Source organism: Podarcis cretensis, assembly GCF_951804945.1.
Source record: "Podarcis cretensis genome assembly, chromosome: 8".
NCBI classification, from domain to species: Eukaryota; Metazoa; Chordata; class Lepidosauria; order Squamata; family Lacertidae; genus Podarcis; species Podarcis cretensis.
Window position 1 is genome coordinate 36,782,686 of NC_137177.1, and position 67,478 is coordinate 36,850,163.

The window sequence follows — 67,478 nt, forward strand, 5'->3', positions numbered from 1 at the left end:
GTCTGGACAAGCCCAAAGTCTTTCTTCACGTAGCGCATAGTTAAACTATTGGAACTCACTTCTACAGGGGACAGTGATGGCCACCAACTTGGATGGCTCTAAAAGAGGGTTGGACAAAATCATAAGGTTATTGATGGCTACGAGCCAGGATGGCTATGCTTTGCCTCCACAGTGTGGAAGCAACCATGCTTCTGAACGCCAGTACAGGATGCTGGACTAGACTGGCCACTGGCCTGAACCTGAAGGCACTTCTTACATTCCTATGTTCCTCCCTCCCTTGTGCTGCTCGTTGCCCCAGGCTGGCATGCTCACCTCCCTTCTGACATGGCATCCAGCTCATCCCCATTCCCAGCAGCCTTTCCACAGAACGAGATGCTTCCTACCCTCTCCTGCATGACTCATCCTGTGCCTGGGGAAGGCAGCTGCCATCGGGCTGCACCTTGCCTATCCTTTCCTCTGGAAGAGACCTGGGCGGGGAAATGCCCGTCAGAAGATCAGAAGCAAAGAGGAAACCTCTCCTCTGATGGGGTGTGGGAGCCAGTGGCTGAGCCCTGGGCAAGCTGGAATAATAAATCGTCATCCAGGGGACCATGTGTCTGAGCATGTTTCTTTCTCATCCCACCTATCACAGTGTCATGGTTAGAGTGCTGGCCTAGGGACCTGACAGACCAAATCCCTACTCAGTCATGAAGCTCACTGGGTAACCTTGTAAAGGTAAAGGGACCCCTGACCATTAGGTCCAGTCGTGACTGACTCTGGGGTTGCGTGCTCATCTCGCTCTATGGGCCGAGGTAGCCGGTGTTTGTCCGCAGACAGCTTCCGGGTCATGTGGCCAGCATGACTAAGCCGCTTCTGGTGAACCAGGGCAGCACACGGAAACACCATTTACCTTCCCGCCGGAGTGGTACCTATTTATCTACTTGCACTTTGACGTGCTTTCGAACTGCTAGGTTGGCAGGAGCTGGGATAGAGCAACGGGTGCTCACCCCGTCGCAGGGATTCGAACCGCCGACCTTCTGATCGGCAAGTCCTAGGCTCTGTGGTTTAACCCACAACGCCACCCGTGTCCCTAGGGTAACCTTGAGCGGTGACCAATCTCTTAGCCTTACCAACCTCAGGGTTGTAGTGAGGATGAAGAGTGAGAGACCATGCATGTCAGCTTGAGCTTCCAATCTGTGACAGCTATGACAGCAGGCAGTACCTTTAAAGTGGGGTTTTAAATTTACTTGAGAGAGTTTTTATCATGGCCTTAACCTGATTTCCTTTCCTGCTTTTTTACAAGTCCTTTGAATTTAGGTGCATGATCCACTACATTACTGGCTTGCTTTAATGCAAGAGTTAAGCACACATGCTTCTCTCCTTCTCACTGAAATGGGCAGGGCTAAGTTGCCCTTAGCTTGGCTAGGTGGCATCCCAAATTTGCAAGAGAGAGGTGTCCCTACCCCTGTGTACAAACAACAGCTCTGAGGGGAAATAATACTACAATTATAAGCAGATGGTGGAAGTTATTTCACAGCTGCTGCCTGTGATCTTTGAGAATTATCGGAAGGGGAGTGTTGTCCCTACCTTCAAAAGAGGAGGAAAGGTGGATCCAGGAAATGACAGACTAGTCAGGGCTGAACTCTGCAGCAGCACTACTAAGGGGTTGGTCTGTGAGTAGCAAGAAAAGAATGCATTGATTACTAGGAGCCAGGATGAGTTTACCAAGAATAAGTTGTGCCAGGGAAACTTTATCTCCTTTGTTGATTGAGTTACTAGGTCATTGGTGGGCAAGGCATGCAGACACTACATCTTGGTTTCAACCAAGCCATCCACAAGGGCTCCCACAATCTCCTTGTTGACAACATGGTAAAAACATGGGCTGGATAATAACACTGTTAGGTGGATCCACGGGTGGTTGAGCAACCATAGCCACCGAGAGCTCGCTGTGAATGGCTCTGCATCAGCCTGGAGGGAAATTTCAAGAGGACTGCAACAGGATTCATAGAATCATAGAACTGTAGAGTTGGAAGGGCCCCCCAAGGTTCATCTAGTCCAGCCCCCTGCAATGCAGGAATCACAGCTCTAGAATCCCTGACAGATGGCCACCCAACCTCTCTTTAAAAACCTGCAATGAAGGAGAGGCCACCATCTTCTGTCAAACAGGTCTTAGCACCAGAAAGTTCTTCGTAAGGTTCAGTCAGAATCTCCTTTGCTGTCATTTAAATCCATTGGTTCACATCCTTCCCTCTGGAGCAGCAGAAAACAATCTTGCTCCAACTTCCCTGTGACAGCCCTTCAGGTATTTGAAGTTGGGTATCATATCACCTTTCAGTTTTCTCCAGGCTAAACATCCCCAACTCCCTCAACCATTCCTTATAAGGCTTTGTTTCCAGACCCTTTATCACTTTGGTCTCCCTCTTCTGCACACATTCCAGTTTGCTGAAGAGTTTGGATTTGATATCCCGTCTTTCACTCCCTTTAAGGAGTCTCAAAGCGGCTAACATTCTCCTTTCCCTTCTTCCCCACAACAAACACTCTGTGAGGTGAGTGGGGCTGAGAGACTTCAGAGAAGTGGGATTGGCCCAAGGTCACCCAGCAGCTGCATGTGGAGGAGCGGAGACGCGAACCCAGTTCCCCAGATTATGAGACTACCGCTCTTAACCACTACACCACGCTGGCTATCACCACGTCAGAGACTATCTTGACCATGAGACTGACTGACTCCAGCTACAAAAGCTGAGGCTGCTGAACAGACTATTGCAATGCAGTATTATTTAGGGGGGTGTTGCAGGAGGCTGTACCTGTTACTGGTATTATTTTTGTGTGGAAATTGTTCAATTATTTCTATGTGAAAAAATTTCAAATTTGGAACTTTTTGATTTGGGGGGGTTATGTTTGTAATTATTTGATATGTTTGTAATTTCCACCTTGAGCATGTTTTGAACTATGGAAAGGTGGCATACAAATAAAATAATGTATCTACGTATGTATTTTGTCAATATGGTTGGAAAGTACAAAGCATTCTGCTGCTCATCAATTTTCTAAATGACTTGTCTGAGCGTGTAGAGAGGGTGCCTATCTAATCTGCAGGTTGAATGAAGCTGGGAGGAACAGCTTAAGCCACAGAAAGAAGAATCAAGTTTCAGAATGATATTGACAGGCTGGAATGCTGGACTGAAACCTACAAGATGAGATTCAGAAGAGATAAGCGTAAAGTCCTGCATTTAGGTACCAGGAATCAGGGACGCAAGTATTTTCTTCCTCTCTCACAACATCTCTCTTGATCTCCCACATCAAGTATGGAGATTAGGCTAGATCACGGCCTATAACCTCCACACCACACACCACCAGCTCTGACTCAATCCCTGTCACCCCATCCTTCCTCCAGAAGCTGGTCTCCATGCCCTTTAAATCTGAAAGCAGGGAGACCTTTTAGAATTAGCCAGCTAGCCAGCAAACAGAGAAGGCTATGGGTGCCACCTAGTGGCAGCACCCTCCATAGCACCAAAAGCACCACAGACCATGGTCAGAATGCAGGCAGAGAGAGGTGCCAACCCACCAGTCAAGGACACACACAAATGTTGTCTATCCCCCTGCCCCATTCCTGTTTGCATCCATCTGTTTACCTGTTGGAGACCCTTGGAGCTTTATCTGATCAAAGCCCCCATAGCCTGGAGTTTCTTTTGAATCTCAGGCAAGAAAATTCTCATGGAGGACAGAACTCCTAATGGGCCTAGTTACAGACCCTCCAAGTGTTCCTCTTTTCCAGGAACGTCCCTTATTTAGAGAAGCCGTCCCAGTTTCTGATTTGATCCCGGAATGTCCCACTTTTCCTTAGGATGTCCCTAATTTCATTGGAGAAATGTTGGACAGGTATGGAGTTATCTGACCGCCCCCCCCCCAAGCCACCTAAAGGCAACCCAGTATAGCCCAGAGGCCCCCTTGTCACAAAGGTTCTGGCTTTGGGATTAATTAGGGTTGCCATACATCCGGAATTTCCCAGACATCGCTGGGATCTGGCCATTGGAAGCAGTGTCCAGTGTCTCTGGACTGTCTGAACCACAATGCACAGGATGGCTGCCTTTCTCCACCCCTCTGCTTGCCACCTTCTGGGACACTGTTGCTTCCACATTTGAGGAATGCCAGAAAGGAAGCTCACAGCCTGCGGCGTCTACACTCTGGAACTCCCTGCCTATTGACATCAGGCAGAGGCCTTCATTGCACTCTTTTCCGGCACCTGCTTAAAAGCTCAACAACTTTTGTGTCCAGATTTTCACTTTTTGAAATATAGCAACCCCTAGATTATTTAATCCTGTTTATTTTATCAGTGAGCCTGTGCAATCCAGGAGGCTAGGGACAGAGATGTGGGTTCCAGTTCTCCTTCCACAAGGGGCTCTTTGTGCAATTTGAGCATGCCTCTCTTGTTTTCAGCCGGCTTCTGTTCGTAGTCTGTAAGACTAGGGAGAGGGAAGCTCTGAAAGGAAGCAGAAAAATATACAGGTGGTGAAACATATTGCAGGCTGAAACTCACATCAGCAAAGCCCATTTGGGAGAAACCAGCTTCTTGCCTACTTCCACCACCCCTCCTGCATCTCGCCACCCTGCAAGTTCTCCTCCTCTGCCACCTTGACCTGCCAAACCACCATATAGCTTCCCCTTCCATCACCAGCTTGAGATCCCCTGTCCTTTGGGCTCACTTGCCTGCTGCAGCCTGTGTCCTCTGGCCACCAGCCTCTGTGTAGCATCCCAGGGCCTCTTGGGCATCGCTCTTTCCTTCCATGTCCTGCAGCCACAGAGTCTGGTCCTGCCTTTGGAACTGCACCAAACAGAGGGCTTGATTCATTCATTTATTATTTTACTTCTTGCATTTATATATCACTTTTTTCCTTCAATGAGCTCAAGGTGGCCTATGCGGTTCTTCGCCCACCCCCTCCATTTTATCCTCACAACCACCCTGTGGGGTAGGTGGAGGCTGAGAGGCAGTGACTGACCCACAAGGTCACCCAGTGAGCTTCATGGCTAAGTGGTGATTCGAACCCAGGTGTTGGCCCTACACTCTTAACGCTACACCACATCGGCTTGGCTGACATTGATACTCTGCTGTGGAGCCCGTTCTGCTCAGGAGTGGCCTGCGTCTCCCACAGCAAAGCCATGAAGGGAGGTGGAGGAGAGATCAGCCAGCTGGGGAGGGGCTGGGCTGGCTGCTGCCAGTTGAGCGAGTGTCACTTCTGTTGCCATGGATGGACACCCAGCAGGGGCAGGGTAGACTGAGAGGTGGGAGACTGGACTCAGGGTTGTTGCAGAGGGAGAAGGGTGGGATATAAATTTCAACAAGAGATGATCTGTAGGGTGGGGGGACCAGTCTGAAGTTCTGCTGCCAAAGCCCATTAGCACAGCTTGAACGCAGCTCCATTCTCTCCCTTTGGTGGGGCTTCCCCAGAGGACCTTCCCGTTGGCATTCTCCAGCCTGTCCTCAGTTTGGGATGGCCTTAGCCCTTGGGATTTGCAAAATAATAATTGCAAAAATAAACCCTTGCCTTGGGGCACAGGTATGTGGAGGCCCTTCCATTAGGAGTAGCCCTCCAGATATAGAATCATAGAACTCTAGAGTTGGAAGGAACCTCAGGGGCCATCTAGTCCAACCCACTGCACTCCAGGAATCACAACTAAGGAATCCCTGTCCATCCACCCACAATGAAGGAGAGTCCATCACCTTCCTAGGTAGCCCATTCCACTGAGACTCCAATTCCCATTAGACCGAGAACAGCCAGGGAGAATAGCAAGAGCTGCAGGTCCTGACAGCTTTGGGAGCGGGGTACAGATTTGCCCCCCACCCCTGCCCTACCATCTTTCCAGCTGAAGAGGAGCCTTAAGGAAGTGACTCCTGGGAAACGGGGGGGTTCCGCTCCAGGCCCACCTGCACAAGCAGTTCTTGCTGCTCCCTGAGCAGCTCCAGGTAGCGGCTGCTCCACAGGAGCTTCTCAGCTCGCAGCTCCTGGCTAATGTGCTGCACCTCAGCCTCCAGACCCACCAGCTGCCCCAGCATGGTGCTGCTGGACTCCTGGAGCATCTGCACCATCTTCCCCAGTTTCTCAGCACCTGGAAACACCAAGATCATAGAATCGTAGAGAAGGAAGGGTTCAAAGGGTCATCTCTAGTTCAACCCCCTGTGATGCAGGATGTTAGATACCTTGCCCCAACTGCCTCTGCCTGTAAACTTCAGGCAACCCTCAGACAAGAAACCCAGAGGTTGGTGGCAATGGAGCCTTTGCAGAAGGTCCCAACCTCAGTCCCTGGCATCTTCTGTTAACACAATCCCAAATTGTAGGGAGAAAGACCCTTCTCTCGGCCTGAGAACCTGGAGAACCATTTGCTCCTAAGGTGGACAAAGCTGGTTTCCATGGACTAGTGGGGTGGAATGGAAGGAGATGCCATTGGATCTGGCCACACAGGGCCCCATCTAGCCCATCACCCTGTCTTCACAGTAGCCAACCAGATGTCCCCAAAGGGAAGCCCACAAGCAAGATGTAAGAGCAATGGCCATCTCTCACTCTTGCTCACCACCATTCCATGATTCTGTCTGTGGAAGTTCCATCTATGAACCATTAAAAAAAACAACTAAGAAGAGGCCTGCAGCAGCTGGATCAGGAGGCCCATCTAGTTCAACCCCTTCATCTCACTCCCCCCCCCAAAAAAAAATAAACCATGCCCATCATAAGTCTACAAACCTGCCTCTTGGGGCTCAGGGGTTGTTGGTGAGGAGAGGAGCCCATCTCCTTGGTGGGCTTCACTGATGTCCTCCAGCCATGAAGTCATTGACGAACAAGCCTAAGACAGCAGCAGAGGGTGAGAACATCAAACTCAAGGTTTTATTGTGGATTGGGGGGGTCAGTCTAGTCCCTTCCAATTCTTGGGGTCCTGTACCCAGTGAGGGTTAGTTAGTTTGCTAAACTAGTCAGACAAGTTTCTTTGTAAAACAATGACCTTAGCTGGCCACTTAAGTGTTTTCATCAGCATCCCCCAAAAATGAGCTAGGTAGCAAAAGCTACAGCTGAGTGATGGTTCCCACTGGGTTAATGGGCGGGGCTCACATCCACCACCATTCCTAGCTGCTGGGTAGGAGAACAGCAGCCAGAGTGAGCTGGAAGCTGGAGACACAGAGACATGCTTCCTCTATGCTGGATCCAAAGCTGTGACAAATGGAGAAGCAAGATCTGTTGGGGTGTTGACGTTGTGAGCCCCTCCATCTTCATCCTCAGGTTGTATATATGTGTAAATAAAACTATGTACTCTAAAGACACCACAGTCTTCTCTAACCTTCATTCCAAGAAAACCAAACCCTGGGTAAGTTCCTGGAACCCCAGGATGCTCTCACGATTTGGAGACTGGGGTTGCGTATAACAGTATTTTAGACCCCCAGCCTTTATAACACTCTGACACCCCGAAGGCTGAGGTGTCTATTTAGCTTGGATAGAGGTGGCATTGGGGTGGGGGGTTACTTGCAAGATTCAGGGCTGTTACCTCCTGCACAAGGTCAAAGGCGGCTTCCCAGCAGAGCTTGTAACAGAACAAGATAACCTGTGGAGGTGAAAAGAGAGCAGTTAGAAGGGCAAGGAAATCCCACCCACCCCCTTTCTCACCTGAGGGTGCATTACCTGACCTACCAAACTGCCTCACATTTACAGCATTATATCTGCCAAGGCTTCCCCAAAAGAATCCAGGGCATTGCAGTTTGGTGAAGTGCAAACCTCTGAACCACAATGCGCAGCATGGCTGCCTTTCTCCACCCTCTGCTTGTCACCCACATTTGAGGAATGTCAGAAAGGAAGCTCACAGCCTGCGGCGTCTACACTCTGGAACTCCCTGCCTATGGATATCAGGCAGGAACGTTCATTGCACTCTTTTCCGGCACCTGCTAAAAACATTTTTGTTTAGACAAGCCTATGCAGATGCTTAGAAAGCTGAAGCGGGTTTTAATCTATTTTATTGGTTTTATCTTTTGAATGTTTTGTGTGTGGTTTTTTTAAAGTTGTTTTTCTGATAAATTTATAGCTTTATTCTCTTTGTAAACCACTTTGAGGGTTGTTTTTTACAACCAAGCAGTAGATAGGTATTATGAAACAAATAAATAAGGAGTAGGAAGCAGAGAGTTTAAAAAACAAGACACAATTAACAAGGGAGTTTAAAACCCACACACAAACCTCACAGAACCTCCCCCAATTCACTCTAACCCGTACCCTCCAACATTTCTCCGATGAAAATAGAGACATCCTAAGGAAAAGTGGGACATGCTGGGATCAAATCAGAAATGGGGATGGCTCCTGTAAATCCAGGACTGTCCTTGGAAAATAGGGATGGTCTGCTAACCAACATGCAAACTTTTCAAAATTTAAAAGTGAAATGTATGTACATACTAACTCTTTCCCCACCAAACAATTTTAGAAGCCAGATGTTACTCTGGAAAAGCCATCACTAAATGGAATGTTGTTTCTTCTTGAAAAACGACAAACCCTGTCCATATTGCATCAAGGGGTCAGTTGCGAGCCCACAACACTGGCAGAGATGGGGGTGTAGCCGGTGCCTAAATGGTGCCATTTTATCCCTGCCTACGCCACTGCAAAAGTTCAGCAAGGTCCGTTTGTGCAAAGGCAAAACTCAGTGATCTCCTGAAAGGCTCCTCCCCTTTGGCTGACTGATCCCAGAGGGGAAAACATGAGCTATGTTTCACCCAGTCACAAGGCTACTCCCAGCCTGCTAATGAAGTCCTACACTACTCCACATATACTAACCCACACGGCTCGCCAGAGGAGAAGAAGCCCATCCAGGGCCTTTGGCACCAGCGCCAAAAGCAACTTGAAGCCAGCTCTGGGGTGGAGCAGCCTCTTGTAGGGCACCATGGCACCTCTGCAGAAGAAAGAGGAGAAACTGTGGGTCTCATAAACACCACCTTGGCAAAAAGGAAGGAAATGCCCAGGATCAGCTAATGACTACAGCACATCTTCTTTCCTGATATTTGTCATGGTTGACATTGCATCTCTCTCTCTCTCTCTCTCACACACACACACACACACACACAGAGAGAGAGAGAGAGAGAGAGAGAGAGAGAGAGAGAGAGATGCAATGAGAGACAGACAGACAGACAGACAGACAGAGGCATGTTGTGCAGAATTTGCCTCCTGTCCCCAGGATGCCTGCCTTGACCCACCCACCCACCCAGCAGAGTATCATCTTCACCTGCTCTCGCTCCACTGCTGCAAGCAAAACCAGGTGCCCAAGACAGAGACTGGGATTGTGGCTTCCCCTCTGGGATGTTGCCTTGGGAGGGATAAGCGCCTGCCTGACCCAAGAGGATCAGTGCAAGAGAGGAAGGGGGATTAGCCCTTTCATTAGGTCTTAATCTCGCCTCTCCTTGCCTCTCATTTTCAGACATTGCTGGTGCTCTGGGAACAGATTACCGGGCTCCCAAACCTCAGGTCCCAGCCACACCTGGAGGCCCACACAGCCACTTGCTTGCTGAAAGCTAAGCAGGGCTGGCCAGTGGCTGGCTAAGAGACCTCCCACGAGCCACACAGACACTGCCTGGGGCTCCAAGATAGAAGCAGTTCTTGCTGCTAATGCAGACTGAAGTTCTGCACAATTTGCAACTCTTAAGGGGCACAGAAGGGACGCGGGTGGCACTGTGGGTTAAATCACAGAGCCTAGGACTTGCCGATCAGAAGGTCAGCGGTTCGAATCCCCGCAACAGGGTGAGCTTCCGTTGCTCGGTCTCTGCTCCTGCCAACCTAGCAGTTCAAAAGCACGTCAAAGTGCAAGTAGATTAATAGGTACCGCTCCAGCGGGAAGGTAAGCAGCGTTTCCGTGCGCTGCTCTGGTTCGCCAGAAGCGGCTTAGTCATGCTGGCCACATGACCCGGAAGCTGTATGCCAGCTCCCTTGGCCAATAAAGTGAGATGAGTGCCACAACCCCAGAGTCGGCCATGACTGGACCTAATGGTCAGGGGTCCCTTTACCTTTAAGGGGCACAGAAGTACTCTCAGCAGGGCAGCAAATCTCCCTTTGGGCATCTCTGCAAAGGAAGCCTTCATGAGGGATGCTCACTGATATTACCGGTAGTTCTCTTTGGTGCAGATGCCTGACCTCAAGGAGAGCTAGCCAGGTTCATACCTCCCCACTGCAAATCCCAAACACGGTCACTCTACAAGGAGCCATGCAAGGAGGCCTGCCAGTTTTTTGGGGGGAGGGGGTGAAGTCTCCCCACCCTTGTCCCAGGAAGAAGATGCCTCCACTTCCTTGTAGAGGCAAGCAACAGCTCACCCAGGGTCAATATTTAAAAAGTTTAATACAGTAGTTCCCAAAGTAGGTGGTAGTTTTTATTGTTGTAAACAGCTTTGATATACTTTGGATAATATAGCGGTATACAAATATTTTTACAAATAAATAAGGATTGATCTTCCTCTTCCTGGCTGCAATAAAAAATGGCAGTAATAATAAATCAACTGAAAATATGCTGCCTTTACTTAACACCCAAGATATTTTGCCTATGTGGGCTGCCTTCCTCTGCACCTAATGTCAGGGCCCAGACATAGAAATTCCCAATACTTCCCTTGGGAACCCCAGGAACCCCCTTAGAAGTCTGGTGTCCCAGTGCATTTTGCCTAACTTGCTATCCTCCTTTCAATGGCTTTCTTGCCATCTTTACTGCAACATAAGTTTAAATGCTAAAGGGGTTCCAATGTGGCAAAGGGAGGTGACTTGTGATTTATCTTGGTGTTGGTGGGAGGTTTGGTTGTAGGGTCTGACTTTTAACATCTAGGTTGAAGGCACTCTTGGCTGGTTACTTCCTAGCTGGATTCCTCTGTCTGAGGTGCCTTTGTTTAAATGCTGATTTGGCAGGGGGAGGAGTGGCGAGAAAAGGGGATGAGCCAGAGGGGAGGCAAACAGCAGACCATGAAGGTGGTTGCACACATTTCCCACACCTGCCCAGGTGATGCTCCTGCATCTTCGGTCACAGAGATTTCTCCACCATTCCCATAATTTTGAATCCTTGAAATTCAGGGAGGTGTGACAACAGAGTGCAAAACTGGAACAGCCCAAATGATGAAAGCAGAACTGGGTGATTTTCAGGTGCTTGTTTTGGAAATCCATGTCTCTGGTTCCTTTGCTCCCTGCTAACAAGAAGGTGCCCAATCCTACGACCACCTGGCGTCCCCACGTCTCAGAAGGCCTCTCCCAAGTGCTTCAGGCTGGATACACGAACGGCCACAATCAGGTGAGCCGACAAAACTCGCCAGCACAGACATCAGAGAACTCCCTCCCAAGCCCCCCTCCCCAGCACTTGCCCAGGTGCTCCTGCTAGGGCCTGCTTGCCTCTCCCCAGAGCTCTTGGCTGCAAAAGGGCTTCCCTGTCTTGATGCAATGGTGCCTTGCAGACCACCACCAGCAGGATCTGGCCCTGACCCAGGCTGGCTGGCCAGCTAGGTCTCCCCCACCCCCACCCCCAGAATAAGACATGCCTCCTGCTCAGAAACAAGCTCAGTGAGATGGAAGTTTGATGGCTTTATTTACAAACAAAAGACAGAAGTGTTTTTTAAAAAGAGAGAGACTCTGCCCCCACCGCCTTTATCCCTCTCAAGCATCAGGAGAATTAAATAGTCACCTTCCTGCTCCAACCCACTGCCTCTTTGAAGTAGTTCCCCCAGCATCACCACAGTCAGGGAAGAGGACCTACATAGACAAGGGGGCAGCACAGCTGGACCATTTCTTTTCTTTCTTTTTTATAAAAAAGTTGTAATTTAAATATCAAGGTTTGTTGTTGTTGTTTTTTAAAAAAGCAACATCAAGAGGCAAAAAAGGGGGTTATAATCAACCAGAAGAAACAGAAGGAAACATCAACAAGAGCATTTCCTGATGGTTATTTTACACATGATGGAACAGCAGCAGTGAGGCTGGCCAATCCAAGGTGGGCGTCTGTTGCCGAACAGCTGAGAAGGAAGGAAGCAAAGAAGGAGCAGCTGCTGCTGCCGTCACAGATTGTCCCCATCAACATCATCTGAGCTGAGCTGAGCCAGGAGACCTGGGCAGTCTGGGGTGGGAAAGAGCTGGCCTTGTGCTTATTCAGTCTCCTGGGGCGGACTGGGATTTGGGGCAGGAGGCAGACAGGCTCTTGGAAGATTCAGCATGGAGGCATCTAGTAATCCTGTGGCAGGAAAGAATAAGGTGGCAGGGCATCAGTACAGCTGCTCCCACAAACTGCTGCTTCAGAATCCCACCCCACTCTTTGCATTCAGTGTGGGGAGAGGGAGGAAGATTTAGCTCAGCAGGGGCAATGCCAGAGAGAAAGGCAGATTTAAACACTGCCTTGGGTGAAAACACAAGAACGTAACTGCCTGCTGGTTCAGGCCAACGGCCCAACTAGTCCAGCATCCTCTTCTCACAATGGCCAACCAGATGTTGCAGTGGGAAACCAGCAAGCAGGACCCAGGCATAAAAGCAGTCTCCCCTCCAAGGGTTTCCAGCAACTGAGATTCAGAAGGTTTACTGCCTCCAATAGTGGAGGCAGAGCCCAGCCATCATGGCTAGCACAACCCTTTCCATGAATTTGTCTAATCTTTTAAAGCCGCCCAAGTTAGCTGTGTGAAGAAGCTTAACCACTTAGACACATTGCCCTCCATTCATTAAGTGGAGGATGAGTAGAGGAAGGATTCACCCCTTAGTGAAAAGATGGGATTTGTCTTAACTCCTCATCCACCCTCCCCATCCCAGAATTCTGTCACTGAAAGAAGAACTGGGTGGAGAGGGAGGGCAGGGGATTGAAGGTAGGGGGCGGAGAACAGCATTCCAAGGTCAGAGGATGATACTTACAGCTCGGGGCTTTTTGTTCAATTTGAGATCAATCCTGCAAGGAAAGAAAGAGAAAGGAGCTTTCAGATGAGATTCAGGGAAAAGTCAGATCCAAAAACCAAGCCACAGAACGTGGTTAATTTGTCCCCAGTTGCCAATTCAGCCAGGCCAAAGCAGAATCTGCCCCCACCCCAACAACATACCCCAACCCTGCACAGAAATGCAGTTTTCTACCCACACAATCAGAAGGAAAATGAATTAGAGAGTTAGCCAGCATCCATAGACTGAGTTAACATGTCATGCGCTATGTTAGCAGGTTAAAGAGTGCAGCTCTTTTGAGGAGAGAGCGGATGTCAGATTGAAAGAGGATTTGGCTACCCCAGCCAAATCAAGGCCTTGTGTTTCTCTGCAGCGGGGCAGAAAAAAGGCCAAGTCCAACATGGGCCATTGGCTTCAGAAAGCAAAGCAAGAATAATCAAGTTTTCAAAACCCCAACAGAAGTTTATCTGCTTTTTAAAATGATGTAAAGGAAGCGGAAGAAGGAAGCCGATTGAATATTGCCAAGGTTATTAAATAAAAAGTTACCTCCAATGCGCTTTTGTCTGTATTTTAAAAAACTTGCCAGCCTAACCTAATATACATACCTACAATTAAACAGATAAACTATGGGTTAGAATAGCTTTGACCAGGCATGGCGGGAGGGAGGAGTGGGGGGTGGGGGGGGGGAAGAGATGAAAGCAGGGGATGGGGGGTTGGTGTGGAGAAAGGTCTACGGACTATAAACACAGCACAATAACTAAGTCAAGTCAAACTTACTCAAAGTCATAATCAAACATGCCAGACGGGCTGAGGGGGCAGCATTTGAAAGGAAGAAAGCAACAGACATTAATATACTAAGGAATTAAAATTAATTAGTCGATTAGCCACCCTAGCAAGTTTATTCAAAAATAAAAACAGAGCCAGTGGCGATGATCCAAACTTCAGAATAGGGCATCTGATGACCAAGCACCGGCCTTTAAAATCCCTCCCTCTCCCCCCCCCCCCCGCCCCACTCCCAGCCTCTCAGCCTGGCACCCCACAGATTCCACCTCCCACCCCACAAGCTCTGTGGAGCATTCCTATGGGGCTCAAGGGGAGAAGAGCTGCAGGGGGAGGGAACAGGCAGGTGAGGAGGAAGAAGGATGATGGGGAGGGGGGCAAAGGCAGCTCTTAAGGGCAGAGTAGCAGTGGGTGGGAGGGAGCTGACACGGAAAGGTGGGAGAGCAAAGGCAGGAATAAGCAGCACCAGAACAGATTCAGTCCCAGACATTCACGCACATGCCAGCCTCACTCACAAACCCCGGTCTGGATTCTTGGGGGATTGGGATTTTCAACAGACCGGTCAAACACAGCATGGCTATGAGACTCCTGGTCCGGAGCACCCAGGAGGAAGGGAAAGCCTGAAGCGCCCCACAACATCAGTGGTTTTTAAACAGAGGTTGGAGGGCCATCATCTGTCGGGGATTCCTGAGCTGCAACTCCTACACTGCAGAGGGTTGGAATCCTGGAATCCTGTCCAGCTCTATCAACTCTGTAAATCTTTGATTCTACCCAGCTGCCAGATATTCTGAATGCCCACCTAGGATGTGAAACTGTGGCAGACTCCCATTTTCCACCCCTCGCCCCCCTTTCCCACCACTACTTTTTGCACTTTCCTAGATTGCACTTTCTCTATGGGGCAGGTCCCTGCCCTCTCACTGTTACAGAGCAGCCTGGACCCAGATGGGGCTATGCCAATAGCCATAACATGCTGCAGTTAGAGGTGACATTTCACCTGCATTTTCCATCTGACATCTGCTCAACGGAGGCCTCTTTCCTATTTGGAGTTGGGCCCTTGGCAAACCCCCACTAATTTAGGAGCATCCCTTGCTGTGGACCTGAACTGCACCCCTGGGGCGGCTTCCCCCCCCCCCCCCGCAACCCATAAATGGGTTTGCTCAAGAGGGTCAGCATGGAGCAGTGGTGAATCAAATGCCCGGCTCCAAACAGTGAGTCGCCGGGTGAACCATGCCTAACCTACTCCCAAGAGCTGCTGAGAGGATAAGAAAGAACCATAATTGTCACCCTGAGCTCCTTGGAATGAAGAATCAAAATTTACTAAAATAAAGCTACCTCCCTCTACATTATTGGTGGGGAACTTTTGGTCCACCAGGTGACCCACCATGGTGTTTTGGGTGCCATTCCAGCCGTGGGAGAGCTGAGAAGCAGAGAATGATTGGCTCTGCTGGGACAGACCAGCCCCATCGGGCCTCCTCTGCCCTCAACTGTCACCTGCAGGCAGCCATTCCCCCCAGGCTGCCTCTGTGGGAGAGGTGGGTACCAGCAAGGCTCATTTCATCAGCTTTGCTAGAGGCCTAGCTCCATCAGGCACCTCCTGCTCCTGAACTGTGCCAGCTGGTCAATAGAGGAACAGCTGTGCAGAAATCGGTACCCAAGTTTTTGTTTTCATTTTCCTCTTCCCTCCCTGTTCCGTTTCCCTTGCATTTCATGGCTTGTTTGTTTTTAACAGACTGTAAGCCTGCAGGTGGGGACTGTCTTGTCTTGATCATATGTACTCTAGTGGCCTAAATTGTGGAAACCTTTTCCTGCCTTTACCAGTCTGATTTTGCAGTGACTGAGTCTCCTTATACCTCTTCAAAAATTTAGAAATGCCACCTTTAGTTAAGTTTCCACCAATATTCTTCTAATTTCTTCATAACTGTAGCCTTGTTCATTTAACAGTACTATTTTACATCGCTTTCTGGGTTACCAGTCAACTCTTTGCACCACTTCTTTAATTTTATTATGTTTTACAAGCTCACTAAATGAAAGAACACAAAAAAACCAACCAACCTGATAGCAATCACCTAACACACTAACCAATGTCCTCCTCTCAGCTCCAGTACATAACATCAACAGCTGAATCCTACTGTGACCTGACTGGATCATTGCCAAAACAAGATGACACCTGATTGGCTCTCTAAACACTCATGCTCATTGGCTACATTCAAATGAAGGATAGGCATATCAGCATAAGGAAGTTGTGCTTCCCTTTTCTGGTTATTTAGGTATAACTTTTTACAGAATACAGGTAAGTGAACTTAATGTTGCATTCTTCATTAAATTATCTCTCCATTGATATAGTGGTGTTATGAGCCATCAAACCTCGGAAATACACCTTTTCCAAAAGGTTTCCACAATTTTGTCCACTAGTCTAAGCTGCTCTGGGAGTCTTTTGGGCTGAAGTGCGGGACGCAAATGCTCCAAACAAAACAAACAAAATAAACCACGCCTACCTTTCCCAGCCCTGATGGCAGGTGAATTAGATGTAAGAAAATTCAAGGTAAGGCTTGAGACCTCAAGCTGGAGCCCCCTCTAAGTGCTCTCACCCCGACTCTTCCTTTACAGGAAAAATGGGCTGCTTTTTAACGGAACATCTTCGTCTATTGCCCTGCACAGTAACAGGGAAAGGGCAGGATTTTGCCTGTAAAGGAAGAGTCAAGAAGGCACCTTCTCCTGCTTCCTCTTCCTCTGCAATCACACCTTGAACATCCTATGACCTGTCATGTATTTTTATTTATGTACAACAGTCCTACCCCACCTCCTTCCATCCAAGGAATTCAAGGTGGCATTGGCTGGTTCTCCCTCTGCCCATCTTATCGTCACAAGAACCCTGTGAGGTAGATTAGCCTGGAAACAGGGACAAGAGCCCCCAAGGTCACCCAGTGGGAGCTTCATGGCTGAGTGGGGATTTGAACTCTGGTCCCTCAGGTCTTAGTCAAACACTCCAACTCTGCGGTTCCCGAAGTAGTGCCCCTTGGGGGACAGTGTGATTCCTTAGGGGGGCACTAAGAGGCAAAGGGGTGGAGGGGGGAGGCCGCTAGAGGTGTAAATAACACCCAGACTTCGAAAAGCTGGTATCAATGTATCAAGTTCATCAGTTTTCTTGAAATAATTAAGCTAAATAGCGTTAACTGGATTTTGAATAAATGTGCAATTAACTGTTACTGTTTTGAATTCTAGTGTGTTATTATCTACCTTAACGGGTCATGCAAACCACTATTTTGAATAATGCTTTTTACAGAGTAGGGGGCACTGGGGATGAGGTTATGGAACCAAGGCAGCGGTGGCCTGAAAAAGTTTGGGAAGCACTGCTCTAACTGCTGCACTGCACTCTCCCTGTCCACCTGTCAAAGTGGCCCAAAAATCCAGTCCCCCAGCCCTGCTCTGTGCCATCAAGAGTCCTTTCAACACCCACCTCAAAAGAAAGATTTGGTAGGGTTAGACTCTCCTTCATGGGAGGTTTTTAACCAGAGGTTGGACGGCCATCCCGCAGGGGTTCTTTAGCTGTGATTCCTGCGGCACGGGGGCTGGACTAGATGCTCTTTGGGGGTCCCTCCAACTCTACAATTCTATGATTCCAAGATCAAAACATGTGCCAAGCCAGAGGGGGAAATCCTCTGGCAGGGTATTTGCCCTTCAAGAGAAGGTGCCCTCTAAACCCCCCAACTCCAGCTCAGCCCACACACCTGGCCCTCGCCCACCTCACCTGTGTCGATTTTTGTTCTTCCGTTTTTTGTGGCTACTGTGGTGGCTGCCCGAAGTGGAGGATGCCGCCTTCTGGGGCTTCACCCCTTGGACGGAGCCGTCCAGCTCTTCGGCTTCTTCTTGGCTCGGTTCGTTCTCCTGGTTGTGGAAGTCTGGGGAGGTGTCACTCTCCGTCCCGCTGCCAGGCTCCCCTGAAGGAGAAATCCAGGCGTGCCTCAGAGCTCGGAGAAACAGCTGTTCTCATTGGATCTGGTCAGAAGGTCAGCCCCCAGGGGTCAGGAAGGAAGCCCCCACAGCAGGGGGGAAATGTGCTTTTTGCAGCCACACCTGAATTATCAATTTACTTTTTTTTTTAATTAAAAAAAAAATCATTATATTTCTAACCTATTCTTATCTCAGAAAACTCAGAGCAGGATGGAAGAGTAAATAAGTGAGAAACATGGGCTGATTTGGGTGATGCAAGGGTTGCCCTTCTCCTTGATGCACTAGCTTTCCACATGAAAGGCCTAGTGTCAGCCAAATGTGCCGAATTAGTAGATATTCTCACTGGTCTGTTTGATTAGGCCTAATACTTACACAGAAGAAAGACCTGCACATGCAGACAATAGATTCTATGTGCTATGGTCATCTAAATGATATAAATCACAGCCTTGGCTTACATGAGGGAGTGTTCCATGGAAATCCTATGCAGATGGCACAACGTACCAGTGCAAATTACTGATGTGATGCCAGAATTGTTAGTGGGGATGTGGGGAAAGAAGCACCTTCCTCCACCCATGGTGGGACTGCCCACAGGCATTCAAATGCTGGACAATTGGTCAAGAAATGACCAAAATCCTCAAAAATCCCAACACAACTTCACTGCAGCTTTAATTACTAAATCTGTGGGAAGAGCAACTCAGTTTTCAGCTCTCAGGGAAAACCTTGCAGGACTTGTGACTTCTGCTTTGGTATAAAAATATGTGAAGTTTAGCATTAGCTGAAAAAATAACTCCTAAATTACTCGGTGGCAAAAGCTTAGAAGACCCTGAAAAAAATTACACTGTTTGGTGGGATATTATATTATACATAACAAGCACACGGGACTCTCTCTCCACAGCGTAATATGAAATTCAGCTTTCCTAATGGTCTTAAGTATTCTACCAGTCTAATATTGGGTCTCACCTAGATATACTGCACTTTTTTTGATATTTCTATTGTTTTTATTGTATTGGGTTTTTTATTTACAGTACTTCAATAAAATATTTAATTTTTTTTTTTAAGTTTTCCACGTGCAGGGAGCTTTTGGCATTCAATCCTGCTCTCTTCCAGAAGCGGGACAGTCCAACTCTGCACCTTCTGAGTTGGATTTCACAGCATCTGTGAAGTGAGCAGTGTGGAGACAAGATCACAAGAGAGGAAGGGGGCTCAGCAGGAAGGAAGGCCAACTTACGTTTTTCAATGAGCTGGTCCTGAACTCCTGCCAGTGCGCTGACCGCCTAGGAAACCGAAAGAGACCAGATTGAGGAGGATTGTGGGAACTTCTGGGAGACTCCACCCCATCGCCTCCTTCTCAGGCCACTCAAAGAGGTGCCACATTTGGCTGGACTTCCGAGATTGTGCCATAGGACAGGCACAGGTTGCAAATCCCACCCCACTCCAAGTACTTGCCCTACTTTCTATGCTTTGGCAGTATCTCCCTTGACAGGATCTCAGGCATCTAGTGATGGGGGAAAGCTTCCTCTGCCCCAGGAGGGCTGGCATTGGTCCTCCCTCAGTGCTCAGAGGACAAAGAACAAACTACACCTGAATAAGACAAGGTGGGAAGGAAGGAGACTGGGAGGACCCAAATGGTGTGTGTTGTGGGAGAGGGCTGGCCAAAACTGGGCAGGAATAACTCCAATGCTTTCAAAATAACAAATAAACACAGTTTGCTCAACCTGAAAGATGTCTAGAGAAGTTGAGGGATCAGTTCAGTGACTTCTTCCTGTCAATAGGAGAGGATACAGGGAGACTACCTAGAGGAGGACCAAAAGTTGGAGGCAGCAATGCTTCTGAGTACCTGTTACTGGAAATCATGCAATATGCTTTCCACGTGTTTGGGTGGAAGAAAGGACATAGGAGGGGGAGACGTCAGAGAAACAACACAGGCCTCGCCCCCAGGTTGCACTCACAGCAGCTGATGTGACTGAAGACTTGCTGAAAAGGCGCTCGGCTTCTTTGAACTTGCGGTTCCGTCGGTCATTCTTGCTGTTGGAGTTCCTGGAAGCAAGAGAGGAGAAAATAGATAGAAACAAGTTTTTCTCCCTGACTCAAAACACTAGAATTTGTGGACCTTCAACTGAATATTTAGGACAGCTACACAGCACATTGTTAAACTATGGAACTTGCTCCTGCAGGAAGCAGTGCTGGGCACCAACCAAGATGGCTTTGGAAGAGGATTAGGCCAATTCATGGAGGAGAAGGCTATCCACGGCTACTAGCCAGAATGGTTATGCTCTGCCTCCATGGTCAGAGAAGGTAAATACTACTGAATGCCAGTTGCTAGAAACTACAGGAGACGAGGGGGCTCTTGACCTTAGGTCCTGCTTGTGAGTTTCCCGTTGGGGCATCTGGTTGGCCACTGTGAGAACAGGATGCTGGACTAAAAGGGTCACTGGCCTGATCCAGCAGCCTTCCTATTGGCTGGTGTAAGTCAAGGGCAGACCTGTGAAATAGCATCTCCCCACAACCACCACCTCAAACGGGGAAACCACCCCTCTCTTCTCAAGAAGAAGTGGGAGGGAGTGCCCTTTTGCAGGCCGCCTTCTGGACTCTAGAATAAACTGTGGCTGCTGTATAACAACAGATTAAGGCCCAGGCCCAGTGGGTCACACACACACACACACACACACACCGGACCCCAGAGAGGTGGCTGTAGCCCCTGCCCCAAATCAGGGAAGGAGCACTGGTGAGGCAGGAGGTGGAGGGTGGGGGGAGGAGAAGGAAGGAGTAGCTCAAAGTGGAAGGGGGGCAGCAGGGAGTCACCCGCAGCAGTCCAGGCCATGGGACACCCCCCAGAAGAGAGCTATAGGGTTTATCACTTAGAGCAGGGTGGACCTGGCACAGTTGCAAAGCGCTTTGCTAGAGGTCTCCTGTTGCTACCCATGACGCCAGTCCTCTTTGAGGGCAGCTTTCCGTTTTGCACCCCGCCCTCCACTCACTTCTGGTTGGTCAGGTAGCGGTCCCAGCCTCGGATGATGTTGCCGTACATCTGGGTATCTTCCAGGTAGCTGCCCTCGAAGGCGTAGATCTGCCGCTCCAGGTTGGCCAGCGTCTCCTGCAAAAGGGCAGAAGGGAGAGAGGAAACATCGGGCGCGCGGTGGGGAAGGGCAGCGGGGAGCCTCGCGGTGGGTGGGGGCGTTTGGAGGAGCAGGGGCAGAGAAGACACCCCTCCCCGCGCCCGCCCACGCTGCCCGGGCCAGGGGCATCATCATCATCATCATCATCGCCCAGGCCTAGCCCTCCCCTCCCCTCCCCTGGCGTCGGGGGGGAGGCTCCTACTCACGGCCAGCTCCTGCTTGCGCTTGACCAGCTCGGCCAGCTCGCGACGGGTGTCCGGGATCTGCGGCGGGGCGCCGGCCTTGGTGGCCGCCCCGTGGAGCGCCGCCATCGCCCGCGAGAAGGAGGAGAGCGAGCGGCAGGAGGAGAGGCGAGAGGAAGGCCCGACCCAGGCAGGCGAGCGGGAGCGCGATGCCGGGCGGAGCCGCTGGGAGCAGCAGAGGCTGGAGCCTCCTCCTTCCCCGCCGTCGGGCCAGCCCTTGCGCGGAGGCGGAGGCGGAGGCAGCCAAGCGGCGGTTGGGCGGCCCGCAGGCGGCAGTCCCCGCCCTACCAGCTCCCTCCCTTTCGGCGGGGCTTCCACTCCGCCGAGCCGCTCTCGATAAGCAGCAGCAGGAAGGATGGAGGGGCCGGAAGGCTCCGCCCGCGCTTCCCTCTTGGATCTAGAAGCGCCCGCCGGTCCCAATCCCAGCCGATGGGTGGGCTGGGAAGGGTCGAGGAGCCGACGGACACAGGCCCACGGATTCCCGCCGCCCTTCCACCTGGGGAGGTCTTTCACCCCGCCAGGAAGCCAACTCACAGTTGGGCTCCCAAGCCTCTGCCTTTCTGACGTTACTCAGCAGAAGAGACGATGGAGAAGAGTTGCACTATCGCCTCCGTTCAAATATATTTAGGGAATGTCAACAGGCCAGGAGGAGTTCCTGGGATTCTTTCAACGGGGCAAAGGGTGCAAGATGAAGCAAATATTTGTTAGGAAACAGAAAGCAATTATATTTCGAACCAGGTGGCAGAGGCCCCTCTGTCTTAGGGAGTGAGTGATGTGTGACCTTATATCCCTTTTCCTCCAAGGAGTTCAAGGCAGTGCACATGGTTGCCCTTTTATTTTTGTTCTCACAGCAAACCGGTGAAGTAGGTTAGGCTGAGAGGCAGTGACTGGCCCTAGTTCACCCAGTGAGCTTCATGGCTGAGTGGGGATTCAAACCCTGGTCTCCCAGGCTGTAAACCAGCACTCTAATCACTGTATCACACTGGCTGTCTTTTATCTCCTCTGTGCCAGTAGCAGATCATCCAAACCTAAGCTCATGGTTTGTACACCCCAGACAAACTGTAAGCCGGAAACTGAGAACGCATTAGGACAACACATTAAGTGAAATAATTGCTAAGCTGACAGCAATTGTGATCTCCTTAGGGAGTCCACAGTTGGGTTTGGCATTATAAAGTGGGTCATTCAGTTGAATGTACATGGGCAGAGCCACAGAACACATTCACCTGCCCATCTGAGACTAGGTTGTCTAATATGTTCTTTCATGGATTGGTTAAGTCCATTCTTTGCTGCTCTTCCTTTTTAAAAATTGGGGCTGTATGTGTCATCCCAATTTTGTGATTTTGCTGCCTGCAGTGTTAGAAACTGAGATATGAAAGCTAGGAGCTAAATGGCACCTTAAACCTAGGTTATGGGAGCAACAACAGAATGTCTAGGTGCAATTTGTTACAACTTGAATACAAAGGCAAAAATGAATGAACTGCAGCTCAAATATTCTGTTCACTTTTCACATGGTCTAGTCCTTCCCCTGTTCACCCCCGCCCCAACATTCTTAAGAGGGTCACAATGGCACTGTATTGAAAATAAATATTTTGGTATTGGATTATGGGGCACAGGCTCTAAACAGCTTACAGCGTCACTCCTCAATAGTACAAGGTTGCAGTGATAGAATGGTTTGCCGTGCTTGCTGAATGCCATTTTTAAAAAATACACAGAGCTTTGTAAACTCTACTTTTGCTGCTTATCTGTAATATCACACCAACCCACCTGTTTTCATTTAAAAGTTAAGTAGGAAATAACATTATCAATTTGGAGAAAGGAATAAAAAAACCACAGCAATATAAACATGTTCAAGCTAAATTTACAAATCCTTTATTTAAAAAAGAAAATAGGGACTTCTGGGAAAGGCGATACTGCTGTCCAAAACCATCTCCATCACCTAAAAGCTTGAAAATCTGCATTTTGGCCCCATATTTACATGCTAAACTTTATCCTAATATTCTTCTAGACATGCACACAACCCTATGCACATGGTACATTTATGCAAACAGGAGGTGCTCTCAGAAAGTGTGGGGCAGTAGGAAAAGTTACTACCCCTACACACAGCAAGTTGTGTTTCCTTTATTGTAAGGCAGCTACACACAAAACTGCAGCTACAGAACCTGTGCACAAGTTTTCAGAGTGCAAAAGGGTTGTGGGTGAAGGTCTCTTCCACCTCCCTTCGTACAACACTAATACACCTCCTGCCTCTTGCTATCAGTAAGACAAAAATATAGTAGCATCCACATTGAAAGAAAGGAAATTAAACTTACTTAAATGTTTTTTGGAAACTATCCACCATGCTAAGTGCAAAATTATTCATGGGGTAATACAGGTGCCTGAGAAATGAACTTAATGCTCCCTTCCCCTCAGTGGTAAAGCCAGACAGAGGAGACAGAAAACTTCCTTTTCACTCCAGATTCAACTGCCACGGATCTGGAAAGTATATCCCTGAAAATGTATTTTGATGCACAATTTCCTACATGAATCTCAGAAATCTACACAATTTTTTGCAAGTTCTTTTACCTCAACACATTAATAAATCGAACTGCTAGAGACATTACAGAACATCCAACAGGCTTTAAATCAAAATTCTTTTTTTTCTTAAAAAAAAGTTGCATCTATCATTTTTTAAAAAAACTGTGTGCAAGCAAAAAAATAAAAGGGGTAGGGAGAAGCAAAATAACCTGTTTGTTTGGAAAAGGCAATTTTTGTACAGGGTGGTTTCTTGTTTCAGAGTCTTAAATTAAAAGATACATTGAGAAACTCTAGCAACACAGCTGCGATGTCAGCTGGGCATCAAAAGTGACCTCGCTTTCCTAACACCTTCTGATTAACCCAAACCATTTGAAAAGCAACAGTTGGCTCTACTTCAGTGCCCATAACCATCAACTGAGTGTGTGAGAAGTTCACAAATTAACATGACTAGCCATAGGCAGCAGATTTTAAGGCAGTGAGAGGCATCGGGGCAGCAATGCTTCAGTCCACACAAAGGATCTGAGGCTCAGCTGCAGAGAAAGTTTAAGTCCACCCCCTGATGGGCTGTCAAGTGGATTCTTCCTCCTCTTCCTCCTCCTCCTCCTCCTCTGCCTTCTGGTCCACCTCTGAGGTATCTGATGACTCATGGAGCAGAACATACTCCCTGCTACTGAACCCAAATTTCAGGACATCCTTCTCTTTCAGTTCATAGTAGCGCTGAGGCTCAATGCGCTGGTTGTTCAGAAATGTGCCATTGCCTGAGCCAAGGTCAATAATGTAGGGTTTTACCTTCCGGCCCACTGTGCCATCAGGGCGGGTGTATTCCACAAGCCTTGTAAGAAACAAGAGATTTGTACTGATTAACAGCATAATATATGGGAGCCCAACTTCGTTAAGATTTCTCCCAGCTTCCAGCATCCCACAACAACCCTGTGGAGCACATCTTAAAACATAAAACTCCTTTGAACATAACTGACAGCAGAGACCTGTGTGCTTATTCAGGAAGAAGAGCTATTTAGTTGTGACTGCCTTGCTCAAGGAGATCAGCTGTGGCCCTTTCCACCTTGAGAAATTTGTAGCTGCCCTAATCTTTAGTGGAACTATTGATAATGAACTTAAAGCCCCATAAGGTCTGCTCTGGTTTTAAACCTTCAATATGCCCCATAATTGCAATTTCTGATCACTCCCAGTCCTCACACTATTCAGCATATCAGGAATGGACCAGTGGACCAGATCCTTAGACAGGAATTCAAAGTCATGCTCTTACGACTGTTCTGTCAGCACAAATATTTCTGTTTGCCAAGTACAGCTTGGCAAGCCCCATGTCTCCTGGGTGCTGCTCTGGGGGTTCTCCTGACCCTTAAGAGATCTGGAGGAGGCATAGGGAGGGTAAGCTCTGTTGCACTGGCTTCCATTAGTTTACCAGGTTTGTCAAGGCTGGCCCTTAATTCCCCCACCCTCTGCCAACGTCATAATACTGCCAGATGACCGGCACATGCACATGTTGAAGTTCAAAGGAGCATGCCTTCAAAGGGACTTGCTGTAACCACTGATTGGCAGTCAGAGGGAGCTCCTTTGAAGTCATTCTCAAGAAAGTGGTTTGGGTTCAAGCTGCTTTCTCCATAAACAAAGCATTTCCCCCTCTGCAGAGAAAAAAAATTCTCTGTTCCAAGAAGGTTTGAATCCACACCCCTTCCTGCAAACAATGCAAGTCCCCTCAGCTATGCTAGGGAGTTCCTATCAGCACCAACAAAGAACCTGCGTGCAAAGGAACAATTGGGAGCTTAAGTTAAATTCTTTATTACCGTGTCTATACCTGCCCCACACTTCACATCCTCTATGTAAGGCCAAATGGGGAGCAGGTGACTGTAGTCTGTGGGGAACAGTTTCATGGACCAAACTGGGACCTGTGCCAGGCTTAATTAGGTCCTTGGGCTAGAAGCTCCCCGACACTTGCTTGAGACTTGTTGCTTGTTTGTCCCAAGGTGAAGGAATTAGAAAGGCTTTACTAGGAGACAAGGCTGACATCAAATTGCAGGCAAGGAACTTTAAAGCAAGGATACTTTCTCAATAGCGACATAGTGTACCAGGAAAGAGGAGCTACGGTCAAAACGACAGCAGATGAATGTATTTGGCATAAATTTGCTGGAGAGGGGTAGGACAACATGGAGGTAGCAATTACAGGGCGTATTTATCAATAAAATGATGTATCCAAAGTCCTTAACACTGTCTCTTGCTGTATAGATCCCAGCCAGTAAGAGGGGAGTATTAATAGCTAACTTGAAATTAACAGCTACTCATAGCTCATAGAGGCTCCTAAGCAGCTACATATCCACACCCACACCTGGGTCAAGACTTACCGGTACTGAAAGACAGCGTGTTGTTTTGAGCAGGAGGGGTGGTCAATAGGGATATCAGCAATGCGTCGGTGCCTGCCCAGCAGGTAGGCACTCTGCCTGTGAATGTACATAACTGGGAGAACCTCGTCGTTCTTGAAAGGATACAAACGCCACCGCTTCTTGGGGATCCGTGCTTCTGGGGGCTCGCTGTATTTGATCACGACACCACGGAACGTATTGGAATCCTCCAGAAGTGCACCAGACAGTTCAAAGCTTGGTTTCTCTTTATTCCCTGGCTCTTTGTCTGTGCTGTGTGACCCCTCTGCCCCTGGATTCTCTTCGTCACCGCTGGCTTCTGCCTGCTCCCGGCGCTCCCGACGTTGCTCATTATATAATTCCCTCTGTGCCTGCTGAACCTGGAAGCGATGACCGTCCCTCTCCCTTTCGTGGCCCCCAGGCTGATCCCGGTGGGGCTTCCTTCGGCCAGAATGGTCCCGATGTCTGTCTCGGTCATTGCTTCTTTCCTGCCTGTGGCCCGGCTCAGAGTGGTCTCGATGTGGACGCTCCTCATGCCCCCTCTGGGAGCGTTCTTCTCGCTCCTACATTAGGGCAATAGCAAAAGGCAAGTTTTTAAAAGTTCTGTTCATGAGTATAAATAAGTAAAATGGTTTCAGCTTTTCATATATTTTCTAAAACTGTAAAACTGTTATCACAGCATGCTGAATTTAATAGCCACACTACAAGGTCTGTTTGGAAAAATTAAGCTATTGCACAATCTAATGGCAGTGCTAGTGTTTGTTTAGCTTTTTTTTTTTTTTACACCAGTAACTTTTGTTTCCTCAAGTTGTCCATACTTGCTTTAATCCCAAGTGTACAATACAATACAAAGCTTCTGTCAGTTTTATCTGGTATGCCCAGTTACCTGCTTTACTTTAGGTATCACATGATGCGGACTTCGGCTTCTTTTCTCTCGGGGGGATTTGCTTTTTTTGTTTGAGGACTTGTTTTTTCTTTTTGACTGTGACCTTTTAAAGATATGAAACCAAGGTTAAGCACATGAATTCCCATCAGCAAAAAAAAGGCACATGCAAGTCAACACACTTGATCCACTGTGGTCTGGTATACAGCAATTCAGAGGTGAGAGTGGGGCATCAATAAGGAATATATACCCGACATTTGCAGAATCATACAAGGCAGCTTAAAAGGTAAAGGTACCCCTGCCTTTACGAGCCAGTCGTGTCCGACTCTAGGGTTGTGCGCCCATCTCACTTAAGAGGCCGGGGGCCAGCACTGTCCGGAGACACTTCCGGGTCACTTGGCCAGCGTGACAAAGCTGCTCTGGCGAGCCAGCACCAGCACAGCACATGGAAACGCCGTTTACCTTCCCGCTATAAAGCGGTACCTATTTATCTACTTGCACTTAGGGGTGCTTTCAAACTGCTAGGTGGGCAGGAGCTGGGACCGAAAGACGGGAGCTCACCCCGACGCAAGGATTCGAACCGCCGACCATACGATCGGCAAGTCCTAGGCACTGAAGTTTTACCCACAGCGCCACCCGCGTCCCACAAGGCAGCTTAAATAAAGTTAAATCAACAAAGTACAGAAGATAAAAACGCAACCAGGAAGCATAACAAAACAGCAAATAAAGCCAACAACTATTTAAAGAGACAGCAGGTGACACAAAAACAGGGGGCTGTGAGGGCTTCCTGTATCTTTCCACTGTCTGCAATTCCTCCTATGCTTAAGCAAGATCTGAGGTGAAGGCCAGTGGGATAAGGAGACTTTCACAGTTGAGGGGGCATACTGTACTTGCTGGGAGTTGCAGTGCAAAACATCTGGAGGGCACCACGCTGCCAAAGGCTAGTATATGTAGCACCACTCTCACAGTCAACAGGTGAAACTCAGTTTCCCTAATGTGTGTTATCTAATCAAAGCCCAATGCCACTACAGAAGCACTTAACCCACATTTCCCATAATTGTCATTCTGCCCTACCTCACCTTCTTGCAAAGCCAGTCAAGCCAGACTTGAATAGGAAAAAGTTGCCCGGAGACCATTGTATTATTCGTTGTCTTCATATCCCACCTTTTTTAGGCATGGAGATCAAGGTGGCAAACATGGTGCCAGCTACCCTGTGAGGCAACTTAGGTTGAGAGAAGGCAGTGGCTGGTCCCCAAGGTCACCCAGGGAGCTTCATGGCTGAGCGGGGGCCACATGATCTCCTGCAATGATTTTGCAAAGTTTTTTGCAGATAAAATCGCTCAGATTCGGGAAGAAGTAGACTCCACCGTGGGAGCAGGGCCAGGGCGGGAGAGTGCTAGAGTCCTGTCTAGTCAAGTTGTGTGGGATCAATTCCAATCTGTTACCTCCGAGGATGTGGACAGGCTGCTTGGACGAGTGAAGCCAACCACCTGTCTCCTTGCCCATCCTGGCTTATAAAAGCTAGCCGGGAAGGACTGGGCGATGGGCTTCGTGGGGTGGTGAATGCTCCGTGAGGGAGCCTTCCCAGACCCGCTGAAAGAGGCGGTTATTACACCCCTTCTTAAAAAACCATCTTTAGATGTGGCCACAATGGCCAATTATCGCCCAGTCTCAAATCTTCCATTCTTGGGCAAGGTGATTGAGCGAGTGGTTGCTGAACAACTCCAGGCACGCCTGGAAGAAGCGGACCATTTGGATCCCTTCCAGTCGGGATTCAGGCCTCATCATGGGACTGAAACTGCCTTGGTCGCACTGGTTGATGATCTCCGGCGGGCTAGGGACAAAGGTGAGAGCTGTTTCCTAGTTCTGCTGGATCTCTCAGTGGCGTTTGATACCATCGACCATAACATCCTTCTGGACCATCTTGAGGGGCTGGGAGCTGGGGACACTGTCATACAGTGGTTCTGCTCCTTCCTCCTGGGCCGTGTTCAGAAAGTGGTGGGGGGGGATGAGTGTTCAGACCCCTGGGCTCTCACTTGTGGAGTGCCTCAGGGTTCTGTCCTCTCCCCCATGCTTTTCAACATTTACATGCAGCCACTGGGAGAGATCATCAGGAGGTTTGGGCTGGGTGTTCATCAGTATGCGGATGATACCCAGCTCTACCTCTCTTTTAAATCAGAACCAGTGAAGACGGTGAAGGTCCTGTGTGAGTGTCTGGAGGCGGTTGGAGGATGGATGGCGGCTAACAGATTGAGGTTGAATCCTGACAAGACAGAAGTACTGTTTTGGGGGGACAGGAGGCGGGCAGGTGTGGAGGATTCCCTGGTCCTGAATGGGGTAACTGTGCCCCTGAAGGACCAGGTGCGCAGCCTGGGAGTCATTTTGGACTCACAGTTGTCCATGGAGGCACAGGTCAAATCTGTATCCAGGGCAGCTGTTTACCAGCTCCATCTGGTACATAGGCTGAGACCCTATGTGCCTGCGGACTGTCTCGCCAGAGTGGTGCACGCTCTGGTTATCTCCCGCTTGGACTACTGCAATGCACTCTACGTGGGGCTACCTTTGAAGGTGACTCGGAAACTACAACTAATCCAGAATGCGGCAGCTAGACTGGTGACTGGGGGCGGCCGCCGAGACCATATAACACCGGTCTTGAAAGACCTACATTGGCTCCCAATACGTTTCCAAGCACAATTCAAAGTGTTGGTGCTGACCTTTAAAGCCCTAAACGGCCTCGGTCCAGTATATCTGAAGGAGCGTCTCTCCCCCCCCCCATCGTTCTGCCCGGACACTGAGGTCCATCCCCGAGGGCCTTCTGGCGGTTCCCTCACTGCGAGAGGCCAAGTTACAGGGAACCAGGCAGAGGGCCTTCTCGGTAGTGGCGCCCGCCCTGTGGAACGCCCTCCCATCAGATGTCAAAGCGATAAACAACTACCTGACATTCAGAAGACATCTGAAGGCAGCCCTGTTCAGGGAAGTTTTTAATATGTGACATTTTAGTGTATTTTTCATCTTTGTTGGAAGCCGCCCAGAGTGGCTGGGGAAACCCAGCCAGATGGGCGGGGTACAAATAATAAATTATTATTATTATTGAACCCCGGTCTCTCCCGTGTCCGACACTCTTAACCAGTACAGCACACTGACTCTCGGTCCTTCAAGGCTCCTTTTTATAAGGCAAAGGGCAAATAAAGCGAGTCGGCCCACGGCCTCGCGTCCCCCCTTCCCCACGGAGCGCCAGTGGAGGAGGCGGCGGCGCTGGGCCGGGCCGGGCCCCTTCCCCTCACAAGACACAGGAGCTTCTGAGCCCATCCCCGCCACCCCCGGGCATCATCACCTGCCGGCCCCCGAGTTCCCCGGCGGCGGCGAGTGGCTTCCGCGCGGGCTCCGCTTCCGCCGACGCTGCGGCTCCTCCATAACACCGCCGGCCTCTTCTCTTTCTTCTTTTCCTCCCGCTTCCGCTTCCAGGTCGTCGCCGGGGTCACTATCGAGAAACACTTCCCATCCAGGCTCGATGCCGCTCTACTTACTGTGCGCTCTATGGTTTGTCCTGTGAGCGGAGTTGTCTGGCCTCGACTAGTCGTGGTCAGACGCCCCCTGGCGGCTACTGATAAGACATTTACTTAATCATGCAGTGATGGCCAAACTTGGCCCCCCAGCTGTTTTGGGACTACAGCTCCCATCATCCCTAGCTAACAGGACCAGTGGTCAGAGATGATGGGAATTGTAGTCCCAAAACAGCTGGAGGGCCAAGTTTCGTCTTCACTTAATGGGTTCATTTATTGCGTTTTCATAACAAACGAGAGAGAGAGAGAGAGAGAGAGAGAGCAGGAAGCTCCCCCCCACAAAGCCGTGTGTGAAGCGCTGAAGCGCTGCAGACGGAGGGAGGCGCGATAAATACGGAATCTATCACTGGGGGAAAGGAGATGCTTCTCAATCCTTTCCGAAACAGCTCTAGACGTGACCCAGAAGTGAGGCTCGCGACTGCGGGGCCACCACGTAGAATGCCCCGTCGCTTGTGCTCGCCAGCCGCGCCTAACTAAGCTCACAGACCTCCAGGCGCTTTCCATGATGGGCAGGGACAGTCGGGGGCGGGGGTTGAAAACAAGGACAGGCTCATCCTGAGCAGGTGACCGCTCCCCTCCTCTCTCTCCCCTTCTCCTCTCTTCCAGTCCCAGCCTCAGGGATTGTTGCTGCTAAGCTGCTTTGCAGGACAGTTTTCGTGTGCAAAGCAAAATAGCCAGAATACCCGCACTGGACTATGTTAAGAAGGATTCAAGCCAGAACAACCCCGTGCTTAGCCGAGAGCGGCTCTTCTCTGCTTGCCTCTCGGGAGGAACGGGGCAGCGGTCCACGGTACCCGGAAGTCGGCGCAGGCGGCGCTACTCTCACGAACCCTTCCGGCTCCTGCGTTTCTCTAGGCTGCCGTGTTGCAGATGGGACGGCCGCGGTGCTTTTCTGCGCAGGCGCGGGCTGGAGCGTGTCATGTGACTGGGCTTCCTGTCCGAGCCCGGTCGCCGTCGCTATGCCAACCTTAGCACAACAGGTCCCGGGGCGAAAGCCGGGCCCGTCCGGAAGAGGAGAGGAGCCGCCGCCGCCATCATGATCCCGCCCGCGGACTCCCTGCTCCGCTATGAGACGCCGGTGCTGGTCAGCCGCAACACTGATAAGCGCTCGCCCAAGGTACGTCCCGGGGGGGATGGCGGCTGGGTCTGAGCTCCGTGCACGGAGCCCCTCCGCTCACCCCAGCCAGCCCCGCTCCACTTGCCTCTGTCTCCGTCTTCTCCTCCTCCTCCTTCTCCGCAGGCGCGTCCGCTGAAGGCGAGCCCGCAGGTGGGGCCTCCGCCGGGGCCCGTCCCGACGCCGAAGGGCAAGACCCCGCCGCCCACTGTAGACGCCACCAAGCAGCCCGAGGAGATCCTCAACGCCATCCTGCCCCCCAGGTGAGATGCAGGCTCTGTGAGTGGGTTGGGTCCGAAACCAAGTGGCTCCTGGGCAGGGGCCCCTCGAGTCGCCCTCCTCCTGCTGGGGCCGGAGGGGCAGCTGAGCTACCAGTCCTGGAGGGCTCCCCACCACAGTAGAGGCCAGCAAGGAAGCTCTATTCCTTATTGGGGGGCAGGTCCCCGTTCATTCCAGGCATGGCAAGCACCCACTGCCCAGCTACCTCGCTCTGCATGAGAAGAAGTCTACATCTTCTCTATAGTGGCAACAGCAAAAAAAAACTTCCTCTGCAGATGCATGCTGAACTGGCAGCTTTAAAGGTAAAGGTAAAGGTACCCCTGCCTGTACGGGCCAGTCTTGACAGATTCTGGGGTTGTGCGCCCATCTCACTTAAGAGGCCAGGGGGCAGCGCTGTCCGGAGACACTTCCGGGTCACGTGGCCAGCGTGACATCACTGCTCTGGCGAGCCAGAGCCGCACACGGAAACGCCGGAGGGTTATAAACATCCACACCCACCCAAATACAGCTATACCTCATGTTACATCCACTTTATGTTATGTTCTTTCAGGTTACGTCCCGCAGCGACCCGGAAGTACCGGAAAGGGTTACTTCCAGGTTTCGCCGCATGCGCAGAAGCACAAAATGACATCATGCTCAGAAGCAGCGGATCACAACACACCCATGTGCAAATGCGCCGCTGCGGGTTGCAATCTTTTCATGTTGCTAACGGGCCTCCAGAACGGATCCCGTTCGCAACCAGAGGTACCACTGTACTGAGCTGCGGCTCCATCCTGCAGTTACAGGTCTACTCACAGTGCACTCAAATCCAAGCAGCTCAAGGAGTGGAGGCTACAGTGTTCTTAATGCCCTTGGACATGGAGCCATCCATTCCTCAGTTTAATGTGGATTATGAACCCCTCCCCCGTGCCCCCTTTAATTCCCCGTCCTCCACGGGCATAGCCAGGATTTCTATTAGGGGGGAAGGCTTTGTGTTGGGGGGACCTCAGTTAAGTATTTTTATTGATTTATGGGGTCAGCTGCCCCCCACTTGGCTATGCCCATGTCCTCCTCTACATGTTTTCTTCCAACTACTGCTGTCACTCACTTTCTCTTCCCTAAATCTGGAGTTTCCCTATACAACTGATGTAGCTCTTGTATTCAGATTTTCAAAGCATGGGAATCTCTATTTAGGGAGGACTAGGTATGGGGCCCCCGGGACGCGGGTGGCGCTGTGGGTAAAACCTCAGCGCCTAGGACTTGCCGATCGTCAGGTCGGCGGTTCGAATCCCCGCGGCGGGGTGCGCTCCCGTTGCTTGGTCCCAGCACCTGCCAACCTAGCAGTTCGAAAGCACCCTCGGGTGCAAGTAGATAAATAGGGACCGCTTACTAGCGGGAAGGTAAACAGCGTTTCCGTGTGCTGCGCTGGCTCGCCAGATGCAGCTTGTCATGCTGGCCACGTGACCCAGAAGTGTCTCCGGACAGCGCTGGCCCCTGGCCTCTTAAGTGAGATGGGCGCACAACCCCAGAGTCTGTCAAGACTGGCCCGTACGGGCAGGGGTACCTTTACCTTTAGGTATGGGACAGCAGTAGTTTGAAGAGGACACTTTAGGTTGGGAATGATGGAGGCACGAGGAATTCACAATTCATGATAAACTGAGGTCTGAACAGGCTTTGGGTTGCTGTCTCCTTTCTAAGATTTAGAAGCCACTGGAAATGTCTCTTTCATTACCAAAACATAAAGTGAGCCTGCTTGGTCTCCTTGAATCCTAGCCTCTCTCTGCTTGCTTTGGTGTAGAGAATGGGTGGAAGAGAACCAGCTATGGATCCAGCAGGTGTCGAGCACCCCCAGCACACGCATGGATGTGGTGCATCTGCAGGAACAGCTGGACCTCAAACTCCAGCAGCGCCAGGCCCGTGAGACAGGCATCTGCCCTGTGAGGCGAGAGCTGTACTCCCAGTGCTTTGGTGAGTGAGTGAACAGAGCCAGCCCTCTCCACATGCACAGTCTCATCCAGAAAATGAGGGCATGAGTCCCAGGTCCTCGTTTCAATGATTTGTCACATCCTCACCCCCAGTTCTAGTCCTACACCTCTTCCAATTAAAATACAGTAGCACCTCGGGTTACATTACCCTCGGGTAACGTAAACTTCAGGTTGCAAAAGTGGCAAACCTGGAAGTGTTTTGCCGCACACTCATACGCAGAAGCGGTCTACCGCCACGCGCATGCATATAACAGTGATCCTCGAGTTGCGAAAACCTCGGGATCTGGCCGGACCTCTGGAACAGATCCTGTTCGCAACCGGAGGTATGACTGTAACACACTACAGTGTTATTTCCCATCCCACCCTCACCCCCAAAATACACCACTTTCTGCTTATCCATTTCTTTTTAACCAGCCTCCTAAATAACTGTAGTTCATCTTCCTAGGAAAAGCCTCCCTGATCAACTTTGTTGCTGCTACAAGTACAGCTTTGAAACCTAAGTTAGAGCCATTAACTTGCTCGCAAGCTGGAACACCAAACACTGAAGAATTCTTGTCCTTTAAGGCAGTCATGAGTCCCTAGCTTCCAACCTCTGGAGGTGGGTGGGAGAAAGAGCATCAGCCCAGACTTTTCCCATGAAAAGGCTCATTTGTAACTCTTCCCTTGCAGATGAGCTGATCCGAGAGGTGACCATCAACTGTGCAGAGCGGGGGCTGCTGCTGTTGCGAGTGCGAGACGAGATCCGGATGACAATTGCTGCTTACCAGACCCTGTATGAGAGCAGTGTTGCCTTTGGCATGAGGAAGGCACTGCAGGCTGAGCAGGGCAAGTCTGATATGGAAAGGAGAGTAAGTGTGGAGGCCAACATCTCCCACCGCTGCACGATCTTAGTTGGGGAAAGAAAGGCAGAGTTGGTTTGGGCCTCAAAGCTTCTTGGCAAGCATGAAGTCTACCACTTGCTTATAGTTGTGCAGATGTGTGTGTGCAGTGCATCTTATTGCAACTTTGCGAAGGAGAATCGTCAGCTCCAAGGCTGAGCTGCCTAGGGTGAGCAAGCTGTGGAAACCACCTGAATAGTAATTACTGTCACACATCCTGCCTGCTTCTATTAAAGGTAAAGGTACCCCTGCCCGTACGGACCAGTCGTGTCCGACTCTAGGGTTGTGCGCCCATCTCACTTAAGAGCCCGGGGGCCAGCGCTGTCCGAAGACACTTCCGGGTCACGTGGCCAGCGTGACGAAGCTGCTCTGGCAAGCCAGCACCAGCGCAGCACACGGAAACGCCGTTTACCTTCCCGCTATAAAGCGGTACCTATTTATCTACTTGCACTTAGGGGTGCTTTCGAACTGCTAGGTGGGCAGGAGATGGGAACGAAAGACAGGAGCTCACCCCGCCGCGGGGATTCAAACCGCCGACCATACGATCGGCAAGTCCTAGGCACTGAGGTTTTACCCACAGCGCCACCCGTGTCCCTGCCTGCTTCTATTAGGTGACAGTAAAGACACTTCCAGGAGGCCTGGAGAAGTAACACTGCACTTCTTGTGGCCACTCATTAACCTGGTGGGTCTGTTTTTTGCTCCAAGATTGCAGACTTAGAGGATGAGAAGCGGGACTTGGAGAGGCAAGTGAATGAGCAGAAGGCCAAGTGTGATGCCATTGAGAAACGGGAACTTGAAAGGCGGCAGGTGGAAGAGAAGAAGCACACAGAAGAAGTGCAGTTCCTGAAACGAACAAATCAGCAGCTCAAGGTTGGTTAGAGGGGACAGGGGCTGGATTGGTGCATAAAGAAAGCACTCTTTCTTAGACATCCAAATTCTGTTGGACTCCCAGCTCCAGTCGGCGATGATGGAAGTTATAGTCCAGCAAATTCTACGCTCCTAACAGGATTCTGCGTTTAGACTTTAGGAGCCTTCCCGCCCCATCACCTATTGGTTTCTGACTTTGGGAGGGTTGCTACATCTTTCCTGCTCATCTGTTATACACAGGACACACCCAGGTTGATTTGGTCAGGCCAGTTTCTAGCTCCCAATTTACATGGCCTCCCAGTAATGTATGTTTTGTTAGAAAATACCAGAGCCTGGCTTTATGTAGGCATGTCCCTAGTTCTTAACCTGGTCTGGAAGGCCAGAGTCCTTAATTCTAATCTGTTAGCCATATGCTAACCAGCAGTGGTATTCTTAATCAGAGGACTTAAGACTTGCTGAGAGGATCAGCTATGTAGAAAGTTCAACATGTTTCACTAGTAGTGAGGTGCATTATTCAGGGTCCCAGAAGTGCAACTGTACTCTTTAATCTTAGTCCGTCTGATCAAAACCAGATCATACAGAGCTGAGCACGTCAGTTGACAGGGTGGGATATTTTACCAAGTTTCAAAGGGCTACTTATGGGAAATCGAGGCCTGTTTGAATGCTTCACAATGGGTATTGTGTGCTTAGAAGTCTTGTTTCCTTCCACCTGTCCCTTAGGTAATTTAGGGGTGTTATGATTGGGGTGGAGGGACAGAAAACACTTTCCTCTTACCAAAGATTTGCCTCCTTGGTGGAGCCTGCTTCTGGCATGCAGGGAAGAAAAACCAGCAAGAAAATTGGGTGTGGCCCCCAGTAACCCTTCCTTGTTCAGTGGCAGCCAGTGGTGTTTTTTTTTTTCTAATTGGGCATCAAGTTGCCTCTAGTCACTGTAGTGAGCCTGAGTCCCAGAAATGATGTTCATAGCACAGCCCTCAGACAGCCAAGGGCTTCACGGCCAGTCATGAAAGCAGAGAATGCAAACCACTGTTACAGCAACTTTGATTCAATTTCCTCTTTAGTACTTTTACATTATGAAATGAGACTTTTGTAGCCAGGAAACAGTGCCAACTCTCCACTTTCTTCTCATAAAGCAACAGATTTCCTTGCCAAGAATGAAAGAAACTTAATTTATAAAACATGGGATGAGGAATGCAAGAACAAACAACACCCCCCTCTCCACTCCAACTTGTTTCAGCCCCCAGCACTGCAGCAGCCTCCAAGTGAAGCAGTGGATTGTTAGATGTGCACCTTCTGGCAAAAGTGAGAGACTAATTAATTAGTCTGTATTTTTCTGCTTTTCAGGCGCAGCTTGAAGGCATCATTGCACCAAAGAAGTAGCGGACCTTTCCAACAGCCCAGGGCTGGAGGGGGGAGTGCCTCCTGAGTGGCAAACAAAAGAATATCTTCCAAGAGTTCTTTAAAAAAGGTTCCAGAATTAATTTGCACCCCCTCTCTCATTTGGAGCAGCTCCCCTTCTCTGCTTCTAGTGATTTCTCAGCTGGCTTGGGATTTGCCTCACCAGTTTACCCTAACTAGATTTTTTTAAAGTATTTTTTTATGTAGTAGTACTTCAGTTTGTTATTACCAGGCAAGCCTCTGCCCCGCAGCAGGACAAAGGCTCTACAAAGTCACATTAAACTAAACAATTCTGAAACTTGGTCTGTTTGCTTAATTGGCATGAGTTTCCTTGATATTTAAATATCCAGTCAGCCTCTTTAAGAACATAAAGATAAAGGTACCCCTGACAGTTAAGTCCCATTCACAAACGACTCGGGGGTTGCAGTGCTTGTCTCGCTCTACAGGCCGAGGGAGCTGGCGTTTGTCCACTTCCACAGAGAGTTTTTCCAGGTCATGTGGCCAGCATGACTAATCCGCTTCTGGCGAAGTGCATTGAAATGCTGTTTACCTTCCCACCGGAGTGGTACCTATTTATCTACTTGCACTGCGTGCTTTCGAACTGCTAGGTTGGCAGGAGCAGGGACCGAGCAACGGGAGCTCACGCTGTTGCGGGGATTCAAACCGCCCACCTTCCAAGTGGCACAGTGGTTTAAACCACAGCGCCACCAGCCTGCTAAATCAGGCCAGCATCCTGTTCTCATAGTAGCCACCCAGATGCCCCAGTGGAAACCCAGCAAGCAGGATTCCAGCACAAGAGCCCTCTCCCCTCCTGTGGCTTCCTGCAACTGGCATTCAGAAGCATTGCTGCCTTGAACAGTGGAAACAGAGCATAGCCACCATGGCTAGTAGCCACCAATAGCCCTCTCCTCCTCCATGCATTTGTCCAATCCTCTTTTAAACCCATCCAAGCTGGTGGCTATCACTGCTTTGTGTTTGGGTGAGTTCCATAGTTTAACTAGAGAAATGAGCAGTTTTACTTGCCGCTGCTTCATTAATTTCCTAGCCAGAGGTTTAACAAGGGTCAAACTCTTCCCACTGAAGCAGAGCTAACTGATCCCATCTCCTTTTATGGCAGGTTTATTTATTTACATGCAGGTATGTGCTCTATCAATGATTTGTAGCTCCAATTACAGGAGCATCTGCAAGTTCAAGGTTCTATATAAAAAATTCTCTATCTGCCAAAAACATACAGGAAACATATCTCTTAACATTAGACAACCTATAATTTGAGAGCACAGGAATACTGCATAGACGCAACTTATGCGGGCTAAAGCTGAATCCCTATTTTCAGTCAGAAAACTGGACAGAAAGGCGTCTAGATCAGAAAACTATTACTTGTGTTTATTTCTCTTAGTTTTTGATTTCTGTCCTGCTGAGTTGGGTTTCTTCTTGTTCCTGTTTTTGTTTTTGACATTATGTGTGTCATAGTATCGGACGCCGACTTTCTTTGAGTGCTGCTGCCGCTCTGCTCTTCTCCTCTGTGAAAGAAACAAAGAAAGTTTGTGCTACCCTCTTTGGCAATTTTTTTTTTAATTGGACAATCTCACCCATCAGATGCAGTGGGGACACAGGAGAACCTCTTTGCACAATGCAGAGGTCTTCCTGTGACTGGAAGAGGGAACATGCCTTGACCCCTCCCCACTTTAGTCAGTCAAAGGAAAGCATCACCACTGCTGCCAAAGCCCATGTCATTTTGCCATGTGCAAATGAATGGGCAAATTCTTGCTAAAGAGAACTAGAAACTTGTTATTTAAAAGGAACAAAAGGTGGGCTTACACAGTGAATATTTCCCCTTCCACGTAACATGCTGTACATATTTTTGTGCATAAGCTGCAAAAGCCCCCCTTGCCCTGAAACTGGGGGAGCTGCAGAAAGATTCTGTTGGCACCTACCTCTTTGGAACTCTGTTTCTTGCAAACCTTCACCGGACAGGCACCCTGGTCCTCTTCACCATCCTCTTGCCGTCCTCTTTTCTCAGCTTTCCTCGGGCTCCCTAAAAGCAGAATTTCAAGAACTGTGTGAGGCAAAATGCTCCAGAAACTTGTGGTTCTGCTCAGGCCGATGGCTGGAGCTTTTCCAAACTGCCAAGCACTGCAGGGTGATGAGTGGCTAGGGGTTCCCAAAGACGTAAGGCCTTCCTGCAACTACTTAGGCTGATGACAGCCCAATCCATAGAATATAAGAGGTCCAGAGGGTGGCAACACAAGAATGGACCTTTTCTGCTGTGGCTTCCCATCTGAGGAATGCTCTTCCCAGGGAGACTCGCCTAGAGCCTTCATTATAGATCTTTAGTCACCTGGTGAAAACATTCCTCTTCTCCCAAGCCTTTGACTAAAGAAATAATTTATGGCCTTATTAAATGGGAGTGGGTGGGTATTATTTTGTTTGTTGTTGCCTTTATACTGTAAAGCACCCTGTGATCCTTGGAAGAAGGGCAGTATATGAATTTAATAAATAATAATATTATTAATAATTGACCCCTCCCTTGATGTAGAGCTTTCAGGTGTGTTTCCCAGTCACTCAGGAATGCATGGTGGAAGAAGGAGCACAGCCCAGGACAGCTGGGAGCAGGCCATCCCCTCCCACCATGGGATTACAGGCAGGACGGGCCTCTTGTGGGTGAGCTCTCAGATGGAGACCTCCCAGTGCTGTCATAGAGCCAACCTACCTGCAGCTTCATCACGTGCAACTGCACCAGAGTCCAACTGTGATTTTGCAAATACTTTTTCACTCAGTCCTTTGGGGATTCTGCAAGGCAAGGAGATGGGCATTTAGGCTCTTGCAAAAGCCTGCGCACAGCTGGCATTCTGACACAGACACACACAGACCTTGCCATCTAAGCAGGCATAGCATCTGCGACAGTCACAATTTAGCAATACCATCCACCTCTGCAGGAGTCACACACATCACATACTTGGGGAGAGAGATACACTGAAGGTTGTGGCACAAGAGCACACTAGCCTTGTTGCAAATGCAATTTTGTCCCCAGAAGAGTACTCGCTGATGGAGCAAGACCATCTCCCCAAATCAAGGTGGGGGGGGCAAGCAATGCCTGGGACAGCACAAGCCTTCCTCTGCAGTATGTGGCTGGGCCAAGTCATCTCTGCTCATGGCATGTTGTGGCCAGCTGGACTGCCTCAGCTGCCGCTGGGTAGGAAAGGCAACGTAATGGCTGGACAGAAGCTTAGCCTCCACTTTTTGGACTTTTACACCCACATAACTATCAAGCTCAACCAAGCTCCATCCCACTCCCAGGGACAGCGCGAAAGGCACTACCTTATTGCCGAGAACCTCTTGGCCTTGGCCTTGTCCAAGAATTTCTTGTACTTGGCAATCTTCTCATCCAGGGACTTCAGCACTGCCTTTGGGTCCTGCCTGGTACTTTCCTTGCCGGAGGGCCTGTTATCCGTCTTGCCAAGCTGGGAGTGCCCTTCCTCCTCATCTTTCTCCTCCTCCTCCTCCTCTGGATCACTGTCCGTCCCATCAACATCAAGCACATCCACGGGGATCAGGTCCTCCTTCAAGAACTGAGGGGCCACGTGGAGCTTCCCAAAGTTCTGCCGCACATGGGACAAGGGCCATTTGGTTTCCTGCGGGGGGCCCTCCTCACCCCTGGGCTCTGCTGCAGCTGTCTCCGTCGCAACAAGGCTCTCCCCAGGGCTCTCACTCAGACTGGCAGCTGCGGGCACTTCCAAAGCAGCATCTGTGGGCTGGAAGATGAAGGGAAAGAAGCATCTCTGGGAGCCACAATTGCCAACACCCACATCCACATGCTAATGTGTCAGTTCCACTCCAGAACATCTTACTTCCCACTGCTGGGTCTATAATTGCACCTCAGCAGGGTCCAGCTTCAAAAACTGGTCAGAATGCAGATTAGATATGCTCTTTGATTTTCCTTCCACATTAAACACATACCAAGTGCTCCTCCCCCTACGTCTGTAGGATTAAGGGCCAGGGATTCCAGATTAGAGAGTTTATCTTGACCCAAATCTCCTTTTAGAACCCATCCCTTTATATTTGCAAAAATCACCTGAACTTATTTTATTGGGGGGGGGGGAGGTCTCCTGATTTTCTCCATGGTTTTGGTTTGCAGCAAAGAACTACTAGTAAACAAAACCGCAATGACTTCTGTTAGAATTAAAGAAAGCATCACCGTCTTCTGTGATTTTAGAAGTGGAAGTTGTTTGATGTAGGACCCCAAAACACTGAAACAGTGGGACTAGCCTGGTCTTAAGTGCCGTCTCATTTTCATTTGTCCTGTCCTTTTTACCGTGAGGGCAGATAGGAACGTTTTGCCCCCGCCCCCCTTTTGAATAAAATCACTTGGCCAGTAAGATCATCCTGTTTTCTGTCATGGCTGATGGACAAGGGTGATTTATTAGTCCAAGAGTTGCTTGCCATCCAAATGAGGACCAGGCAAAATCAATTCTGCTCCACTTGCTTAGATATTGCTCACCAGTTTACACTACATGTTCAAAATCAATTAATTTTTTGGAGGATTTATATCCCATCTTTTCTGTTTTCCAAAGAATTCCAGCCGCGACTGCACTGGGACTGAGAAATCAGATGGCACCTTTGCTCACCCACCTTAAACATGCAGCTCTTACCTGGGGACCCTGCTCCATATTTGGGGGCTTCACGAAGAAAGGAATGCGGCCTCTCTGCCAGTCATTCAGCACCATTTTGCTCACTGTGCTCACATCAGGCTCTCCTCCCTGAAATGGCAGTTGAACAGTTCTTTCAGACCCACAAAGCATAGACATTTGTGAAAAAAGGGGCCTCTCTGCTCAAACTCTCTAAAAGGAAAGGTGGAGTCTCATTATTGAGATCGCAAGAGGCAGGTTCTGGCTACATCAAGAAGGTGGGGATACTTATAGGGGATAGATTGCAACCCCATTTTCTCTAGAACCCCACAAGCATACCTTTCCCCATGTAGCCATCACCTGTCACTTGGATGAATGGATTCCTGGAACGAGACAAGTCACCAAAGAGTGCCTGCTTGCTCTTCTCACTTTTCCTCTGATGAAACACTTTCCTATTATTGACATTGCTTCCCAAGTATACGCCTGGCCTATTAATCACAAGAACCTAGGAAGGTGCCTTATATTCATTCTATCTAGCTCAGTACACTCTCAAACGGCTCTCCAGAGTTTGAGAGAGGACATCTTTCCCACGCCTACTTGGGAGATTCCATTGGGGATTGAACCTGGGATCTTCTTCTTGCAAGAAAGACGCTTTGCCACTGAGCTACAGGGTTTCCCAAATCAAATTGCAGTTCAGCAGCTAGCTAGCCCAAGCAAGTGACTTCCTCCATGACAGCCTGGCCATATAACCCTCCACCCACAATCCCCAGGAAGAAAAGGCAGGCTCTCATCCTTCACCTTGAGCAGCTTCCCCATCTGAAAAGCCAGCTTCTCAAGGAAGTCCTCTGCATTCTCCCAGAAGTCCACTTTGTACGTCTTGCTGATGTATTCCGGCTTGGCCCTTTCTAGCACGGCAGCGATGTGGTCTTCCGGGCACTTGATTTTTTCCACTTGAACCTGGAGATAAGAAAAGCAGCTCATTACCACGACATTGGGGCATTTGGGGCACAGCTGCAGCAGTGAGAACGATGGAGGGTGGCTCCAACAATCAAAGGCAGGGGTTCTGATGGGCCTGTCTGTCCCCTCCGCCAGATGTCGAAGAGCCAGGAAGCCTCTGCAAAGACAATTCAAGCATCCTAATCCTCAGCACCTTTTTGATAGTGAAATATGGTAGACAACAAATATGGAGAGTCAAGAGTACTGTAGTGGTTAGTGTTGCACTAGGACCTTGGGTGACCTTGATGGCCAGTCACTGCCTCTCACAGGGTTGTTGTAGAAATAAAATGAGGCGGGTGAAAGCCATATATATGCCACCTTTAGCTCTTTAGAGAAAAGGTGAGATATAAATTCAGAGAAATAAATAATAGACCAGGGCTGGGCTAGGAGAGAAGCACCTGCTCCTTTCAGCGCTTGTCCCTTCCACTACTCACCACTCCCTTCAGCACAATGTCCGTCTCTGTGTCCCCGGAGGGGTACACCACACCTGGGCAGTCAATGAGGAAGATGCGGCGCATCAAGGTGATGTACTGCCACACCTGTGGGAGGAAAGAATGGCATCAACTTGGCCCTCCTTACTCACCTGAAAATGAATGTGGTAGCAGCTACTTTAAACTGGGGCTGCTCAGCAGAGATTAATTAATGCACTCTCCCTCTCCCTCCCACCTCAGTACTGCTGGGGGAAGGAGAATCAAACACCTTCAGGGGTTGCTTCCTGGAAATTAAGAGGCAGCATTTCCTCCTCGATGACAGTAGGGATTGATTGGAGGAGGAGGAGGAGAGCTACCTTTAGCAACTCGCCCTTGCCTTTGCCTACTGGAGATTAAACATGAGCCCCCACCCCCACTTTTTGGGGATGATGATGAAGGCCACTTGCCTTTGTCTCACCAGCAATGGGTGCCACATTGCAGACCTTCTTGGAACGGAGTGTGTTGATCACAGAGCTCTTTCCCACATTGGGGTAGCCAATGAAGCCCACACTGATCTGCTTCTTGTCCACATGCAGCTGTTGGGAGAGAAGGACATGTGTGTGGGCATAGCATCCATTGAGTGTCCTCAAACAGGAAACGTCCAACCTGGAGAGGGCCACTGCTTTTCTGAACCAGCTGCTGGGGACAGCTGCTGCATGATCAAGCCAGTGGCCCATCTAGTCCAGCATCCTGTTCTAAACCAGGTGCCCCCAAGGGAAATCTGCTCTTCCCTCCTGTGGTTTCTAGCAACCAGTATTCAGAAGCATTGCTGCCTCTAATTGTAGGAGCAGAGCCTATCCACTGAGGCCAAACAGCTGCCACCTCCTTTGCTGCCGCCGCCGCCGCTCTCTTCCAGCAGAGAAGCAGCGCATCAGGTTCTTTGGGGCATCACTGCTTGTCTAATCACTGAAAGAAGGGGCGGCTGTCAGTATGGAACTAGCACAGAATCACAGAACTATAGAGTTGGAAGGCACCCCAAGAGTCATCTAGTTCAATCCCTGCAATGCAGGAACCAGAGCTAACGAATCCAACCTCTGTTCAAAAACCTCCTAGGAAAAGGAGTCCACCACTTTCGGTTCCACTGTCAAGCAGCTCTTACCACCTGAAAGTTCTTCCTCATGTTTCACAGGACCCTCCTTCCTTGTTCGTTTGAATTCACTGATTCAGGTCTACCCTCTGGAGCAGCAGAAAATAAGCTTGCTCCAGTGCAAGTGTGCAGGAACAGAGGCTTCTGGGCTTTTGGGCCGAGGGAAAGAGGTTCTCAATGACAATGGGCACACACAAACACCTACAGTCACCTGCTAGCCTAGCAGTTCAAGTAATCTACTTGCCCTACCAGCAGCAGCCACCATACCTATGCAATGCAGTCCCCAACAATTGAAGATGGTACCTCCTGGCATCTCTCATATGAAACTTGATGGCTTCCTCCTGGGGAGATGGAGGACGCTCCCAGGAAATCAGACTTCCTAGCACAGCAGGAACCAAGTCCCCCACCACCACCACCACCACCACAAACCCCACGGGGATTTCTGAAACTGTATCTCCTGCCGAGGACTGCATCTCAGCAACCCCTTCCCCCCCCAAAAAAAATGCAAGGCTCTTCACCAACAATGCACCAGTGGCGTGCAGTGAAATTTTTCATAGGGGAACAGTTAGGAACAGAGGTGCCAGCTTGCAAGGGAGATGGGGGCAGCGGCAATGTCATGCATGTGACGTGACGTCCTGATGTCGTGCATGTGAGCATTGTGCCTCCCTCCCTAAGCTAGTCAGAAAATTCCCAGGCTTTGCAAAAGAGGTACCAGGGCTCTGACAGGATCCTGGAGCCCTCCAGCCTCCTTTCAAAAACCAGATGGGCTTTGGGAAGATGGCAGAACGGATCTTGGACTCATCCGAGCCTCCTCGCACCTCCTTCCCTAAGCCAGGCAGAAGCTTTCCGGGCTTTGGGAAAGAGGCACCAGGGGAAAATTTAGGGGACTAGCCTAGTCTTAGTGACCGCACACCACTGCAATGCACCTTTGAAACAAAGATGTGCCTTACCTTTCCAAACTGTCTCAAGAGTTGAATGAAGGCCCCTTTTCCGAAGGGGTTTGTGAGGCTGGCGTGAAAGGCCAAAGTTGGGTACTCCTGGGAGAGAATAGCCACCCAGCGTTTCTAGGAGAAGGGAAGAGTTTGCCATTTAGCATCCCACCTCACGAAGCACAGCTGCTCATAGAATCACAGAAGTGTAGAGTTGGAAGGGACCCAAAGAGTCAACTAGTCCAACAGCCCTGCTACGCAGGGATCATAGCGAAAGACTCCCAGACATGAAAAGCCTGCTCTGCAGGTCTAGCACTTTGGAAAAGTCCAAATCCCACTTCCAAAATTGGTTTCCTTGCCAAGGAGCCCCCACCCAGGGGAGCTGTGGCCTAACCCTTCGCTCCGCTCCAAGGAACTCTTTCAGACCTAGCAGCTTCCAGGGGTTGACAAGGCCATTTTCAGGGGAATTTGGCAGGAAGCCATCAAAGGGCAGCCTTCTTTCCTGGCTCTGCCAGCAAGCACCCCTCCTTCACGAGACTCACCGTGGCCCATGTGGGCACAAGGTCACACTTGTTCAAGACAAAAATTAGGTGCTTCCAGGGCTTCTCCTTCTTGAGGTAAGTCTCTACATGTGGGGAGCGGGTTCCCAAGGGGTCTCTGGCATCCAGCACTTGCACTACGACATCTGATGAATCAATGACCTGGAAGGGCACAGAGAGGGCAAGGGACACACATTAGACTAGAAGGAAACTTTCCACAGAATCTCAGTGACTAGGGCTAGGCAATATCTGTTTTTCAACATCATGATATATCACCAGCTAAACATCATGATATCTCGACCTATCACAATATACACCTGCAGCGGTGGAGGGCCTTGCTGGGCCTCCCTTCAGCAGCAGAGGTTCCGCCATACCTCCATGCAGTGGCGGAGGGTGGGCTGTGGTTCCCTGTGACAGCAGAGGGCCTTAAAATGTAAGGAAGTGGTAGATTTAATAAAAATATTAAATGAACTTCCATATAATATATTCAATCTATTTTCAACTTATTTAAGAGTAGTCTAAGTGGTTTACTAGCTAAGTTACATCTGCTTCCCCAGTCAAAGGTCTAAGTGGAATCTATGCATGCATAAACCCTAGAGTTCAACTAAGGCCTGTTAAATGCAGTAGGGCTTGATTGTGAGTAGACATGCATTTGCTTGCACCGCTTATTGAAAAACACCCTCCTCCATCATTCTCACATAGTACCCAACCTCCCATTTCAGCATAAGGCAGCCAGCTAAATATTCTGCCTTTCATTCCCGCTCCCACAGGGCTCCCCCAAAAGCCCCCATCCCACCAATCTCTCCCGTTTTGTTATCAGAGGGAGGGAGAGAGGGCAAGCAAGCAAAGATAGTCTACTTTAAATATATATAAATATATATATATATATATATATATATATATATATAACACCATCATCTTTAATATGGAAGGCCCTTCCCAGAAGCAAATGGATGGAGAGCAACTGAAGGGACCTATTGGGTCACGTTCCGGCCGAGAGATGGGAACTGCCCTCCTTCCCACAGTTCCACAGAGCCTACCTTGTACAGTTCTCCCCAGATGCGCTTGGACTGCCCCTTCTTGTAGATTTCCTCTCGCGCCTCCTCCCTGCAAAGAAGCAGTTGAAGGTGTCATAACAAGCCTGTGAGGTAAGTTAGACTGAGAGGGTGTGACTGGCCTAAGGACACCCAGTGAGATGAATGGGGATCTGAACCCTGGTCTCTCAGGTCTTAGTCTGATGCTGTAACCACTAAACCACACAGGCTCTCAGCTAGTGAATTAGCTAGCCCGTTCTGAGGGAGTGATCCAGCCCAGTCCATGAGACAGGGAAAAAAAAACAGCTAGCCCTGCATTTGACAGGGTAAAAAGCTCCATTTCCTGTCTTGATAACTCAGCCAACAGGGCCCTTGAGGGGAGGGGGGGAAAGAATGAAAAAGAGAAGGGAGAGGGACCCCGTTCCCTAGGAAGATGCTCCAGGGCTCACCTCACTCCAGTATCTTCTGTCACCCGATCCCTGTCCTTTTCTTGGTCATAGCTGCTGGCTCCAGCTGTGGCATTTTCCACCAGGGACTGCACATCACTTGCCGAGAGGTTGGGCCGCTTCCTTTGTGCTTTGGGGCCAAATGTAGTTTCAAACGTTTCTGTGTCGAGAATGTGGACTTTGGAATTCTGAAAGGCAAGGGGGGGGGGAGGGAGAAGTCACACCTCATTTGCCCTTGCTCAGAACAAGACGCCCAAGTTAAGCTGATTTGGACAACATACTGCCCCTGTTCTGTTGTTGTTGGGGGGGGGGTCTGAGAGCAGCAGCCCAGCAGACCTGAGCCACAGCCCTGGGGCTTGCCAGAAAGACCTGCTCCATTTCTCTTATTATTAAGATTACCATTCGCTCAGTCCAACGCAATTAAAGCTACAAGGGTACAAATCCCACTGCTCCCTCTGCTCGGTTCCGTCAAAGAGGGCTCCAGATCCAGCCAGGGCCCAGATTTGTCAGGGAGAATCTGCCTCCCATTTTGCTTTGTTCTTTCAAAGTCCAGCTGCAAGGGCCAGCCCTTTTCTTGGAAGCGAGTCTCCTACAGAGAGCAAGGCTTGCTCATTTAAGTGATGTGCACTCAAGTTACAGAGAACTCTTTTCTTAATTTAGGATGTTTTCCTTTTATTGGAGACACATGGAAACTCGTGAGAAAACAAAATTGTCCTGCGAGAGCTCAGTATGCGTAGAAGAAAGAGCCCGGCTCATGGGCCAGAGCAGAGGGAATGTTGGGCTTGAGATGAAAGGCACAGGCTGTGGGGCGGACCTAAGAAGCCAGAGGACAGAGCCAAGCGGCCTCCTCTTCAGTGCCAGGCCTGGGCAATGGCCCGGAGTTGGGAATTGGCACATCTGGCTACCAGAGAAACACCACAGACCGCATACATGTTCCACATGAACACACCTGGCATGCAACAGAGGGCAGCAATGGCCTCCAACTTGGAGAGCTTTAAAAGAAGATTAGACAAATGCATGGAGGAGAGGGCAACTGGTGGCTACTAGCTATGATGGCTTTGCTCTGCCTCCACGGTTCAAGGCAGCAATGCTTCTAAATGCCAGTTGCATTTAAAGCCCTATGCAGCCTAGGAGGACCCACGTACCTACGGGACCGCCTCTCTTGGTATGCCTCGCGGAGGACCTTAAGGTCCACAAATGACAACATTTTGGAGGTCCCAGGTCGCAAGGTGGTTAGATTGGTCGCAACTAGGGCCAGGGTCTTTTCAGTACTGGACCCAGCTTGGTGGAACGCTCTGTCACAAGAGACTAGGGCCCTGCGGGACTTGACATCTTTCCACAGGGCCTGCAAGACAGAGCTGTTCTGCCTGGCCTTTGGTTTGGCCTCAGTCTGACCCTTATCTTTCCCTCCCCTTATGGTTTTGATCTATGGGCTACTTTTAAAATGAGGCTGCATTTTAAATTGCATTTTAACCTGTATTTTAAATTGGCCTTTCCCCCCCATTATGATTTTACTGTAATTTTATTGGTGTTAGTCGCCCTGAGCCCAGCTCTGGCTGGGGAGAGCAGGGTATAAATATTTATTATTATTATTATTATTATTATTATTATTATTATTATTATTATTGCACAGGAGGGGAGAGGGTTCCTGCAGCTTTCCTCTTTGGGCAACTGGAAGGCCAGTATAAGAACATGGTGCTGGAATAGCACCCGCCCCCCAAGTTTACTGAGCCCTTGCATGTTGGGCACATCCTGGCAAAGAGCGAGCAGCCATGCTACAGCTCAGTTTACATCTATAAGTTGCAAATGTAATCATATTCTGCAGGGCCCTCCTCCAGCCAATCAGGCTTGGAACCAAAGGAAGGCTCCTACTCCCTCGGAAGCAGCCCACAGGCACTGGGGAGTTTTGCGGGAAGGGAGAAAAGTCTAGAGGGGGGTTTACAGAGACAAGCAATTCAGCAGGTGTGAATCACAAAATGACACACCATTTACATGAATGGACTAAGATGAGGAGGGAAACGGACACTCAGGCAACAAAGCCTAACAAAGGCTGCTGCCCCCCTTCTCTCTCGGCATGTTGGCATCTGTGCACTGGTGGGCTAGAGAATAACCTTTACGTGGAGTTATTTTCCAAAGTCAATTTGCACACTTTCACTAGGCCTTTAATTGCATCTACTGCAATTGCACCTACTGGAATATGCTTTTCTCTGCGAATGCATGGGAAATGCAACCCAGAAGTCTTCCCCAGAGTCCAGCATGCATACAACCACACCCAAGAAAAGAACAAAATTGGGTCCCTGGATGCTGTGGGGAGAGAAGAGTCCCCACCACAAGGTGGTAAGAGGAGGACTTACATGAGGCTTAATTCGGTCATGGAGGAGAGAGAGTGGCAGTTTGGTTTGCTTCATGACAACTCTGTAGGGGTCCTTCATCACTGTCTCCATCTCCTCTTGGAACTTCTGGAGGGACGACTGCTTGATCACCCTTGTGTTTCCTGCATTGAGAGAACCATAAATGGGGGCACCCCAGGCCCAATGTGGTGCCTCCTACACCTTGGGCTTGATGAAATAAGCAGTTCTTTAGGAGCAGGTGCAAGGTGGCCTTTATTCAAACCCAGCTCTTTGACAAGGGTCCCTGCATGTCTGCCTTTCACCCAAGGAAGAAAGCCTAAGAAAAACTGTCACAGCACAGCCAAAAAACAGTCTCACCAAACCATTTGATGTTGGGCTCCACTCTTGCCACCGTGCCGGGTGCCACTGTGGACTGGAACTGCAGTGGCCGGATGACTTTCCCACGATTGTTCCTGCAGACAAAGAACAGCCATTGGAGAGCTGGCTTGTGCTTGATCCTGTCTGAGGGAAGCTAGTCCCTTTCAGCTTCCGTTTCTCCAACTCTGAATTGGAAACAGCAGTGGCAGTCCTCAGGGAGCCAAAGGCTCAGGAGCGGAGGACACACTTTGCATGAAAAAGGTCCCAGATTCCTTCCCTGCAAGAACTCCGATCAGCTGGTGCCAATTAGTGTGGACAATAAAGAGCTAGATGGACCACTCAGCCGACTCGCAGATTCCAATGTATTAAGAGGGCGAACACAGCTAAGATTGTAAAACGTGTTTGGAATTGGAGGACTGCAGAAAATGTACTTGACAGAAACAAAACCGTACCTATAAGGGCTCCCAGGGTCCCTCCATCCCGCCCCTGCTCCTTGGCTTGAAGGAAAGGGCAAACGCTCAAGCGAAACACAAGACGGAGCAGAAGGGAGCTGATTGTACGGCTCTAGGTGAACAACTGGAAGCAATAAGGGCTCCTTGGCTGCATGTCAGGCGGGAGGGCAGGAGGGTTACCGAGGTGGGGGCAAGAATGCCTGTTACCCAAGGCTGACACTTTTCCACAGGCCGCGCCAAGCAATGGAGCAGAGCCTCTGAAAAACACATCACTAAGAGGTTCCACATTTTGCCCTTGGCCCCCTTTCACAGGCAGAGATGTTTGGGGAGACACAGCAAGGCTGCTTCCATTTAGCACCTGCTCAGGGGTACAGAGCACATGCCGGCCGCACAACGGGGCATGAAATCGACTTGTTTACAGACAGTACAGAAGCAGGTGCCAAGTTTGAGGAAAACAGGAGGCAGCAGTGACTTCAGCCTCGCAGCTGAGGAAGGGCAGCTTCACCCAGATCTAGGTTTCTGGCAAAGCGGCTGTGACTCTCCTTGACAACACTGGCGTGATGCTTGTCTGCCAATCCCATATTTCATGGCAACAGGTGAGGGAGCAGAGGGGATGGCAAGAGGGTCTTGAGCCCTGTTTTTTAAGAACCTGTATCTGAATCAGCTTACAGAGAAAGGACTTTTGAAAACACTGGCTCCCTGGGCTCAGTGATGGCGGAAAGACCTGCATGTCATGTGGCCTCTTCTGAAGTGCTGAGTCAGCACGAAACCCTTTCCTGCCAAGTGCTGAGGTATTTGGATGGGCAACAATAGGTTAGTTGCTCTCAAGCTCAGCTCAGAAGCAGAAAAGCATGGGAACATGATATTGAGGGAAGAGCAAGTGAGACTGGCATTGAGTAAAGGTGGGTTAGCAAAAGTTGTGTCTCAACTAAGTGGGGTGGGGGAAGTGCCCTTTTAGCAGTGAATACCTGACCAAAGAAAAACACACGCCACAGTAACTAGCTTGAAGGAGAGAGAACCACAACCACTTCTGTTTACTAATATCTTGCTGCGACATGAAAAGGATGCTAATAAAAGCAAAGTCTGGGAATAACTATTAATGCTAATGGACCACTTTTCATTTTCACTTTAAGAAGAGAAGAAACAGATTGGGGGTCTCCAGCTATTCAGCAAGTTAAACAAAAAGTAGATTTATTACTTACAGAATTTAAATAAGAAAAACTAACAGACCAACAGTTGGGCAGAAAACTTCTTTTCATGGAATCATATAACCATAGAGTTGGAAAGTAAAAAAAAAGTCATCTAGTCCAACCTCCTGTAACAACAGCTCCCTGTGATGCACTGATGGGTGTTGTAAACTTACAGGCAGAGTCCATATGCTGAATATTTTCCTTGTTAAAAGTTTGAACAAATCTATAATCTTTTATCCTGAGTATGTATGTGCTCTTGCTTAAGAGGGCACAAGGATCTACCTAGAGCAGCAGCCTTTTAAAACACAAACACACAAAAAACAGGAATCCCAGCGGGAATAAGGCAGTCCACCCACAAATTGTGCTTTAGCTTATTGGATTTCTTATCAAAAAGTCAGCTGCCAGAAGTCTGCAGGAATTCAGACTGCAAGATGTGCAATTTGATGTGCACATGCAGCTGCTTGCTTTTATTTATTTGCATAACCAGCACTGCTTCTTCCAGGAGGCTTTCATAGGGGGCAAAACTGAAAAAATCACAGGGCTGCAACCCAGAAGAGAAGTGGAGGAATGGCAGGCTTTTTGCTTCCACAGATGGCAGTAAGGGAAACTTGTTTTGGAGTGGCCACTATTGTTCTCTCAAAATCAGGGAAGGACTTGGTTGTAAATATTTAACTTTTTTTGTTTCATCATTTGCTTTGTGCATTTATACTTTGTAACCTGCAAGACCTAATGAACAGCCTCACACGGTATGAGCAAACCATACATGGTATGACAAGATATTGCAATATTCTTATATTACAAAAAGCAACCCCATGGAAGAGACAATTTGGATCCTGCTCATGCTGCCAAAGGCAGGAAGCAACCTAACTCTCTGCCTCATGTCACAGCCCTGATCAAAATTCTATCCCAAACCAGAGCTTCTATTAACTATGGAGAAAAAGACTTAAGGCCTTCAGCTCTTAAGACTGTACTTTTTCCCTTATGCATGTTATAGCAGCTGGCAAGAGAAGATGATTTGGATCTAGGCCGCTGTACAGGGGCAAAGGATTAGAACTTCCTTCTTCCTGCACAGACCCAATCCAAACTGTTCCCTCCTGTGGCTGCCAACAAGTTTTTTTCCTTTCCTTCCCAGAAACCTCCATGGAATTTGCTTTGAAGATGTGACAGAAAACTCTAAAAACTCATTTTTTTCAATCAGGCTTTTGGTAAGAGGGGAGAGCTGAGCAAATACTTCATTAGCTACTAGTGCTGCTCTGCTGCAATCTTATCACTGCATTGATATTTGTTCTACTTTATGTTGTTAAAATAGCACTGCTTTATAGCTTGTTGATATGTGGCTGAGGTATAAATAAATAAATTATTATTATTGTTATTATTATTATTAAAAAAAACCTGCTCTGAGATCAATGGAACTGATGAAGTGTAGGATGTAAACTGAACCAACTAATAAATGACTCCCTTTCCTTTTACTGCCTAAAATGAATTTCTGCATCAAGCTTCCTCATGAAATATGATTGTGAAATATTTGCTGGTCTCAGGAAAAGTCCTCTTTAAATGCCATTTTACACAAGAACATATTCGAAGAGCCTGTTGGATCAGGCAAATGGCATCCTGTCCAGCACACTAGTTTCACAGTGGCCAAACAGATGCCACAAATGGGAAACCCATGAGCAGGACCAGAGCACAAGAGCATTCTCCCCTCCTGTGGTCTCCAGCAACTAGTATTCAGAAATATTGCTGCCTCTAGCTGTGGAAGCAGAGCAGAGCCATTATGGTCCTCTCCATGAATTTGTCATTTCAGGAACCGCAACGCCCTGACTAGGAAACCCTCCAGACAGTACTGTGTTTATTGCAGTTCATGGCATACACACACCCAGGCTCACCTGCGTTCCTTCTGCCTGTACATGTTGAGGCGCCGGATGGTTGCCCGGTCCCGCATGTTGTGGCCTCCAGCGCCATTTGGCCGATCTAACATGATGGGGATGAGGGAAAGAGAAAATGAAAGACATGGTGACTAAACCATGACCAAAAATTAAAAGAACCATCAGTCAGTTCTAGTGTAAGTGAGGAATTGTACAAATGAAGGAACCTCTGTCAGCTTGTGTGGACGCAAGTAACCAAAGATGAAGAAAAGGAACTGTTAAAAGAAAAACATTTTTCCCCTGTGACATCTATGCTACCATCTTCTGTCACCATGGACCTAAGCGGCTCCACAGAGTTTTTCAGTGTACTACTTCATCCACCTGGTGCCTTCCAGAAGTTTAAGGCTATAACTCCCACCCACCTCAGCTAACTGAGGCGGATGGGAGTTGTAGCCCCAACCTCTTGAGGGTACCAGGTTGGTTAAGGCCATACTATAAAAACTGGTAGTGCAATGCTCAGACACAGCCTGAACAGCTGTGTCAAGATCCATAAGAATAGCTTGCTGAATCAGGCCAAAAGGGTTCCAGCGAGACCAGGATCCTGTTCTTCTCACAGCAGCCAACCATACAGGTGCCTATGCAAAACCCAAAAGGAAGATTCAAGCACAAGAGCACCTCCCTTACTGTGGAATACTAGCAACTGGCATTCAGAAGCATTGCTACCGCCAACTGTGGAGGCACATCATAGCCATATTGGCTAGTAGTCATTGGTAGCCCACTTCTTCGTGAATTTGTCTAATCCTTTTTGAAAGCCATCCACGTTGGAGGCCATCACTGCCTCCTGTGATTGCGAGTTCCAGGGTTTAACTCCGTGCTTTAATAAATACTTCATTCTATGTGTCCCGAGTTATCCAACATTCAGCTTCTTTGGATGTCCATGAGCACTAGGTGTTATCAGACAGGAAGAAAACCTTTTCTCTATCCACCTTCTCCAGGCCATGTATACTATTGTTAACTTCTATCATGTCACCTCTTACTCACCTTTCCTAAAGTCCCAAATGCTGCAACCTTTCCTCTTGGGGAACTGCTTCATCCTCCTGATCATTTTGGTTGCCCTTTCTTTGAACCTTTTCCAGTTCTACAATATCCTTTCGGAGGTGAAGCAACCAGAACTGCTCACAGTATTCAATGTGAAGTAGCACCATAGTTTTGCATAATGGCATTATGAGATTGGCGGCGTCATTTCCAATTCCTTTTCTAACGACCCCTAGCATGGAATTTACCTTTTTCGACATCCTCATCGTGCTAGCCACTAGGACCCTGAGGCTCCTGCCTGGTCACTTCCCGCCAGTTCAGGAGAAATTAATGCCTCTCTCTTTTTTTTGTCCCCATATGCATCATGACGCATTCTTCCAAGTGCGGCCTCACCTGCAGCTCTGCTGCGGACCAGCGCCGAGGCCCAGCCCCCCGTGGGGAGAGCGCAGGATCCAGCCCGGAGGGGCTACCCCCGCCTGGCGACCTTCCCTCCTTTCCCTTGCCCGCCCACCCCACTCACTCACCGGGGTTGGTGCTGGCCCGCGAGGGGTTGATGCTGGCGCGGCCTTTGAATCCCGGCTTCACCATCGCGGCGTTTGCAGTTCCTGCTGCGGCTCAGGCCACGTTCCGACGGCCGGAAGAGACTCCGCAGCAACTTCCGGGAAAGGCGGTGACGCACTTCCGCCGCCGGTGACTCGAGCGCAAGCTCAATTTGTCAGTTCGCTGCCCTTCGCCAGCACCGCTCCGAAGCTGGCCGTGACGTCACGGCGAAAGGTTTGGTACGATTCCGCTCACCACACACAAACTCCCGCTCCTGGAAGTGACAGGCGGGAAGCGCTTGTTGGATGACGTCGGTAAAGCATGAAGGCGGCGTGGCTCGCCTCTGTCCACTCAGGAGTAAGTCCCCCCTGGTCCGTCCGTCCAATGGGCTTCCTCCTTGCCTAGCACGTGGGTAGCGCTTGAGGAAGGAGCGGGAGGGGATATGTGATTGGACTCCAATTCCCATAAGCCCCTGCAAGTACCATGGGCAAGTGTCGCGGCGGGATGGGGATGAGAACGTTTATGGGCAGAAGAGCCAGGGGATACAGGACTAGAAGGAGAAGGAGGAGATCTGGGTTCAAATCCTGTCTCTGCCCTGAAGCTCCCAAGGCAGCTTCGCTCCGCTTTCCATCATTCTAAGCCGAAGGCAGGGAAACAAACGTGATGCAAGCCGTAGTTCCTCTGTGCCCCCTTAAGACCCCCGTGGACAGTCAGCTCAACGTATTTTAGAATACAAAATAAAAAAATTCCTTCCAGTAGCACCTTAAAGACCAACTAAGTTAGTTCTTGGTATGAGCTTTCGTGTGCAGTCTGCATGCACACAAAAGCTCATACCAAGAACTAACTTAGTTGGTCTTTAAGGTGCTACTGGAAGGAATTTTTAAATTTTGTTTTGCACTCTCCCCACCCTCTTTGATGCCAGGTACAGGGTCATGGCTAATGCCAAACATTTTCACATTAGAGGAGAGAAGTGGTGCTCATGGTATTTGCTAAAAACATAGCACTCCTCAGACTTTGATCTCCAGGTGATGATGGAACTGCAACTCCCACCATCATTGACCAGTGGCCAAGTGCAGTAGGTTAGATTCCAGCCATGCAAGTTTCTACACACACACACTTTTCCATCCAAGCAAGCATTATCCTAGTTCAGGACTCCGTTGAATGCCTGGTAGAGTGGAAGGCAGAGAGACCAACAGGAGGTGGAGCCAAAGTTGTGGGAGGCAGAGACTTTTTAATTCTACTTTTATCCCCTTCCTCCTCCTCCTATAGAGCCAGTGTGGTGTAGTGGTTAAGAGCGGTAGTCACGTAATCTGGGGAACCGAGTTCGCGTCTCCGCTCCTCCACATGCAGCTGCTGGGTGACCTTGGGCCAGTCACACTCCTTTGAAGTCTCTCAGCCCCACTCACCTCACAGAGTGTTTGTTGTGGGGGAGGAAGGGAAAGGAGAATGTTAGCCGCTTTGAGACTCCTTAGGGTAGTGATAAAGCGGGATATCAAATCCAAACTCTTCTTCTTCTTCTCCTCTTCCTTACTCAGTTCTACAATAGCAACACTGAGACGAAGGGCAGTGGCATACGCTGGACTGGATGCAAGAAAGACAAACAGATGTGGGGTCTGGCTTGCTCTAATAAATCAGTGTGATGTAGTGGTTAGAGTATCAGACTAGGATCTGGTCAACTAGGGTTCAAATCCCTACGTGACCATGAAACTCACTGGGTGACTTTGGGTCAGTCATTGCCTCCCAGCCTAACCTACCTCCCAGGGTTGTTGGGATTAAATGAGAAGGGGGAGAACCATGTACGCCACCATGAGCTCCTTAGAGAAACATGTGGGATGAAAATTTAACAAATCAGTTATGGTTCAATGCGCCCAGGACTTCAGCTATAATATCCAAATGGATGTGTAGGAAAGACTCTGGAAGGTAGACATAAAATTCACTGCATGTTATAATCTGAAAGAAAATCTGATGAAAATGTTTTACAGATGGTAGCTGACCCCAGCCAAATTAGCCAAAATGTATTATTAAAAAAAAAAAATTGAGCGTTTGCTGGTGGTGGTACAATGCTACATATGTGGTGGAACTGTGTGAAAGTTAGAGAATTCTGGGACATTATATATAATGAACTTTAAAAAAATATTTAAATTTTCATTCCAAAAAACCAGAAACCTTCCTGTTGGGAATCATGTGCAATGAAATCCCGAAAAACTCTAAAAGAATTTTCATGTACGCAACAACGGTGGCTAGAATTTTTATAGCAAATAATTGGAAAGCAGAGGTGATATCCACCAAATTAGACTGGCAGGTGAAGATGATAGAATATATAGAACTAGCCAAAGTGACTGTAAGTTTAAGAGATGATTCAAAACAGAGATTAAATAAAGAATGGAATGTCTTTAAAGAATATTTACAGACACATTGTAAAAACTTAAACGCTTTGACAAGTCTAGACTGAACCTTGCAGGACAATAGGGAACACGAGTAAATTAAGTGATAATTAAAATTAAGAAGTGATAATACAAAGTGTGAAATTGAAAATGAAGCCTAGAAAACATAGTGGGATGAATGGAAGTCAAAAGAATATGTGGTGTTTTTTCTTGTTTGTTTGTTCTTTGATGCTGTTACTGCATTGTTTTGTTTTGTTTTGTTGTGTGTAGTGTTTTTTGTTTTGTTTTGTTTTTTGTTTGTTTGTAAAGTATTGTTTCAATAAAGTAATTTTTAAAAGAAAGAAAGAAAATTTAACAAATACGGTAAATAAACAAACTTTCCAGTTCAGGGACACATTCCAGCCAAGCAAAAATGGGGAGAGTCCTGGGGGTCTGGTGTGACCACCCTTTGCCTCTCGGTCCACACAGTGACTAGCAGCCACTCTTCAGGGTCTCAGGACTGTTGCCTCTCCAAACCCTTCCTGGCAATGTTAGGAACTGAACCCAGGATCTTCTGCATGCCTATTCTGTGTTCTACAACTACAAGCAACAGCCTCCGATCTCACTAGTGTACACCCTCTCTGGTCTGAAGTTGGTTTCAATTAGTGGGAGCTCAGTAGCAAAATGTAAGAGCTGCAATTTTCATTCTTTTTTGGAGTCTGTCTCCCCACCCCTTCCTTTTATCATGATAGATTTATCTGTGCGCAAAGCGCTCACTCCCCCAGTGGGATTTTTTAAAGATTCAAATTGCAGCTAATTATTTAAGCTCTTAGACTAGAGGCTTAGACAGAAGGCCTCTCCCAGCCTCGGTGTGGTTTCTATTAAAGGCGATATCCATCTGTCAAAGGGCTCTTTTGATTTCTGAACTCTCAGACTAAATAGTTGAGTAATACTTGCTCTCTTCACCCTGCGCTCTCTCTCCTTTTCCGTAGAAAAACACACTTTGTGTGTTGTTTAAGGGAAGGGGGGGAGAGAGAAACTTGGGATCTTCCCAGGAATCTGATGTCCAGGCTCTGCAAGAGCAGAAAAAGTTAGCTTCAGGAATGCAGCTCAAGCTGTGGCCAAACTGGCAAAGAGACTACACAGAGCAGGACATGTAAGATGACTGCAGCAGTCTGCTCCTGTGCTCTTTAACGCATAAGAAATAACAGGATAACTTGTTCCAGGGCAGAAGCACACACAGTGGGATGGAAGCAAAACTAATGATGAGGAGCAGGTAGAAGAACCAAGAAGTCCCTCTTGCTTTCTGAGCGGTGTTCTCCTTTGATGTTTTGTGTCCTTTTCCGTCTGTGCTCTCTATCTGCTTCTACTAATTTCCTTCTTACCCTGTCAGTGGGTACTGCACCCTCCCAGTCAGTTTACAAGTTCTCTCTGGGCAGAGTCCTCCTCTTTCTCCCCTGTGTGCCGCAAACCACCGGGGCAGAGTGCCATGGCCTCATCATGCCACATGTCTTAATCTGTGCTTTCCTTTTACAGCCCCCACAAGAGTTGTGAAATCATTTCCATAGAAGAAATGAGCATTTCTCAGCCAAATGGAAGCTCTTGAATGGATTTCCGTTCGGAGTTTTGCCCCTGCTGCTTTTTTGACAAAGCAGAGGCTGCCAAGGTGAAATGGAAAGCTTTGACCTTTTCCCCTTTCCCCCTCCTCTTCCTCTCCCCACTCACCTTGGCTGTGCCTGCCTGGCAGATACTGGGAAGGCATACCTGCAGTGACAGCCGCTAACCTGGACGACTTTAAAAGAGGACTAGACAAATTCATGGAGGAGAGGGCTATCGGTGGCCACCAGCCACAATGGCTGTGCTCTGCCTCTACAGCTGGAAGCAGGAAGCTTCTGAATACCAGTTGCCAGAAACCACAGGAGGTGAGAGTATTGCTATTGTGCTTGGTTCCTTCTTGCAGGCTTCCCACAGGCATTTGGTCGGCCACTGTGAGAACAGGACTAGGACTAGATGAGCCATTGGCTTAATCCAGTAGCATCTTCTTATGTCTTTATGATTTCCAGTGTTCTCTGGCAGCCACCACGTTTTTGCATTTGGGTTCTTTGTTGCTCTTGATGTATGTGCACTCCTCCCAGAATCGCCTCTGGCAACCAGATGGACATGCATTTGCATCATTTCCGTGCAATACAAGAGGCAATATGCACCTACACACACCATGGGAAGTAAAACCTATATCACAACAACCCTTTGGGTTCTTTTGAACCCTGTTCTCTCCCCCCCCCCTTCCTTCCCTTGAATGCCCCTCACCCACCTACCCTGCTTCTCCAACTGAGTATAGAGATCCCAGGCTGCAATATATTATACTGTGTATAAATACCATCAGAGTGATTAATCTGGGGTAGCTGCTTATATAAATCTGGAGTTTCTGATACCTCAAAGGAGAGCCTTAATAAAAAAAACACCCAAACCCACAATAGCAATGTTATGTTTTCTTGTTCTTTCGATTTCACAAAAACAGTCACTTCTGCAGCATTCTAGAGAAAGACCACAAAAGAATGAAGGGCGAAGGATGCCTCACACTTCTGAATGTATAAACTGGGATTTCTTCAGAGCAAAGAGTCATTTTAATGTAAACATTAACAAGCAAGGTATATACATTCTCGAGGTTGCTATGGAGGCAGAAGGCTAGTAAATTATTATTGGGGGGCTGCACATGAGCATGTTAAACTTGGCTTGCCAGGGAAGCTGGCAAAAGTTGGGATTTATATTAAACATGGGAGGGAGAAGATAATCCGTACAATTTGTCACTGTGGTGGGGGGGTATGCTGGACTTTCAGCTGAACTCTGGGTGGGTTTCTTTGGGAAGACAAGAGTGGGCAGAGAGACAGAGAGCCTGGCGTTGCATGTGATACAATATTTTTCTGGCAACTGCTGATTCTCCACCACTCAATTTTTTATCACTAACCTTGCTAAATATACCTGGGTATGACTGCTCCTCGTCCTTTCCTACTTATTTGCCATGTTTTTATTACTTAACTACTCTGCAGGGCCCTTTGTGCCTTGAGATCATGGCTCTGGGTCCCACAACAAGGGGCTGGTGTCTGGGTCCCCAAAAAGAGAGAACATGGGATGAGGTTGATTCCTGATCTTGGTTGAAGCAAAACTCTCTGGTTCTGCTGGGGCTTATCTCAGCTGCAAGTTACGGGGGCTTTCCGTTTGATGATGATGCCAAGGTACCAGCGAGGAAGGGCTGCAAGCAGCACCACTAACAACTCCCCCTCACAGCATATAGAACAATATTTCACCTATGAGATCACCTTACCCCGTATGTGCCCACTTGACCACTTCAGTCAGTGGAACTGGCAGTGTTAGAGGTGCCACATAATATCTGTTCCATATTTAGCGTGGCGACTGCTACACCGTGGAACTCCCTGCCTGTTGATATCGGGCAGGAGCTTTCACTATACTCTTTTTGGCACCTGCTAAAAACATTTATTTAAACAAACCCACCCAGAAGTTTAGAAAGGTGATACGAGTTGTCATCTGTTTTTTGGCCGTCATTATTAAACCTTTTTGAAAGTCTTAAATATTGTTAATTTTTTCTCAGTGATAATTTTATTTTATCTTTTTTTTTTTGTAAACAGCTTTGAGGGTTGTTTTTTAAAAAAGAAGGAGGAGGAAGACTTGCTTTTTTCTATCCTGAATCGTCCAGCGTTTAGCTTCATTGGACACCCATGAGTTCTAGTCCATGGGAGAAGGAGAAAAGCTTTTCTCTGTCCACTCTTATCAGTTGCAAAGGCACAGGGCAAGGGAGTGCTCTCCTAAGGTAATTGTTCCGACAGAGTCAGTCTCATAACAGAGCATCTTAGCAACTTGAGGCCCCACTCAGACAAAGGCCCTTCTTTTGCCAGGAAGCTTTCGGAGTTCTGGAGGGTCACGCGGCCCACTGCTGAGATGCTGCAGCAGAAACAAGCTGCTTATCTCTCACTCGCCGGAGGGGGGGGGGAGAAATTTTAGAAGGAGCCGAGAAGACCTCCTTCGGCTTTTGCCTCAACATAATCTCTGCGCGGTTCAAAGGCTGAGCCTGGAGGAGCTCTTGCCCACTTGTGGCCTGGTATGCTGCTCGTTTATCATCGCGCTGAAATGGAATCCCCTCCGAAAGATATAACGGCGCAGTGTTTACTTAAGTGCAAAGTGGATGATGGGCCTGGCAGCCCTGCTGTGAACAAGCAGTCCGGGAGAGCTCGGTACAGCTCTGGAATTGACACAACTATTCCGCTCCCACACCCCTGCTGGAGCCAGGAAGACAATCCGGTGAGCCTTCCCTAGAAACGTAACTGCCCAATCCCCTTGGCTGCAAACAGAAACCAGGGTGGAAATTCCTAGCAGGACAATGGAACTGCAAGAGGGAACTGGACTTGGCTGGTGTACACCCACAAGAGAAGCCTTGTGTTCCCATGCTGCAGGCCTGACGCTCGTCCCTCCAGGGCTCATTGCTCAACAGCCATGTCCAGTGCAGAATCATAAAATCATGGAATTGTAGAGTTTGAAGGGACCCCGAGGGTCATCTCAACCAACCCCCTGGAATGCAAGAATCACAGCCAAAGATTCCCTGACAGATGGCCATCCAACCTCTGTTGAAAAATCTCTGGTTTTCCAGCCACCTTCCAAGGAAGTCCGTTCCCTTGTCAAACAGCTCTTACTCTCAGGAAGTTCTTCATTGTTTTTTGCTGCTCCAGAGGGTAGGACCCAAACCAGTGGATTCAGGGTTTATCCACACTTAACTTTTCTCCACTATTTCCAGGTGCAGTCTGCACATTAAAGCTTCAGTTCCAGAGCTTTTTCTGTGAAAACCTGCTCTTTACAACTAAACTGGCACAAGCAGCAATCCGCTAAAAACCCAAATTAATGTTTTCTCTGATTGAGTGCTAAAGAGTGAGTTTTCATGGGGGCAGCTATGGGGCAAAACAAACAAACAAAACAACACTTGGGCACAGAGCTTTTAAGCACAGACTTGTGCCTGAAAAGAGCAGAGCAAAAGGTAAGCCTGGATAAGCTCTCAAATTACAGGAAAGGAGATTCCACCTAGGAAGAACTTTCTGACAGTAGTGTGACAGAGGAGGCCTCAGGATTGGGGGCCTCCAGTGTGGGCGATGTTTCGTGGGTGCAAACAGCGTTGAAAGCAAAATCACATAAAAATGCCATGGTGGCATCATAAGCACCAAACATCATGAATGCACAATAGAAATAATGTTTAAGCAGACCTTTTATGTACCCTGAAGGATGAGAATACTCATTTCGGAGATACTACTTTGAAGATGATCTGCAGACATAAGAATGGGACTATTTTTTGGGTTTTTTAATCTGAAATTTTGAAGCAGTATCAGGGCAAACACCCCTGGACGTTCATCACAGATATGCAACACATATTCTCAGTGATACAGGTTGAAACACAATGGAGAGGACTTGAAAGCAGCCTTTGTGCATTTCCAGATTTTGAGCAAACTCATTCCAGTCTTGTCCTTGGCATTGGGAACTGTCTCCTCTCATGCCGTCTGTCCATAGTGACTCTAGCTGGAGATGTTTGCTCAGTGGCCCTCCTTAAAGCACATGCCTTCTTCCCTCTCATCTTCCCAACATCAAGTCCTGGACACTCTGGTCAAGAGCACATTGTTGAGACAGTCCCCTTGCTAAGGAACCACGAGAAATTCCCATGTTTCTGATACACTACGCCGGATATAGGTGGGTCTGCATTTTTGTACATTTTGCCCATAGAAGGATCCTTCCATCTGTCCAGCCATGTCTTACATCATCGTGGTGCAGTGTTTTGGTTCAATAAAGCTTTCATATACATAGCAGCAATGGAGGTTTGTCATCGCACAGCTGTGGAGGGACAGCTACGGAGCAGAGGTCACAGGCACAACTGTTCCCCTGGGCTGGCCTTTCCTTCTCCTGACACGGCCGTCCTTGGCATCTTTCCGGCTTCTGTCCTCATTCGCGTTGTCTCGCTTTCCTTGCTCTTCCTTTTTCTTTTTCCATCCTGCAAACAAGCAAAAGGCCAAGAGTGAGACAGAGGAACAGATTGCCTGCTAGTTGAGAGGAGGTTGTACCCTAACCTGCTTCTGCTGTTCAGCAAGAGGACATTAGACACTCTGAAATGGCACATAAAGAGTCAACACCACATTCTACCTGTACATGGGAAGCTGTCTTATATGGAGACTGGCCATGGGTCCACCTAGCTCAACCTTATCTACTCTTGAGTCACAGCAACGACTCTCCAGGATCTCAGGCAGAAGCTTTTCACAGCCCTATGTAGAAATGCTGCAGGTTAGACCTGGGGCCATCTGCGCACAGAGCAGGTTTCCTACCTCTGGGCCTTCTCAACAGAGAGAGATCACCCTCATTCTTCAAGCTATAATGTTTGAGGGGCAAAAAAAGCTCATTCCGCCCAGATCAATTAACACAGGAAGCTGCCTTATACCAAGTCAGATCACTTGTCCATCTCACTATTGTCTACACTGACTTCTTGGCTTCTCCAGAATTTCAGACTGTGTTCTCTGTCCTCTGTACCTGGAGGTGCTGTCAGGGAATGAACCTGGGACCTTCTGCATCCAAACCAGATGCTCTGCTACTGAGCTATGGCCCTTCCACTGGATGCAAAGGCAGGGGATGGCTTTTCACCTAGCTTTTGAGATAGACATAGGGAGTGGAGTACAGGCTCCTGCAATGGCCTTGGATGAGTTGAAGAAGTGATGTTGCTGACCCTCAGAAGTTGTCGGTGAGGGAAAGTCAGCCTGGAGGACAGGCAGGAAGGGAATGGGGGGTCGCCCTGAGAAGTTTCTGCTGAACATGCTGAGAGTCCTGCTTCTGTCTCTCCACCAGGCCCAGGGCTTGGCCTGATAGACTACAAAAGGACTGCTGCTGCTGCCCAGCAGAGAGTACTGTTTACATTCTTTTAAACTGCTTTTTATTTTATTTTAATTAAAATGGTTCTTGACTTTTTATGTGTTTTGAGGGTGTTGATTGGCTCTTTCTGTTTTAATTATGCATTTTGTGTTTCTATATTGTAATTTTATATTGTGAACCACCCTGAGACGTACAGGTATAGGGCAGTATATAAATTTTAATAATAATAACAATAATAATATGCCTTGGTCCACGTCACAGTATTTTTATTCTAGGTGCCTCATAGGATGGAGTTGCACACAATGCAAACCTGTCTTTTCACAGGAAATGTAGTCTTATCCAAGGCAAACAGCACCACAAATCAACTGATAGCCTGATACATTTTGAAAACGGGGCTAAAGGGTCACAGCCCACATTCTTCCTCCCTGCACACCCAAGACAACAATGTTGAAAAATGAGGCAACAAGAGCGCAGTTGTTCCTTTTGACTTAGCTGGCCGGTTTTCAGCTTGAGCACCACCTGCCCCTGCGAGATACATCCCTAGCCGTGTGTTGCTTATGCAAATCAGAACTGCATCAGAATTGGAGAACTGCTGACTCTGAAAAGGGCATGGAAAATTCAGCCGGTCCAAAATGCAGCAATGAAAGTCCAGCAAAGCCTCCATTGGATTTACCAGCTAACCAGTTGAAGAGAACGCTTACATTTTGGGACATAAAGCAACCGTCTCTCTCATTCTTTGCCCTGTGCTTATGCCAACCAAGCAAAGGGGCTAAGTGGAACTCATAATCCATTCACCTTCTGGGCACGGGTTCTTCACCACTGTGCATCTCCGGAGCTCGGTGGTGGCTGGGCACACAGACACGTCCCCCAAGGAGGGCGCCTGAAGGACCTTTCGAGAGCGCTCCTCATTGCCTCTCCGGAAGCCGCAGAGCTTCTTTTTCTTGGAGCAAGGGCCCCATGGACCCCACTCGCTCATTTCACATTGTGCTATAAAAAAGCAGGGGGGTGGGGAGAGAGAGGGGGGTCTGTTTGTCACAGAGTCATAGACCTTGGGGGATTTTTTTTTGCCCGTTTCCATGGAAACCAAAATATACATCAAGGTGCTTCAGTGAATACAGCAAAGGCTGAATAATCCTGGGGAACATGGTGGCCTCTAACCAAAGTCCCCTCTTGCTCTGGAACCTCCAGGGCCCCCTGGGCCTGAGCTACTGGCTGCCCTGGGCAGGGCAGGCAAGCAGACCTCCTCCATCACCACCACCCCTCTTGACTGTCATGCTCACCAGGACTGCTGCATTCCATGGTGCCATTGGCAGCAGAATAACCCTCAGGGCAGGTGGTGTAACATCTTCCTTTGTGCAAGTACAGGCCTTCCTTGCACTTTGTGCAAAAGTTTCGGCTGAAACAGTCCTCACAGTTGTCGATTTTGCATTCTGTGTCCCGTGGTGGGAGAGAAAGAAAAATGACCAGCTAGAATTACCGCCTCAAATGGAAATCTCCTTCTCACCCCTTACCCAAGAGTCCTCCTGTGAGTGGATCCCAAATTAGGTGGCCAAGAGGGTCCCACATGGTTGGCCGGGGGGGGGGCAGGGATGGCAACAGAGCTGGCACTGAAGTAAGATGGAATTGGCACCTGCCACTAAAAGAAAACAACACACAGGAAACAGTTTGTGCCCTGCTAATGTGCTGGACCCTCATTGATCAGGGGCTTGCTAAGGAGAAAGAGAAGTGTCCATTATCTGCCTTGAGAACTGAACATGGCCCTGGTAAGTCCCCATCTGTCTGTCTAAAATTCGGGACAGCTAAAAGGAAGTCCTCCACAGAGCAAGTAGTTCAACTACGAAACTTGCTCCTAGAGGATGCTGTTATGACCTTCCAGCTGGATGGCTTTAAAAGAGGATTAGGCAAATGATCGAGGAAAGGGTTATCAATGGCACTGTCGGAGGCAGCAATGCTTTTGAAACCACAGGAGGGGAGAGTTGCTCTGCTCGAATCCTAGATGCAGGTTTCCTAAAGGCATACCGTGGCATGAAAGGGCAGCAAAGTGGTGTTGTTGCTATATTTTTACTCCCAGGGAGTGGTCCTGCTTGTGGGGTTACCTGCCTCAGGTGCCAAGGTAACCTGACTAGCCTTGGACGCTGTGCCTTTTGACTTGGTGAGTGGGGTCCCATTTGCTCTCCCACGTCAGGCAGCCAAAGGTATTGGGTCAGCCCTGACTTCACCTCCCTGCAGGTGTGATGTTCTGCATGCTTTCTCCTCTTTGTCCATACTTTCTAAGGGATCTTTCTGTGCACACTCATTCAGCCCTGGCATCAAAGGAGGCATGCTTTCTTCTGCCGCACTGTCCCCTTCCACAGGAATGCAACCAAGCTTGTAGCTTACAGAGCTGTTCTTGAGGAACCAATGAGTGCTCTGGGATCCCATCTACACTTTATTGATTGATTGCATTTATAGCCCATCCTTTGCTCCATGGAGCTCAAGGTGGCCTACATAGTTCTCCCTCTCAACCCAGTGAGATAGGTTAGGCTGAGAGGCAGCGACTGGTTTAAGGTCACCCAGTGAGCTTCATGGCTGAATGGGGATTCAAACCCTGGTCTCCCAGGTCCTAGTCCAACATGCCAACCACTGCATCACACTGGCTATGGGGACAGAGGGCTTTCTTCATCCATTCCACTGATGTACGCACTGAAATGAGCTCTTGGAAACCCATGATATTTTTCGTTCCAATGGAGTGCCAAAAACATTTGCCTTAGGTGAAAATGCATTTCATAAGTTAAGAACCTTCCTTATAGGAGTTTAGATGGCTGGCTCACACCTCAGATTACGTATCAGTTGTTCAAAAATCAGAAATCACACATAATATTACAAAGAGACCATTATATGGTGAGAAATGACATTCAAACATGGCTGAATTTCACAAGAAAATAATGCTGGGCTGCTCCCTCCCCCCACCCTATTCCCCCCCCAACCCCCATCCCAAAGACTCACTCATGCACTTGTTCATGTCTGGGTTCCGCACATCGAAGTAGCCCGGTGGGCAAGAGGGCAGGCAGATGCCAATTTGGCGAATGTCGTTCCTCTCCAGAAGGATGAAGAGTTTGGGGGAGCATTTGAGGCACCCGTTGAACTCAGAGCACAGGTCACATCCCTTCGCACAGCCTTGAGTCATCTCAGTACTGACTGGAAGGAGGGAGAGAGAAGTGAGCACCATAGAGCAAGATCACCTGCCTGCTTCTATGAAGGGTCATAGCTCAGTGCAAGCAGGAGGTCCCAGGAGTTGGGAGCAGAGACCCAAAGCATCTCCCAAACACCCTTTGGCATGTGGTTGCCCATCACTGCTAGCTAGGCCCTTGAGAAGCTGGAGATGTTCACAGAATGCACAATGGGCAAGTTGAAGCAATAAAGCAACTAAAACAACAATAATAGATTCTGCCTAAACCTTAGGAAGAACTTTCTGAGGGTAAGAGCTGTTTGACAGTGGAACGGACATCCTCAGAAGGAGGTGAGCGCTCCTT

General features: G+C 48.9%; 6 protein-coding genes and 1 long non-coding RNA gene across 12 annotated transcripts in view; 2 read left to right on the top strand and 5 right to left on the bottom strand.

The window, feature by feature from the left end:
* Positions 1–4,075: 4,075 nt before the first annotated feature.
* Positions 4,076–11,473, bottom strand: LOC307222903 (uncharacterized protein). Its single transcript, XM_079988501.1, has 7 exons — positions 10,958–11,473; positions 8,772–8,886; positions 7,504–7,560; positions 6,711–6,810; positions 5,900–6,081; positions 4,684–4,798; positions 4,076–4,456 (listed from the first exon to the last, which is right to left on the bottom strand). Exons 1-7 carry the CDS (start codon positions 10,978–10,980, stop codon positions 4,440–4,442), a joined length of 609 nt encoding a protein of 202 aa, XP_079844627.1. The 5' UTR covers positions 10,981–11,473; the 3' UTR covers positions 4,076–4,439.
* Positions 11,474–11,524: 51 nt separating this feature from the next.
* On the bottom strand, positions 11,525–21,166 carry MEAF6 (MYST/Esa1 associated factor 6). Of its 4 annotated transcripts, XR_013841896.1 has the most exons (9): positions 20,914–21,166; positions 20,570–20,685; positions 19,541–19,628; positions 18,820–18,865; positions 17,389–17,578; positions 13,638–13,667; positions 13,407–13,465; positions 12,843–12,876; positions 11,525–12,177 (listed from the first exon to the last, which is right to left on the bottom strand). XR_013841896.1 is itself a non-coding variant. In XM_079988499.1 (8 exons), exons 1-8 carry the CDS (start codon positions 21,016–21,018, stop codon positions 12,169–12,171), a joined length of 618 nt encoding a protein of 205 aa, XP_079844625.1. In that variant the 5' UTR covers positions 21,019–21,166; the 3' UTR covers positions 11,525–12,168. The 4 variants fall into 4 exon arrangements, 2 of the variants coding, with proteins under 2 accessions (XP_079844625.1, XP_079844626.1); XR_013841897.1 differs by lacking the exon at positions 13,638–13,667 and having other exon boundaries at positions 20,914–21,161; XM_079988499.1 differs by lacking the exon at positions 13,407–13,465.
* Positions 21,167–22,795: 1,629 nt separating this feature from the next.
* On the bottom strand, positions 22,796–30,493 carry SNIP1 (Smad nuclear interacting protein 1). Of its 2 annotated transcripts, none has more exons than XM_079988466.1 (4): positions 30,056–30,493; positions 26,725–26,827; positions 25,824–26,401; positions 22,796–24,295 (listed from the first exon to the last, which is right to left on the bottom strand). In XM_079988466.1, the coding sequence occupies exons 1-4, from the start codon at positions 30,133–30,135 to the stop codon at positions 24,031–24,033; spliced, it is 1,026 nt and encodes a 341-aa protein (XP_079844592.1). In that variant the 5' UTR covers positions 30,136–30,493; the 3' UTR covers positions 22,796–24,030. The 2 variants fall into 2 exon arrangements, with proteins under 2 accessions (XP_079844592.1, XP_079844591.1); XM_079988465.1 differs by lacking the exon at positions 30,056–30,493 and adding an exon at positions 27,796–27,872.
* Positions 30,494–31,206: 713 nt separating this feature from the next.
* DNALI1 (dynein axonemal light intermediate chain 1) lies at positions 31,207–37,082 on the top strand. The gene is made up of 6 exons (XM_079988494.1): positions 31,207–31,401; positions 31,525–31,661; positions 33,455–33,624; positions 34,311–34,489; positions 35,225–35,389; positions 36,731–37,082. The coding sequence occupies exons 1-6, from the start codon at positions 31,321–31,323 to the stop codon at positions 36,764–36,766; spliced, it is 768 nt and encodes a 255-aa protein (XP_079844620.1). The 5' UTR covers positions 31,207–31,320; the 3' UTR covers positions 36,767–37,082.
* On the top strand, positions 31,669–33,448 carry LOC307222916. Its single transcript, XR_013841899.1, has 3 exons — positions 31,669–31,979; positions 32,154–32,860; positions 33,233–33,448. It is a non-coding gene; the product is annotated as an uncharacterized lncRNA (long non-coding RNA).
* A 1,060-nt stretch (positions 37,083–38,142) lies between the features above and the next one.
* GNL2 (G protein nucleolar 2) lies at positions 38,143–55,039 on the bottom strand. The gene is made up of 16 exons (XM_079988400.1): positions 54,682–55,039; positions 53,144–53,228; positions 49,619–49,713; positions 49,265–49,404; positions 46,914–47,098; positions 46,471–46,537; positions 45,434–45,592; positions 44,913–45,026; positions 43,283–43,411; positions 42,840–42,944; positions 42,208–42,366; positions 41,434–41,541; positions 40,103–40,536; positions 39,495–39,574; positions 38,719–38,819; positions 38,143–38,304 (listed from the first exon to the last, which is right to left on the bottom strand). The coding sequence occupies exons 1-16, from the start codon at positions 54,743–54,745 to the stop codon at positions 38,158–38,160; spliced, it is 2,172 nt and encodes a 723-aa protein (XP_079844526.1). The 5' UTR covers positions 54,746–55,039; the 3' UTR covers positions 38,143–38,157.
* A 7,365-nt stretch (positions 55,040–62,404) lies between these two features.
* Positions 62,405–67,478, bottom strand: part of RSPO1 (R-spondin 1) — a 24,195-nt gene continuing 19,121 nt past the window's right edge. For both annotated transcript variants that reach the window (XM_079987840.1, XM_079987841.1), the window contains 4 exons: positions 66,952–67,143; positions 65,247–65,396; positions 64,762–64,953; positions 62,405–63,100 (listed from right to left, as the gene is read on the bottom strand). In XM_079987840.1, the coding sequence (XP_079843966.1) occupies positions 62,958–63,100; positions 64,762–64,953; positions 65,247–65,396; positions 66,952–67,143 (677 nt within the window). In that variant the 3' untranslated portion in view covers positions 62,405–62,957. The remainder of the gene's footprint in view (positions 63,101–64,761; positions 64,954–65,246; positions 65,397–66,951; positions 67,144–67,478) is intronic.

Excerpts from the sequence above, each read along its gene's own strand:
- DNALI1 (XM_079988494.1), top strand. The coding sequence starts at position 31,321 with ATGATCCCGCCCGCGGACTCCCTGCTCCGCTATGAGACGCCGGTGCTG. Across the intron at positions 33,625-34,310 it reads GCTGTACTCCCAGTGCTTTG|ATGAGCTGATCCGAGAGGTG; the intron begins GTGAGTGAGTGA and ends CTTCCCTTGCAG. Across the intron at positions 34,490-35,224 it reads AGTCTGATATGGAAAGGAGA|ATTGCAGACTTAGAGGATGA; the intron begins GTAAGTGTGGAG and ends TTTTGCTCCAAG.
- LOC307222903 (XM_079988501.1), bottom strand. The coding sequence starts at position 10,980 with ATGCAGGAGCATCACCTGGGCAG. Across the intron at positions 8,887-10,957 it reads CAGGAGCATCACCTGGGCAG|AGGTGCCATGGTGCCCTACA; the intron begins GTGTGGGAAATG and ends TTTCTTCTGCAG. Across the intron at positions 7,561-8,771 it reads TCCTCTGGCGAGCCGTGTGG|GTTATCTTGTTCTGTTACAA; the intron begins GTTAGTATATGT and ends TCACCTCCACAG.
- GNL2 (XM_079988400.1), bottom strand. The coding sequence starts at position 54,745 with ATGGTGAAGCCGGGATTCAAAGGCCGCGCCAGCATCAACCCCTCGCGG. Across the intron at positions 42,945-43,282 it reads CCATTGCTGGTGAGACAAAG|GTGTGGCAGTACATCACCTT; the intron begins GCAAGTGGCCTT and ends TTCCTCCCACAG. Across the intron at positions 40,537-41,433 it reads ATATGGAGCAGGGTCCCCAG|CCCACAGATGCTGCTTTGGA; the intron begins GTAAGAGCTGCA and ends TTCATCTTCCAG.
- SNIP1 (XM_079988466.1), bottom strand. The coding sequence starts at position 30,135 with ATGGAGGAGCCGCAGCGTCGGCGGAAGCGGAGCCCGCGCGGAAGCCAC. Across the intron at positions 26,828-30,055 it reads GGGAACTCGGGGGCCGGCAG|GTCACAGTCAAAAAGAAAAA; the intron begins GTGATGATGCCC and ends TATCTTTAAAAG. Across the intron at positions 26,402-26,724 it reads TGATACCTAAAGTAAAGCAG|GAGCGAGAAGAACGCTCCCA; the intron begins GTAACTGGGCAT and ends GCCCTAATGTAG.
- MEAF6 (XM_079988499.1), bottom strand. The coding sequence starts at position 21,018 with ATGGCGGCGCTCCACGGGGCGGCCACCAAGGCCGGCGCCCCGCCGCAG. Across the intron at positions 19,629-20,569 it reads CGCTACCTGACCAACCAGAA|GAACTCCAACAGCAAGAATG; the intron begins GTGAGTGGAGGG and ends TCTTGCTTCCAG. Across the intron at positions 17,579-18,819 it reads GGACCAGCTCATTGAAAAAC|GGGAGCCTGGCAGCGGGACG; the intron begins GTAAGTTGGCCT and ends TTTCTCCTTCAG.